General features: G+C 40.9%; 3 protein-coding genes across 3 annotated transcripts in view; 2 read left to right on the forward strand and 1 right to left on the reverse strand.

Moving 5' to 3' along the window:
- The window catches only part of kcnc4 (potassium voltage-gated channel, Shaw-related subfamily, member 4), a 17496-nt gene extending 17061 nt beyond the window's left edge, over nt 1-435 (forward strand). The window contains exon 4 of the mRNA XM_083894549.1: nt 245-435. Within this exon, the coding sequence (XP_083750675.1) occupies nt 245-312 (68 nt within the window). The 3' untranslated portion in view covers nt 313-435. The remainder of the gene's footprint in view (nt 1-244) is intronic.
- Nucleotides 436-19196: 18761 nt separating this feature from the next.
- On the reverse strand, nt 19197-30401 carry slc6a17 (solute carrier family 6 member 17; the record flags this gene model as incomplete). The annotated part of the gene is made up of 11 exons (XM_083895317.1): nt 19197-19559; nt 20082-20244; nt 20368-20527; nt 20631-20823; nt 21729-21921; nt 22046-22287; nt 23180-23290; nt 23888-24069; nt 25383-25509; nt 26950-27107; nt 30101-30401. 11 exons carry the CDS (start codon nt 30399-30401, stop codon nt 19197-19199), a joined length of 2193 nt encoding a protein of 730 aa, XP_083751443.1.
- Nucleotides 30402-53504: 23103 nt separating this feature from the next.
- alx3 (ALX homeobox 3) lies at nt 53505-60279 on the forward strand (the record flags this gene model as incomplete). Its single annotated transcript, XM_083894642.1, is given in 7 exon segments — nt 53505-53582; nt 53584-53634; nt 53636-53653; nt 55322-55637; nt 59186-59463; nt 59606-59731; nt 59920-60279. Coding segments are annotated over 7 exon segments (1227 nt in total).
- Between the last annotated feature and the right edge of the window lie 669 nt (nt 60280-60948).

A 60948-nucleotide genomic window follows, 5' to 3' on the forward strand; every position in this document is an offset into this window, starting at 1 on the left:
ATAGGGGAATGCTGTGACTCACATGGCGCCGGTCAAATTGAAAATCTCACAAGAGTTTGCTTTCCCTTTATTATATACGGTCTACAACCAGGAGTAAACCTGGCTAGATTTCAAGTACGGATTAATTATAAAAAAATCTTATTTAACTGCAGCACTTGTGTCTGATTCATAGCTTTTGTGCAGCAGAGATGTTTCTTTTTAGTGACTGTTTCATTGCATTGCCGTCCTTTGTCTTTGCTCACAGACAGCTGTAATGACATCCTGGCTGCCACTGGAAACTACACTCAGCCCGAGGTCACCACGCTGACCTGATGGCGACAGAACGTCTGTCGTCTTCCAGCTTCACCTCTGGCCCCTGCTTTCTTTTCCACCCTGAATGAACTGAAGGAACAGACTCTTTTTAATTCAGGAACGAGCCACACATCCAGCAACCCTGCGGTGGAAAATCAGCTGCAGAGCAGAATCACCATGAATACACTCATTTTACAGTTTTAGAGCATTCTGCATGAACTGCATGTTCTAATATTGTTAAATGCGCTGTACCTGATCAGTTAGGAGTCACCGGTTGTCTTAAAGGCCCTGAAAGTGCGTATGCTTCTGTTCGTTTCTTTTAATAATTAGTGAGGTGAAGTCGTTTCACATGAGGGATTCTGTTTTGATCTCTTCTCACAGGTATGAAGGGAAAGTGTGATTTCCATCCACCAGACAGGGTTTATTCTGACACCTACAGCACGGATTACACTCTTTGGCTTTTGGGTTTTAAACTCTTAGCGAGGTAGTTTTCAAACTTCACCATATTAAGTTATGGATGTTTGATGGAATAGAGGAATTCTACAGCTTTGACCTTTCATGCTTGTAGTAAATATGTACAGAAACAGTGAGCTCTTTGTTTGGACCCAGAAAACGTCATTTGGACCAATGTCTTGTATCCATGAATGTTGCTAACTGTCCTGTAAGAACACCCAAACACTTGTGAATAAGACTTTGTACAGTTCAACTGTTACTGTGAACTAGGCTTAGATGAACACTTGAAATCATTGTCAGATCCTCGTCCACCGAACATACCCAGAGAGTTCCTCGTCGAATATCCGGTCTCTGCCTTCTGTCGTGCCACTGCCTTTTAACACTGACCACAGGAACAACAGTCACAGTGTGATATGAATGCTGCTCATTCATATTTGTAAATCCTCGTGCAAAAAACAAGAATTCAACAAAAGGAGAAATAGAAATCAGCAGTGGATCAGTATTACATTAGCTGTACGCAGTTGACTCATCGTTGCCAGTCGAGTCAGAACCTTCATAAAAAATCTCGTGTCATCCGGCACCATTGTTAGTAAGAACACATGCGCGGCAATGCCATCAGTTCCATTTGTGCCTCATGTTGAGAAACGTGTGCAGTAACTTAGTTAGGTTTGGTCCTTATCACGTGGTTTGTGTCTCATTTGTAGAAAAACCCGTTGTTTCATGTTTCCATGGAGAGAGAGAGAGGGAGAGAGAGGGAAGGGAAGGGAACGTTCTTTCTTTCACTTATGACTTAAATTATGTTCCTTGTGGTCTTACCATGGTGGCCTTATGTTTAATGAACAAAGGGAAACTTCATTTCATCTGCATTAGAAACTCTGTTTCTACGATGACCCAGAGGTCTGTAATTATGTATAAGCACAGTTTTTGCATATGTAGCACAGTAAAATATTATGGATCATTCCTGATGCTCTTTTTTCCCCCCTCTTGTCTGTGTGACGTGTATACACCATGGAAAAGCTGAACATTTATGAAAGATTATTATTTTGATAATTCACTTATACATATATATATATATATATATATATATAGCCTCATTTCTTATTTTAACTGTTGTATAATGTACTGGAAGGTGATGGAGAAGCATAGAGAACGCTTGTTCCATATCTCTACAATATGGATTGTTTAGGTGACGTGTGTGTGTGTGTGAGTGTGTGAGAGAGAGAGAGTGTGTAGACGTGTTTCTATGCAGAAATACAAATAAAATCAATTTACCCCCTTGTGTTGAAGATAAAATCTTTCGGTGTTCATTTTCATTCACAGCTTTCACAGCGGACGCTCCTTCTTTTTTTTACCATTAACTGCACAGCATGCGACTGTTGCACTGTCTGTCTGTCTGCCTGTCTGTCTGTGGTGGTGACACAGGTGTCATCTGGCCCGATCCTGTCTGCTTTAAATGGTGTAATGTCACAGTCACAGGGCTCAGCTGTGCCTCTTGCTCTCCTGTGCCTCTGTGATTATGTAGTGAAGGTGTAGATGGCACACAGAACACATCTCCATGGAGATCCGGGATGACAGGCAACACTATCTATTGCTCGGCTGCTTCCATCTCCCCCCCCCTTCCGCCGTCTTTCACACTCAAAAAAATACCACTCTGTATCATGATCTCTCTCTCTCTATCACACACACGCAGATAATTTATGAGGAGCATTTTGATATTAGGGTTGCACTGTGGCAAAAGTCTTAACTAGAAGAGCTGAATTTACACGTGCTGTCATACATGTCATATAGGATCTGCCATGTTTTTCTAGTTTTGAAGACCTTTAAATGTACAGTTTTCCCTCACACACATTCACGCACACACACACACACACACCTTTCCTAACTTACCTCCTGATGTATCATGTCTCACAGACACGTTCTGAAATATTCAGAATTTTCCATTACCCAGAATAGAAATTAATTTCAGGGCGAATACATTAATAACTTCTTCTTTTTCTTTTTTTTTTTATCATGTCAAAAAGTAAACTTTAAACTAAGGTTTAGTCTCGTGTGTCCCTCCCTAGCTTACTCTGTTCACTCTTAAATACATTGAGTGAATTAGATTTTGTACTTTGATGGATTTACGTTGACTCAATGCAGTGTCATTCCTGAAAACAAGTGGTGATTTAAGAGCATTTGAAGTATTCAACTTCTATATTTTGGTAACTAAAGACATTATCCCCGTAATCCCAAAGGGAAACAGTTCTCTTCAAACTCTGAATTGGTTGAATGCCATATTTTTTGATGACTCCTCTAACGTAGGCAGCTATCACGTTAGCAGCTGATAGTTTTTCACACCTGAATTACTCCATTACCATCCTCCGAGGGAGCCTGGAGAAATAATGATTGACAGATTTGCGTGGTTGTGATTCATCGTGAGATGAAGCAAGATGAGCTCGAGCAAGGCAAGAGTCAGAAATGGAAGTTGAGAGAGAGAATCTGTCAGGGTTTGTCCTGTCATCCATGATTACGCCTTTTCATTGTTTCCCTCTTTCCTTCTTTTCATTCCCCCCCCCCCCCTCTTCTGTTAAAGGTTGTCATGACAATATTGAAACACAGTTACCATGGAGAGAGGCTGAGCCCCAGCGATGTCAACCCTTCCATTCATTTGTGCGACACCGTGGAATGAGGTCATTTCTGAGGAATTGGTTTAAGTTTAGGGTTAGTAATTGGTTATGGTTTAGGCTTTGTTTAGGCCGTCTAAATGAATGGACACCATTTGCAATGCTTTGACAGGATAATTGTGCAAATATCTGTGCATACTTGTATTCATTACCTTTTAAGAACCTCTACTGTCATCAACACTGACCTCGTGTGACCTCGTCAGGACCAGTGGAGACCAAAACCTGGTCCTAATTGAGGCAAACCACTCATTTATGATGAACTAGCTATGTTCAGGGTTAAGATTTGAATTGTGCACATTAATAAACATTACTTTAACTGTACCAGAATTAGACAATAGGCTATTTTTCATCTGTAGTCATCCCACAATCAGAATTAAAAGGAAAAGAAATCACACTCATTTGAAATATTTAACTTACATATTAAAGAACACAGTAAAAGACAATCAATAAAAGGCACGCAGGTAAAAATAGCAACAGGTCAGTGGGGCAGCAGGAAGAGACGAGCACGGATAAAACTGCTGAATTTTTTAGTGCTGACAGACGATTACTAATGAAACCGTTGCTTTAAATGAGCTTAAAATGAGCTTTAAATGAATGAGCTGTATGTGCCCAGTTCTCTAATATTAGCAGGGATGGAATTCCACTGAAGTGCGGCTACAAAGGAGAATGACTGAAAGCACTCTTTTCTGAGAGGAACAATACAACCTCCTCTGGATGCACCTCTAGTGACCAGTGACCAGTTCTAACACTGACAAATTCTCTGAGCAGCGGGGAAGACAAGTCATTCAACATTTCAGCAAAGACACTGATGGTTTGTGTCAGTAGGTTTATATGAGAAGAGAAAAACATAGAAAACATGCTTCTGTTGACATGTATTCACCAATACATTGAAAACTGGAAGTGTCCAATTTGACCCAGTCACAGACTTTTTACGTTTAAATCAATCAGGACTCTGAGGTGATGAACATTCTGTAATCTCTCCCCTGATCAATTTTCAGTCCACAGCTATTAGTCTGTGCTGTAAACAGTTGTAAACAGCTCTGTTTGAACCATGCAGTCACATAAACTTTCTGTTACCACAGTGTCACCTGCTTACATTTTGATCCTGGTGTCAGGGAAAACAAACAGAAGACAGTTGATATACACAGTATGTAAATAGCAATGGACCCTGGATGGTTCCTTGTGGAACACCAGTGATTGATTACACAAGTAAGACTGGATCCATTTAAGTGCATCGGAAGAGATTTTAAAGATGGAATTTTCACGCTTAACAGTGTCAAATGCCTTCTTGGGGTTTGTGTGAGACATTAACTGGTTACAGTTAAGGTTAGGGAGAGGGTTTTGTTTAGCTCGTCCAAATGAACAGACGTCAATACAGTGTCTTGAAATCTGGATTTAACTGCGTGAAGTTAAGCTGCAAAAGTTGCACATTGACCAGACTCAGCAGCACCAGAATCCTTAGCCATCTGCATTGACAGATTTAAGTCCAGTGCCAACAACCTCTTTAGAGACTGAGAGGAAACAGAACCATCATGTGGTTGCTGTGCAGATAAATAGATTTCTTGTTGTTGGACTCAGCTCAAGACTAATTATTAGGGAGATTGATTCTCACATTTAGTCACACGTCGAGCATACAGTGTAGGTGTCACAGTAGGTGACTGTGATTAAACGACAGAAACAGTAAAGTGAAACCTCAAGCCCAGATTTAGCTTGTCACTCACTTCAAAATGTCTATGTGTTTTTTTTTTTTTTTTTAAATGGTAGCACTGTTTTTAGCTTTTCTTTCCAGGATCCTCATCCTCAGTCATCCATGTAATATGATGATTAGAGACATGCTTGGGCTTATTAATCCTAAAAGGACTTTAATGGACTGAAATCAACTGGTGTTTGCTTTAAATCAAAATGCTACAAACAACTTCACATTTCAATATCTCAGACGTTACGAGTAAAACATATGAATCTTCTTCTTATGTCATATATGTGGAGCAACTGTTTTTATTTTTCATTCAGCTTCTTGTTTTGCTCGCATAATCGCACATAGTAAATACTGGGATTGTTCAAGAATTCATTATTTGTTTTTAAATGACAACATTTCATCAGTCACTCACTCTTTACTGTTAGAAATAACTTTCTTCTGATCACCATAGTCACCTTCATGATGATGTGTATCATGATGAACAAAAACAATCATAAGCAAAAGAAAAAGAACCCGTTACTTGCCTTTTTTTTTTTTTTAAATTGATAGGAAATGATCTTGTGTTGCAATCTATTATTTTGTTGATCCATTCATCAACCTTGACCTCCTCCCTCCTACTGTGAGTAGAGGGCTTTGTCGATGTAATTGTTGTTCCCTGAACATCTGCTGTAAAGACTGATGCAATATCACACAAGTGCTGGATGTCACCTGACGACAACATGTAACAGCGGGTCTTCGTTTGCAATCTGAACTCCCTCCCACCAGACATCTGCAACCTCCACGCTCTTTCCACTATCTTACTCCATCTGTTCAAACTCACACTTTCACTTTGATTTGATTTATCCATCCATCTGTTTCAAACCCCACTGTATATTATGACTCTTTTGCATTATTAACTTGTTTTTATTCATGTATTGTACTGTTCTACTTTGGTTTTTCCTAAATCGCTGCCTGCAAGGTGACGTCCTTATTATCAGCCTCATTAGCATGTCGTCACAGCACAGAATATTAGTGTTCTTGTCAGCCGCTCACAAACATGTCTGCCTGAGTGCTTTGTGATCATCACTTGAAATAACAAGCGAGGATCAATCCAGCTCTGTGAGCAGGGATGTAGATGTAATGATCTCTGAAGAGCACGGGGAATATTTCTCAGTCATCTGTCCTAAAGGGACTTCCCCCTGGCACAGAAGCATTACATGTTCAGCAGAGGACCAGTCTCCTGTGGGCCACTAATGGACACTGCTCCCTGTTCTATACCCCTGTGTGTGTGTGTGTGTGTGTGTGTGTGTGTGTGTGTGTGTGTGTGTGTGTGTGTGTGTGTGTGTGTGTGTGTGTGTGTGTGTGTGTGTGTGTGTGTATGTGTGTGTGTGTGTATGTGTGTGAGAGAGCACAATAGAAAGTGCAAAACAATATATGATATTTTTCTCTCTACTTCTCCATACATTACATGAGACTTCCAAGATTATCAGCAATATGAATGTGAATAGAAAAAAACATTCAGGAAGTAAGTTGCATTTTATTTGATTTTTGTCGTGGGTTATGCTCCCTCTTGTCTCTTGTCTTCCTCCCACAGTCCAAAAACATTCAATATGGCGATTAGGTAAATTCGTCACTCGAAATTTAATAGGTGTGAGAGTGAGAGTGGGTGGTTGTTGTTTGGTGTGATCCCGCCTATCGCTCTATGTCAACTGAGATTGGCACAGTTCCCCCCCCCGTGACCTTCATGTGGAGGATCTATTTTCAGACCACAACTATTAGTCTTTGTTGTAAACAGCTCTGTTTGAACCATGCAGTCACATAAACTTACTGTTACCACAGTGTCATCTGCTTACATTTTGATCCTAGTGTCAGGGAAAACAAACAGAAGACAGTTGATATACACAGTATGTAAATAGCAATGGACCCTGGATGGTTCCTTGTGGAACACCAGTGATTGATTACACAAGTAAGACTGGATCCATTTAAGTGCATCGGAAGAGATTTTAAAGGTGGAATTCCACAGTTAACAGTGTCAAATGCCTTCTTGGGGTTTGTTTGAGAGAGCACAATAGAAAGTGCAATCCCGTCTATCGCTCTATGTCAACTGAGATTGGCAGATTGAGACTCTGGAGACCCTATCAATTGGCAAAGTGTGAAGAAAGATGACTCACTCATGTTTTTGTGGTCCTCCTCAGTCTAGGTACAGGAGATAAAACACACGATGTTGACTTCTGTGCTCCTGATGGGTCATCACAAGATGCTAAATTCCTGGAATTGTTGTCTCGCAGAGCTCCGCTTTGTCCGTAAAACACGCAAGAATGCTGGTGAGCGCAACGGTAACCGAAAACTGGAAGTCCCCAAAGTCCACTAAAAGTTCTATTCTGGGCTCCACAGTGCAGGTAAGAGTTCTTCACAAACTTCCAGCCTCAGAGGATTTATCTGTCCAGTAGATTACATATGACTGCAATGTGCCTGCTAGAGTCTGCAAATGATCACTCTTCCAAATGCTAACGGCTGTTAGCTCCTAGTAGCCTCTATGGCTGATGTAATTTTCTGTCCCTTAAGTTTATTTTTTATTTTTTTATTTTTTTAAAGCGATGCTGCTAAACAGAGCGTTCTGAACAGGGCTGTTTTGGCAGGGTGACTGAACTGCTGTGGTGCTTCATCCTTATGGTATTTTGACCAATGATGTCACAGACATGTTCAATAGGACACCAGGGAACTAGTTTCACTTGGAGAAATATGATATAATATGGGACCTTTAACACTGAAATAGTGTGTACTGATGATGTTTTATGTTGACTGTGATCCAACCAGAAGGACAAGCACACTCATAACTCAAGGACAAACTCACAGCCCACTGAAGAAGAGAGAGTATATCACACAATGTGAAAAGTTAGTTCATGATTTAATGAGTCTCTTTTGTTTGTGCCGGTTGTGAATAATTGTTGTTTTCTGTTTCCATCGCTTGTCCAGGAGACTCAGATGTGTGTCCACATTAATGAGGACACACAACAATGACTGGAGATGCTGATGCCGTGAGCCATGTATAGAAAGACCAGGCTGCAGGGACGTTTGATTTGAAACTCATTTGGCCTCGACTGGGGGAAGACAATGCGTGAGACTGCTGTGTCTGGACGTGTGATGAGAGATGTAGTCGTGGAACATGAGTCTGCTGACTGATGAAACACACCATGGGAAAAATAACATCTATCAAAATTACAGATAAAGGTAAGTGTGCAGAGCAAAGTTACAGCTAATGACCCATGACACACAGTCTAAATACAGAGGTGCACAGGCCCATGAAGTCAGAGGCATCAAAACTCGTTAGATCATTTGTTAAAAATGAAATAGGTGGACATTATAGGACATTAATTAGGAAGATGTTATTATAATAAGAATATCACTTAAGTCTGAAAGTTGAGCTGAAACTCAGTTCACCAAATTGACAACAAAACGTTAAAGAAACATGAGTTTAAAACGGTATCTCTTGCCATTTAGCTCCATTAACGTTACCATTTTAATTAACATTTTCTGCTCTAATCAATCAATAATCATGTACATGTTGTTAAATCTAATCTGTTTTTACCATTACTGTATATTTTTTTGATAGAACAGTGTTATAAAATAACAATTAACACAACTAAAAACATCTAAAAAAAACCTTAACCCTTTAATCCTTTAACACCTAAGCTGCAAATTGTCTGTCTGGACTTTTTTGTACATATTTTAATCATAAAAAAGCCAGAATAACGTTCAATATCTGGCAGTTATTTACAATTTACTGCATGTTAAAATAGTGTATTAACAATTTAAAATGAAGAAAAACAAAAATGCACTTTAAATAATTTAACTGGGAGAAAAACACTGTAGTTGTTCATGAACTCCAGATTTTGCATGTTAAAATTTTGACTAGTATAACACATCATTAAAATAACATTTGTATGAGTCTTTCCCCCCAAAAAAGAAAAGGAAACGACTGTATGTACAGTCATTTTTTCCACTCTTTCCTCTCCGGCTTCCTGCAACTGCATGAGTGAAGTTACCATAATAACCAAACTTTTCCGATAGCACAAACATCGTGTAATTACGGTAATGCAAAGTGCGCTTGCACCAAAATGGCACCTGTTATACGCTTGATGTTAAAGGGTTAAAAAAAAACTACAACCACATGTGCTCAACCTCTCAACTTTCCTGATGGCCCAATGTTTTTAGTTTCCTGCTCTGTAAGATGATGTAAGATATCTCAATAATCAACCTTCACCAAGTGACCTTGCTGATCGTGGATTTGTGCCAACTGGTGAAATAACAAAAAAAATCTGCTTTTCTCAGAAGTCAGCTCTACATACCCGAGAGCTTCCACATGTACTGAACAATTTGTTTTTCCAAGAAAACGTTTTCCCAAACGTCTTTTGAAAACAACAACACTGTTCATAAAACTGACAAGTAACCAAGTGATTGTCTCTGGGTGACATGTGAAACTTTTGTTTGAATGTGGAGTCAGCAGCGTGAAAGCTTGTGGGCCCTTTAAAATGAGTGTTGGCTTGACAGGCTCTTTACAACCATTTAGTAAATTCATGTTATTGCATGGGGATGAGATTCTTTCCCTCAAATGGGAGGGGATGACTTATATAAGAGCTCGGCCATTATGTCTAAAGACAGGCGGGAAATAACAGCCATTAGTATGTGCATTTGCCTCTTTATCGTGCCCTCTCTCAAGTCTCTGAAATACTGGGTCCATTTAGATATGTTTACATGCAGTCACTTCCTGACACTTTGAAAGGAAAAAAAAGAAAATGGATGATAGAAGTGAACAATAGGAGCTCATGAATATTTACTGCTCCGATACGGCGTCTCTCAAACACACCCGTCCTCTTAGACTTTAAAAGCCTCTGTTAAACTGTACCGTCTCTTTACAGTAACACTATCAATGTCAAACTTCTGATCTTACAGTATATCATTACTTATGCAAACTGACCTTGTTTTTTTTGTTTTTTTCTTTCATCCTCCTGAAATCAATGATGAGTTAGAGAACAAGCGGACGTTTTTCAAAGAGGTGGTCTAATCAGTGCCCACTCGTCTTCAGCTGTCATTACTGACAGCGTGTTTCAGAGCTGCACTCCTGCAGATTGGTTGAATGGGTGCAATCATCCCTTCTGACCGGGCCGGCGCACACTAAATGGCTCCTGCATTAATGATGAGGTATCCCCATGGTAGGTGGGGAATCATTAAGGCGCCAGTGTTGTTCATCGAGGGATTGTTGATCTACCTACAGCTCCTCACTGCACAATGCAAAATGTTGCTTAATATTTGATAATGCTTTCGGTTTCCAAATCGCAGCCATGTCGAGTAAACCTGCTTTTGTTATTGTGTTACTTATTTTACTTAAAACTGGCCTTGAGAAGTTTCCAGAGGAGATGTTTTGCAGTGTAAAAAAAAAAAAAAGATATAGAGTCTTGATTTGACAAAACAACAAACAAGATTCCACTCACCAATAAAACATGACTGACCTTCTGTAGTTCATTTGAAGGTTCACTTCCTCAGCAGCAGATTTCACTCAGGCCCTGTAAATCTCATACCTTCACTTTACACTGACCCTCTTCACATGTGGCATTAAAAACCAGCACTAAAACCAGTGCAAATGCACCCACAATGCACCAAGGATGCTTTTCACACAGACCACAGTCAGAGGTGGGAAGGGCCTCACATACCCATCATCTTTTAGCATGGTGAACGTCCACCGTGGTGTCTGGACCACAATGAAGAACTGTCCACTCAGCTCATCCTCAAAATACAGCCACATATTCAAATCCTTTTATTGTCTCTTTAAAAATGATAATAATTAAAAGTAGACTGGAAAATAGTCAGTATACATTAAGCAGTTGTCGTCTTGATGACCACTCAAAGCTGCTTTACGCTACACTTCTGTTTATGCTTTATTAATCACACACCTTTCATACTCATACAGCCAGCAGGAGCAACTTAGGGTTGAGTGTCTTGCCCATGGACACATCGGCATGTAGACCCCAGGCAGTGCTTCACCAGTCCTGGTCCTCGAGAACCCCCTGTCCTGCATGTTTTAGTTGTTTCTCTGCAAATGCCTGACAACAAACCACTCATTTGAATCAGGTGTGTAGGAGCATCTAAGACACGCAGGATAGGGGTCGCCAAAGATTGGAAAGACAACACCCTCTACTACTGATGTACTGCCACCCAGGTTTGGGCTGCTGATCTGCCCAATGTTTGCTGAGATTTGGTTCCAGATCCACTCATGATCATCAAATCATTTTGTTGGCATGGAAAGAAACTCACACAGCTTGAATTTCTGTCTTAGTTGAAAAATACACCATCTGCATCCAGTTGATGCGGCTTGGAAACATCCTCACCTGAGGTGAGCCAAGAGGGGGGTGATCAAACCCACATTTGTGCTCAAGTCAAGCTCTTACAGCTTCAAAGTCATTTGTGAAGAGAAATATACACGTTTGTTGAATTTACACTAAAAGTGTTTGTACAATGGAAATCTGAAAAGCAAAAATAAACACACACACACACACACACGTTTGTGATGATGCGACATCATCTCCGTGTAATAGTCACACTCCCTCTGTTATTTCTTCAAAGACGGTGATTTCCCATCCTTCATTCACACTGTGATGCCAGGTGAGAGCAAAAGCCGCTGTGAGGCAGTGTCACCAGACAAATTTAGTGCAGAAACCATAGCAACCAATGAGGATCTCTGTCGGCGCGGCGATCAATGCAACAAATCAGCCTCGACTATCTTAAGACACAAAAGCCAAATAACCACACAGCAACCCCCCCCCACACACACCCATCACAATAATCCTCCAGGTCTAATGATCATCTGCCACAGAAATAAATATACAAATCTCATTTTTATTCAGCTTCAAGCGTTTTACTGCCACAAACGTGATCTCCTTTTTTTAATGAAATGAGATCAATATCATACTCAAGTTTCTGCTTTTTTTTAGTGAACCCCCTTTCCCCAATTAGTTTGTTACAAGATTGCAAACTGTTGTTTTTTTTCCACTACTGAAGGATCATGTGATTTCTGCTCCACCATAAAAAAGGAGATAATTGCTGCAGCCCATGTTCCTGCATGTTCCTCGGCTCTTGTGAGATCGATGATTTGCTTGATCGTCATAACCTTCTAACCGTATTCTCTAAACTGTTTCCCCCCCTCAGCCGTATTTCTAATTACATTTAAGAAAAACAAATCTTCAGTGATAAATTTGGACGTTACTCAGAATGATCTCATGACTTCCTGCTTCCCTTCACTCTGCATCATGTAATTGACCTCTTTGGCTCCAGCAGCGAATCCTCTTTCCCAATTCTGTTCCACATTAATGAGGAGTGCAAATCAAATCTGTTTACAAGTTTGGTTGGGGATATGAAAAATAATCTGATTGTAATATATATGTAAGACCATCTTTGGCTGCAAAAGGGAAGCAGCTGCAAATGAGAAATCCAGAAATGTGAGTTCAACCTGCCCGGGAGAACAATTCATTCATGTGGTTTTTCCTCCTTCAAAATGTTCATCATAAATCCAATTGGAGAGCAATCACAGGCTTAAAATAGAATCTCTCTAGATATAGACATTTCCAGATATAGATGTAGATATTTGCAAATGTTTGCTTGTACCAACATCACAGCTGTAGCTACTGTGTGTGTATGTGTATGTGTACAGTTATATGAGATAAGAGTAAGCCTGTTGATACACTAATGGCGGCACAGATCGACTGTAAAAAATGAAAAGCACAAAAAAGAGCCAGTGAAGAGTTTCAGAAGTGATTTGCACTGCACAAAGAACCTGCTCATTCAGCAGTTTGATGGGATAAATGCTTATTGCCCCTGTTCCTGTACCTGTGCTGCTGCTGCATACACACGAATGCTCCCTGTTTTCAGATGGAGGATGCGGTGTACATACTTCATGAAGACCAAACAGAGGCAGCGGAAGTTATGCACTACAACTTTAAAGTTGTATTTGTGTAGTATTTATGGGTTTATATTACCCAAAATCCACTTTTTTATACATATTATGTGGGTTAGGCTGTATAATATTTTTTGTTTCATTTTCGTAGTGTTTCAAAAAGTCTTGTAAAATAACATGGTAGCGGGCCGCGGTTGCATAGCCACTATTAGCAGCGAGACGCCATGTTTCTACCGGAGCCTGTAAGGACAAACGCGAGAGAACAAATCAAGCGTCGCTTTACTTGTAGCGGAAGTCCCGCCTCCACTCTCTCCGATTCGTCTGCGGACACCATAGCGCTCAGGGAAGGGAGGGGGTGAGCAGAGGAGCAGTTCTTTGTTGTAAATTTCAGCCTCTCCTCTAGATGTCACTACTAAACTACGTACTTCACCTTTAAAGCAAGGAAACAGGGCATTGCATTGCAAATTTTTGCAAAGCGTGAACATTTCCATCACATTCACGTTGACCCCTTCAGTGACAATACTGTACTAAACTGAACATTATTCGCAGCGAGACAAGCAGGTCAAAAAGAAATGAGCGGTCATGGCTGTCGGGTCAGTCCTCTGAAGAGAACAGGCTTCACACAGGACTATCTGGCCTCTGCAGCGGCTGAAAGAGCCATGTGAGCGTATGACTGATAGTTATCCACACACACAATCTCCACCTGTCGGGTAAATGCAGCTCCAAGTGTGAAAAATGTCCCTTTCCTGGATCAGGAGGCTGGGCAGTGGGAAAATGGGAAAGTGCTGTTTTTAGATGATCATCTGTAAAGGACGCTGCAGGTGGGATTCCCATAAACACAAACGCACCAAGTCACCACAGTCTCTTTGTATCTATGTGCGACACAATGTGTTTACAGGATACTGAATAGTTAGACGTAGTTCACAGTGCACAGCTGATTCAAGGAAGGAACTGTGACGCAACGTGGAAGACAAATAGCTCGATATTCACGCACGCAAAGCTAACAGCAGCATCATCAGTTCCTGTTTTATGAGAACTTTAAGTGCATGCGGTCCAATTAAAGCAACATTACTTTGTAGACTCCAATATGGCCCGTGGGAGTGAAACATCATTTTATTAAATCCAGCACTCAGCAGAACTGACTGGAATACTCATATCCACCATGTCTCGAGCTGGAGTACACGAAAAAACACCAGATGCCGTGCGTTCGCAAATGGATTCAAGAATCTTTTCACACCATCGTGACCACTGATGTTCTACCATGATATCAAACTGTTCCATCTGGCGTCACTTATATAAAATATGCTGTATGGAGTCAGCAGACCTCACAGCTCTGTACATGCTGCAGTTCAGCTTACAGCACTTTGATTAACCTACACTCACCCTCTTCAACTGCAGATGGTGAAAACCACTGTGGGCGATACCAGAAAGAACTGCTGTATCCATTTGTGACCAAGTGTCACATGAGCACAGCTAAGCAATTTAGACAAAGCTGGTGGTGGAGGAGGGTTTTTTATTTTATTTATTTTATTAGAAAACACATGGGTAAGGAAGCCCGGAGAGTTAAATGACAACAGAGCATTAACAATTAATAATAATAAAACAAATTTTGAACACTTGATAACATTTTAAGATTTAAGAGTTATTGTCTTAGTCTGACTTAAATCGGACTAGTCTTAGTCGGACTAATGTGTTTAAGTGACATTAAGAAAACGGAGTTATTGTCTTTGACTAAAATCGGACTAGTCTTAGTCGAATTAATGTGTTTACGTGACATTAAGAAAACCGAGTTATTGTCTTGGTCTGACTAAAATCGGATTCGTCTTAGTCGGACTAATGTGTTTACATGACAACAAGTAAACCAATTTATTGTCTCAGTCTGACTAAAATTGGACTAGTCTTAGTTGAACTAATGTGTTTAGTGACATTAAGAAAACCGTGTTATTGTCTTTGACTAAAATCAGACTAGTCTTAGTCGAATTAATGTGTTTACGTGACATTAAGAAAACCGAGTTATTGTCGTAGTCTGACTAAAATTGGATTAGTGTTATTCTGAATAATGTGTTTACCTGACATTAAGAAAACCACTCATCCCCCCAGAATAAACGACACACAAACAATTTTTCTGTTTCATAAAAGTGGTTTATTTTAATTTCCTGTTTGCTTCACCCGTCATGTTTGTACAGTTCTTCACTCTCTTCAACCAAAAAAATAAAGATTTCTGTTGCGCTGTTATCGCAAAAAAAACACGTCTTCTTCTTGATTGTGTTGCCAGATTTGTGCTGGAAATCACCGCATTTCCAGTGAGGAACACAGAGAAGAGACTGCTCACATTAGAGGTCGCTGTTCACTGCACCGACATGGTCTTAGCTACTAGATTAGATCAGCAGCACACAACACTGACAGAGGAGGAAAAACACACACATTTAAACATCAAAAACCTACAAACACTTTAAAACACACACACACACACATACAAATACGCACGCACACACTCGTCCATTTTTATTGAGAACAATCACGCACCAACACCACAAACCAACAGACACTAAAACAACATTACCTACAGTACAAAAATCAAAAATATCTCCAAATATACAAGTATTATTTACAGCTCAAGTTTACATCCTGTTACTCTTACTATAGATACTCAGTGAATGTACATCAATATGTACAGAGTAAATACACCGTCTTAAATACTATAAATATAACTATGGTTTTGGTCACATAAAGACTATTTTGCACAGTTAAATAAATACACTATTACTTTTACGTTTGTTGAGAAAATCTCAGTCATTTACAGAAACTCTGGGTGAGCTTTAGAGTTTTGCTCTGTGGAATCTAACGCGACACAGCTGACACAAGACAGAAAGACCCTGGAGTTGGAGTCCTTGATTTCAATAGTAACATGGAAATATCATAATAACCACAATAACCTGTTGAGTTTAATAGTGCATGAAAGATGATGATTTCATATACGGGATATAAATTGTCCTGAAAGCTATACCGTTTCCGAAGAAAAATGTAACTGGTGCCGTGATTGCGCTTCTCTTAATGTGTGAGATCCTGTGTTTAACTGTGCATCATGGAAGTGCTTAATGTCTGGAGAGAATTCACTTCTACTGCGTCGACATGAAACTCCCTTGTGCTCATTTTCCTGTGCTTCCTTATAATTGTGCCATTTCTGCAGAGGTGAGCGCCCTCATCTGAGGTTAATGCACCACTGGTATCACTCGCAAAATGAAATATCATCACAGAAGACTGTATGTCTGTAATATGTAAAACTTTGTCTTTTTCTCCTCTTTGTCTTTCACAGGTGAAGACATTTACTGTGTCTCTGTGCCTGAGCATCTGAGCAGCAAATCCATGAAAAACAGGGAGGAAATAGATGATGCATCCTGAAGAGTCCATTGGGGATTCTATCTTTAAACGACTGTGAGTGTGAGTCCATGTCATAACGTATTCTCACCTGAAACCTGAGCATGTCTGAGGCAACATGAACACCTGTTACACTTCACAGACACGGGTCATCACTCATGTTCTGATAACTAAAGATTCCATTACATCATTTTTTGATTTTTGTAGTGTTTTGTGAATTTATACATTTTGTATTTGAGTTATAGTTTCTGTGTTTTTTTTCCCCCTCTTGTAATGTTTGTATTTACATTTGTTTTGCATTGTCTTTTACTATTTATAGGTTTTATTCTGTAAGTCTATAAGTGGTTCCTACTTTACACACGTGTTCTATTTTAATTTATTTTATTTATCCATGTGCAAGTCAACCAGGGACAGTGCAAATCAGTGGCATGGAAGCATCAATTTTGACATGATGGAAGCCAGATTATATCCTCTTTTCGCACCAGACAAGGTGACATGTAACAGTAAAAATAAGAGGTATAAGATAATAAAATGAATAGTGGCTGAATTCCCTTTAGCTCATCAGTTTCGGGACTCTTGCACTACAGTGAGCAAGTATATAATATAATATTATCATTAAAACATGTGCTTTTTAGAAAGTATGCCTGTTGGACTGCTAATGTCTTCACATTAGAAAGTATTTTTATACACACAGTACACAGTGTGTACTGTATATGTGCATAAATATTGCTCATCATTTCTGTCAAAGCATTCTTGTGATTAATGTTTCAACTCTACACAGCTTTTTGTCAAACTTAATGTGCTTATAACAATCAACCCCAGGGTCTTTATCTACTTAAAGTGCTCAAGTGAACGGGACGAGACGCTTTTTCTGAACTAAACACATAAACCAAGATAAAGAAAAGCATATAACGCAAAAACCGACGACAGAGATGCTGTTCAGGCACCAAAACAATGGGAGTGAGCTTCACACTACATCTGTTCAGTCTCGAGTATTGTCTCAGGGAGGGGCCACAAGCGTGTGTGTGTGTCATTGGCTCCCCCTGCTGGCCAGCAGAGACAAAATGAATTTATATCATGTTACATTTCCACATTTTACCCTTAAACACCTAGTCATACAATATCACACGTTAAAAAATAAAGAGGATTTAGTTCTCAGAAATAGAAGAAATGATGTCTAGAGTGGACACAATATCAGGGAATGTAAAACAATTAAACATAGACTTCAACCTCTCTGGGATGAGGGACGATTATTAACCCACAGCGTGGCAGTAAAATACTTATACACTGTAACGTAAGAGACTGGTCGTGGTCACACGTCGACACTAAAATGTTAAATCTCTCTCTCTCTCTCTGTATTTCAGGACAAACAGCTGTGCAGGTGGTGCAGACAAAGCAAGGTGGTCTCTTCTCTTTCTCCACCACATCAGAAGAGGACCTGTATCTATGGTGCCGTTGCCACGGCATCCCCTGGGTAACACAGCTCTATTTTTAAACAGGCCGGGTCACGGGGAGCTCTCGTTCAGAGGTGGATGACAACACACGAATGCGCGTACGCTTGTACATGCACCGTCTGTCTGTCTGTCTGTCTGTCTGTCTGTATGCAAAGACACAGCTCGACATTATTAGACCGATTCCTTTCTCTGCCTGCCTCGCTAACACGGAGGAGAACGAGCATGAAGCAGCCAGTCTGCTTATCTCTACTAAGGCAGTGATTAAAAATAGAATCGCTTAATTAAAAGAACTGATTAAAATGAATAGGTTTTGTCTATGCCAGCTGGGACTGGACCGGCACAGAGACGATGTGTGCTGATACCAACACTACAGAGAAGATTGTTTGAAGGAGGGGAAAAAAAAAAAAAAAAAAAAAAAGGTGTTAAGGCTCAGAGATGCTCTAACGACGACGGGTGTCTGTGCTTCAGTGTTCAAGAAAATTTCAAAATGATACACTACTGTGGTGTATATAAATGATTTACGGTGACATTCCAGACTACTGCACAACACATAATGTATAGTATTCTACATTAGAGGGGGAAGTGTGGATAGAAGGAGAACCACAGCTTTATTAAGACTCTTCTCGGACTAGTTATTATTGCTGATGCATGATAGGCACAATCAACGTGAAGATATAACGTGATATAACTACCAGAATCACTAATTACACACTGCGACGGATGTATTTGTAATAGTTTTTGTCATATACTGTATAGATGAGAAATGGCTTCGTACAGTGGACAAGATGGATGTCTCCTTCCATCCTGTCCCCACAAAAAAACCTCTACAAGTGAACCAGAGAAGAATGATAATCACCCAGAGCAAGGAACATTCCTTTTGTCTCAGAAATGACCTTCTCCAAACAGTCAACACACCAGATTACAGCTCATGTTGGTGTTGCACACACCTTAACCTCAGCCAGAGCTTATTACAAAACAAAGCCTGTATCTAAGCACACACCGGTCATTTATAAGCTCAAACCCCCCCCTCTGCCCCTCTCTCTGCCACTGGAATACCTTGACAGATGAAAAAGCTTATAAGACCTAATGGGACTCACATTCCCATGATCCCTTCATCTCAGCCGGAGTGATGGGCTATTAGCAGCATGGATCCTACGATGGGGTCAAACCATAGACAGGGAGCGATGAGGCAGAGAAGGGGGCAGAGATTTGGCTGTGGGGTTAAGATGTGATGAACACTGCAACAACTGGCAGTGAATCTGTTCCTCCCTTTCTTCCTCTCTAGCTCTAGATCTCTGGGTTTAATGGACGGAATGAACTGCGAGGCCAGTGAATCATAGCTCGGATTCGGGAGAGCCGATGTTCTGGTAACCCGTCTTGGTGCTGGTGCCGTAGTTGGTGTTGGTCATCTCCTGAGTGCCACCAGGGCCCAGGTAGGCACGGTGGGCAGGCATTGGCGAGGGCGTCTCGCTGGGGTTCTTGTTGAGGATGAAGCGCTGCTCATCCTGCTCCTCCAGGTTGGAGATGTCCTTCATCATGCCTTTACGGTAAGAGACAGACAGCTTGTTGGAGCCGTCTGAGATCAGGTTGAAGTGGCGAACGATGAAGACAAGGGGTAAAGGCAGCAAGGCCACAGTGATGAGGGTGTAGGCCAGGGCTAAAGCCCAGGGAGGGTAATTGTGGAAATGCTCTGAGCCCTAGTAAGATACAGAGGATAGAGAAAAAGACACAGAGGGATTAAAAATGTAGAAAGAAATGGAAAAAGAGGCACAGATTGTGATTTCACTTCGGCAAGCACTGGCATGGTCGGGCTCTAGTTCCGTTCAGAAACTTGGTGCTCTCTGCAAAATCAGCTCGCATTCAAACCAGTTCAGTGGAACCATTGTGTGGAAGCATTTAGCTTCAGGAAGCTTTCCTTCTGTTAATTCAGGTAATGAAACACAAAAATGGGACCAAACCTGTAGTCTCTTCCAGAGATCGCTGTATTTTCATTGGTATATTGTCGTACCTTCTTCCTCTTGTCTACAGCTTACATTGACAAACCCACTAATAACATAATGGTTCATATGAAACAAGTATTTTTTTCAATTTCCTTCGATTTACCTATTTATTTTCTGTGTAAATGTGCTAGCTGGTTTAAAATTTGGGTGTGAGAACTGGAACCGTGCCAGAGCATTGTCATTGTGAAAGCATTAAAAGTGAGGAGGAACCGCACTGACCTCGGCCTCCACCCATGCGTTGTATCCTGCAGGACTGATCACCATTTCGAGGATAGTGGCGGCAATGAGCACCACCAAGACAGCTGGAGAAACGTACCGCCACATGTAGTAATAAAAAGAGTATGGCCTGAATCCAAGCATGTCTTCCAAGTCCTGCATGAACCTGTGAAGACATGGAATGTATACAATTTTTACACAGAAACCCAAATACCACTGTGAAACACAAAGTTTCTATGACAGATATTAAATCATGGGGCACTTCTGTCGAGAAATCAGTTTGTCCTACCTCTTAGTGCCGTAGATCCAGGCTACAGAGATGTTCTCCAGGATCACCACCATTATGAGAGGCAAACCAGCAGAATAGTCATCAAACATGGTGACAAAGTAATTCCCTGACCGCTGGACAAACAGCAGACCCATCAGGAAGGCTATGACACAGCAGAACACTGGAGGAGAGAAGAAGAAGAAGAAGAAACAATCAGAGTCAGAGGTGTTTAAGTTTTATCAAGTCAACTCATTTTGATTCGAGGAACCAGAATCGAGACTCACCACACAGGATCTCCTTGCGGATCTTGAAAGTATCCAGTATGGGTGTAGTGATGCCGGTCATGGTTCCAATCATGCTTCCCAGCCCCAAGTTAATTAGCATGAAGAAGAACATGACGGACCAGAAGGGACTGGCAGGGAAATGTGTCATGGCCTCAGTGAAAGCAATGAATGCAAGACCAGTTCCCTGAACAGCCTGGGACACGGAGAGAAGATGATAAAGAGGTTTTACAGTGGTGAACTGTGCTTAGACATGTCAAAAAGAAAAGTATCTTTGACTCCCTTTTTCATTTTTCCATTAGATCAGACACAAAATCCTCAAAAATACGAATAGAACAGTCCAATTGATCTTTACCATGTTTCTGTGCACTACAACTAAAACGAATCATTATAAACTGGACCGACAGATAAATGAAGCCTCGTGTTAGTTCATGCAGGACACTCGTCGTACGGCCCAGCTGTAATCAGACGACAGCCAGCTGACCACAATCCATTAGTCACGCTACAATCATAGCCACTCTCTCAACAAGGCAGTCCATTTAAATAACACTCAGTTTCTTGCTACACCAATGCTGCCACCGCCCCATCCTCCACCTTTCTAGCTCAGAGTACTTCGAATGTTATGTATAAGTAAAAGTAATTAACTAGTAATTAGTTTATATGATGAAAATATCACAAGGCAAAAACGTAGGGTGCATGAAGTAAAATGGATGTCAGCTGCATGGTAATTAAATAAAAATGGAGCCTTCCCGGAAGCAATAGGCAACACGCTGTTAAACACGGTTAAACATATTTTCAAAGGTCAACACAAATTAAAGTTTGATTACATTTCCATATTGAGAAAAACAACACAATATCCACCTCTTGATTGCATGTTTTCACGTTCATGTTCATTCACCTGTGACTGACTGCGTGTGTGGAGATAGGCGTCCTGACCTTTGTGGAAAATACTGGCCTGGTGGTTCTTTACCTCCAACTTATCTGTCATTTATCTTATAATATGACGGCATCTTTAAAAAAAAAAAAAAAAAAAAAAAAAAAGAAACACTATTTCTCTACATCTCCACCGTTATTCCTAAATATGCTGTCTTTCCTGCTGACCTTGTTGAGTTCGTCCTCCAGCAGACAGGCGTCCAGGCCCAGCTGTCCAAAGCTGTCCTCCTTCACTGTCTTAATGACGCCGTACATCTCTTCGTAGTCCTGGGCAGAGAGATGGGAGAAGTTGATGTGAGGAGGGATGAGCTCTTTGCTCAGCACACCAGTGTTTACGTAGCCCAGGATCTTCTCTGCGTTCCTGCACATGGAGAGTTAGAGGTGTGGAGAAGATGGACGTGTTAGTGAGCCGGGGGGGGGGGGAGATTATCAGAGGAAAAACGAGTGCCAAAAATTAAGACGGGGACGGTCGGAAAAATACTCACTCTACAACACACTTCTCATTCATCAGATTCGCCTTGAAGCCGAGAACAGCAAACACCACTAAAGTGGCCAGGATGGAGGTAATGAAGTTGATGACGGAGACCAGTATTGCATCGAAATGGCAGTTGTTGTCTCGCTTGTTGTAGCTGGAGAAGGCGATGACGCCTCCAAAGCCCAGGCCGAGGGCAAAGAAGACCTGTGTCGCTGCTTCTCTCCACACCTGCGGCTCCAACATCTTCTCCAGCTGAAGACGAGAGAGAGCGACATACACTTTTGCTATCATCTTAAAATCCCTCTCAGGTAGATTTATTTTAGTATTTCATAAACGTTTTAAATCTGCTTCCTCAAACACTTGACTTATGGTATTGAATATAAGAAGATCATTTTCACCTATTCATTCATGATTTAATTAAGTAAAACGAAACCTAAGGGACAGCCACAGAGGCTTCTGGGAGCTAACAGCAGTTAGCATTTGGAAAAGTGATTATTTGCAGGCTCTAGCAGGCACATTGCAGTCATGTATAACATGTATCCACTGGACAGATAAATCCTCTGAGGCTTGAAGTTTGTGTAGAACTCTGTGCTGCACTGTGGCGCCAAGAATAGAACTTTTCGTGGACCTCGCCAGCACTCTCGCATGTTTTACGGACAAAGGATTAAAATGATTAAAAAGTTGATTTTGCATACTATGGGACCTTTAGAACAACTTAAAAGCTTAATGGGAAAAATAATATTCAGAAAAAGTAAAACTCCTACAGCTAATACTTATAATACTGCAACTCTTAATTAATCCATGTTGCATGACCACAGCAGCTCATAAAGCCACTGCACAGTGATTCACATGTGCAATCATACACACTCACCACTAGAGGGGGTATCTAACCAACACTTGACATAATCTGGACGTGCCATTTTCTTTGAATGAATCTGAGCGGCCTTGGTGGTCAAGAGGCGGAGGCCGAAACACATTTCCATAGATGACCAAGTTACATGATTTGAAAAGCGTGATCAGCACTGATACAACAGCAGAGCTGAGACTACTATTTCCCCACACGCCATTACATTCCCTGCTGCAGTAAACCTCTTATGGAGTCGCTTTGTGCTTTGAGTATGAATCACATGTCGCGTGATCTCACCTTTGGGGTGAACATGTGAGCTATGCCGTCCACCGCTCCCTTCAGAAGCAAACCTCGCACCAGGAAACAGAAGAGCACCACATACGGGAAAAGAGAGCTGAAGTACATCACCTGACAGAGAGGGAGAGACCAAGTCAAATACATCAAACACACACACACACACACACACACACACACACACACACAACACACACACACGGCATAAATCCCGAAACTGTTCTGTGTTTGCCGGGCACTAAATCTGTGAAATCTCTCTTTGACACAAAAACCCCTCTTCCAGGATTATGAGCATCCATTGAACCATAAAATACATCTAAAAATGTAGGTTTTTTTGCTAAATTTGCTCTCTGTTTATCTATTATATAAACTATAATCACAATCATAATATATATCCATCTTCTACTGCTTTATCCTCTACATAATGGTCGTAATCTCTCTCTATATAATCTATAAACCATGGGCTGGATGTTAAAATGCAATATACTACTCATCCTCTACCAGCATTTGCTCCATTATTAATGCTGGATGTCTCTTTATTTCACACCATGGATAAGAGAAGAAAAAATAATCACCAGAGTACCAGTGATAAGCTCTACTTTTATTGATAAGAGAAATAATGCAGCTAATGATGCATCACTGATTTTAAATCTGTTATAAATATTTTGTGAATCTCTACAGTCCTGCTGTGCAGTCATGGACACCCCATACCTTCCCAGAGGACTGGATGCCCTTGATGGCAGCCAGGCAGACCATGATCCAAGCCACCAGCAGGCACAGGGTCATCTTCCAGTTCAGGCCACCGGAGTCGTCAATTGTGCTGGTGATGTTGAGAGCCTGGCGGTACCAGAAATAAGTGGTGGCTGAGCTTTTCTCACACTCTGGCTCCACAACTACAACAACAGCAAAAGAAGAAAGATGGGGGAGACTGCATGAGGTGTGCATAACAGAATATAAATCTACATCACACAGGATCTGTAAAATGTTGTACAAGTAATTCTCTAATTATCTCTTTAAGTATATAGTGAAATCCTATTGGACACTCCACAGCGTCACTGCATTCATAATCATAAGCAGAGTCGCTCCCTGCCCTTGAATGCTCTTCACTACGTCAGAGTCTGTGTGTCTTTTCACCACAGGCTGCCATCCGTTGCACTGGGTCGTACCATTTGACCGGGCGGGACACTTTTTCAGATTGAAATTGCAATTTTAAAACAATGCAATTAGCATTGAAGATTAGATTGCCATATGCTCTCTGCTTAAAAAAAAGAATGTGATACACACATCACCCTTTCACCCCAACCGGTCAAAGAAGATGGCCGGACAACTTTGAGTCCACTGGTTGCTCATTAATAAAATGTAATTGAATGTTGGGAACAATTAATATGTTTACATGCTCAACCTTGCATTAGAATATAAAGTGATTCAAAATACAGTGTGTAGACTTCAGGGGGGAGATCCATCAACTCTATTCTCAGCTAGTGTTAGTTTGTTTACCTCAATTGCACTTCCTGCCGTCTTCCTCAGAAGTGTCACATTCAGAGTTAAAACACCGGAGGTCACAGCAACATGACATCACGTGACGGAAACTGAAGCTGTCGAGGTAAACACACTTACACTGGACGAGAAAAGAATGTAGTTGTGTCTGTTTTTATTACTTCCTCTTCCGTGGATTCAGTTGGTTGCAATAATCAACTGCACCCCTAGATGCCACTAAATCCTACACACTGGTCCTTTAATGTTCTGACGGCGCTGTGTGATGCGCCGTTATATTTGGAGTATATTAAATAAATATTGAGCTGCAGCTGACTTATAATTATATACACAGTATGTATCGCAAATCATAATCACCTAATACCTGTCGCAGAACCATGATTAGATGATTCTACCCGATGGGTTTCACCATCTATGGAGACAGCAAAACCACTTCTCTATTACTCGGCAGCACCGCCCCCTGTAGGCGGCACAGCCACAAGCTGCTTCAATGCAACGACACGTCCTGTAGCTATCGTCACCGGCCTGCTCTGTGTGTCTGCATCCACTGAGATACTTAGCTGGACACAGAATTGTCTCTGCAGGACTCTGCAGTCTTCATTTCCTTTTTCCTGTAATCAGTGTCGGGGCTTTTGCAAAGATGACATTTGTATCTGCACTGGTTCATCTCTACCTGTTGTGTTGTGCATTTTTTTTTTTTTTTGTGACTCACTGGCTTGGGTTCCATTAATCCTGATGGGGCATTCAGCCCAAGGCAGTGGATACTGGAAAGACTTGAGGAAATAGAAGATGCTCCAGCCAATAATCACATTGTAATAAAGGCCCACGAAACCGCAAACCTGAAGGGACGTGAGAGAAAAGCATCAGCCAGTGTCACTCCTGAAAACAGTTGCACAAATACACATGGAAAAGGGAACGGCACACACAGTTTGTCGCGGTGAGTTAAGAGCAATAGGCGCTTGCGTACACAGCTTAAAACCAGAAAGAGCATGAATTATTGAGCCGTTTGCTCTCAGCGGCCAAGGCTGAGGGTTCTCTCTGAGAAGGTATTTATTTATAGCCGCTGAATCTCACTCTGTCAAATCCGAGCTGCCGCACGGCTCACTGCCCTAGGCCAACCGTGTCCCTGCCCTGTTTAACACTTGATTGATGAACATCGACTGTTTTAGGCTCATAATGCAGACGAGATAGAGACACGATGAGTCTCTACTGCTGCTGACGATGGGGACAGATTATTATGGCAATGACGCTGTAAGAGGAGGAGGGAAGAAGGTGAGACGACTGACAGATGACTCACCTGACCAAGTAGAGATGACGCAAAACAACTCAAGAAGTAATCAGATAAAGAATGACAAGACAAACTGGCAGAAACTGAAAGGTGAGCGGAGGATAAATAGTGAGGGGAGAAATTGAAGGTGAAACTAATGGGGGGAGGAGCATGAAATTAAGGTGGTGGGAAAACACAGGAAGTTAAATAATCTGAAATAAGAGCGTGTTAGTTAACGGGAAGATCATCCAGAAGACTGAGCTCTGAGGCTGCGTAATAGTTTGTCTCTGCACATAAAACATGCAGCAATGAGCCAATATGTGAAAGTGAGAGAAATGACTATCATATAATATATTATATTCCAACAAATGTCCTGTATCATTGAGCCATTGGTCCTAAGAACACACAGCATTTCTTGTAGTGATTACTGTGTGAAATTGTATGAAGAGATCATAAATTGTCGATCTCTTGTCTTATATATTAATGAATATGAAATGAATGTTCGTGAACCTGTTGGAGAAAGAAATACTTTGTATCTTCAGTTGACAATTTCAGTGTTAAACTGTAAAGTGTAAAAAGGTATCAGATGTTTTTTTCCACTAATGTTAGTAAGGTATGTTATAGTATAGGTTTATTCCTTGTCATATAAACAGACAGCTGACAATAACAAGGTTGTCCTTTGTCAATTGCCAGTTTCTTTTTGTCATTTCATCGTGATCAGAAAATGAAGAATTACACACATGATGAAAGAAGCTACAACCATTTTCATCACCACAGATTAAACCTTCTGTGGTTTTACCGTTAGATAATTCAATGGCAGATTTTAAATGTGTGCTTAAGTGTGACAATATGGCTATAAACATTATCTTTATTATGACTTGTACATTAATAAATGTTTTTTAAACAGCTATTGCACAATGGCCACATGGAACAGACATTTAACTTTTCAACTTATGGTCTTTACATCACTTCCAGTGACTGACGTGGCTCATGAATTCACATTGGCACTCACCATCAGACTGGAAACTCCAATGCCTCCCAGCTGTGGGTAGACGTAGTTCCACACCCCGATGCTGCCACGTCTGATCCTCTGACCCACGGCCAGCTCCAGGAAGAACAGGGGGATGCCAATGAGCAGGAGGAGAATAAAATATGGCACCAAGTATGCACCTGAGACAGAGGATGGTCAGAGAGAAGGATTACTGCACGGTAATGTATGGTATTTTGTTCATTTTAGTGTCTTTGTAAACCATGTACAGTGAAGGACAAAGTCTGGTATAGTAGTAGAGGGGGTGTTATTCAATTTAATCTCTTACATGTTCTATTTTGAGGTCTCCCCCTTTCATCTTTCTCCACCACTCAAATTTCACAGTTTCTGCCCCTTAATCTTCCTATTTTTTTGTCTTTCATAATCTCAGCTTTGCTCATCTTTAATTTCCATTCACCATTTCCTCAGATAGGCCTGTCTAGAGGACAGAGGGGACAATAGAGAGAGAGAGAGAGAGGGACTCTGTTCAGTCCCGCTTACGTCAAGACACAGAGGGACACCATGGTTACCAAACCATCCAAAGTCAGAGAGAATGGGCTCGCACTGACGGACAGCTGGTTTGAGCAGCCGGCTTCTAGACTCAAACCAAATGACTGTGATGTATGATCAAAAATGCTGATAATGCTCTGAGTGGCTCTTCGAGCGAGCAGCAGACAAAGGAAACAAAGAACACAGGGTTTTGTTTTGCTTTCGTATTATTATCTGGACTGTTAGTGTATAGTGCCTACTTTTACAGATCTTTGATGTTCATTCTGAGCAAAAAACAGAGGGAACCAAATGTGAGTCGGGAACCATTGTGGTAACTGTTCACTGTATTGTTTTTAACTTCGAATATTGATCATCAGCCAGGTGGATGGTATTTATATGAGTTACCACACCAAAGTGTTTACAAGTTGATTCATTACTCTGTGTATTAATACATTTAATATCAGTGGGAAATCTAAGAGTGTTTCTAAATCAGGACCACACTTTAAATCCGCCATATGTAAGAATGTGGCCAAAAACGGTTACTGCACTCAAATTCAAAATACCGAGGTCTTTTAGGCTTTGTTTTCTCCGCTATTGTAGCTCAGACATAACTGGCAAATCGTGGTTAGCTGGGACTCTACTGACTGCAATGATTGGTAGATGGCGGTAGGTGGCGCCACATGCCAAAACATGATTTCAAAACATAAACATGATTTACAGTCTGCAAAATATTTTTTTTAATGCTAATATTTTGTCTGTACTGTTGTTGTTGGTGAGTTCAGTTTGTTATATGAACATTATTCCTGAGTCTCTGTGACATATTAGGAGGATTTTAAGGCCAGTTGCTTTAGATTTATTACATAATGCACCTTTAACTATGTCAAACATTTCACATCACTTAAGTGCAAATTTCAAGTAATTTATTTTTTACTGTTAGCTCTTGAGCAAAGCCACCTATCACTGAATGTGTCATTGTATCCTTGAAAAACGGGCTCATTTTAAGACACCAATCAGATTTGAGCCCTATATTAATATATGATAATATAATCCTGATCAAATCAAAGTGTCTTCAGTTTCAATCAACTTTGTTTGACAAATATTAGACACTTTGGGCCGGATTTACTTAAGCTTTGCGCGTGCATAAACGCGTGCAAACTGGATTGCACACGCAAATTTGCATTGATGCTGATCTACTAACAGGGCGCAACGAGGATTGCGTCTCTCAGACGGGCAAAACAGCACTAGCAATCCATTTAGCGGTCTTGCCTTAATGAATATACAATGTTGGGCGTTTACACATAATTTAGCGCTCTCTATTTGGGATCTTAGTAAATCAGGCCCTTTGTGTTGCTCTGTTCAACTCAAGATCAGATACGATGTAAATGTAGTAAGAAATATAACTAGAACAGAAACAGAACCTAAACCTAATTAGATTAAAATATTCATTGTAATATACAACAACAACATAGAGATATGGATTTATCCTAAAGAATACATCGACAATTTGTCCTCGTTAATTGGACAAGCCCAGGCAAGACAATGCAGTACAATCAGTGAGTCAGCAGGACACACACACACACACACACACACACCCCTACACACACACACACACACACACACACACACACACACACACACACACACACACACACTCTCCGATTAAAATGTGCAAATACACGCGCATTCAGCTTTGTTTCCTTGCATTTCAATCATAGCTTCTTCTTCACATAAGTTCCTCCTACACGAGGTCAAACCAACAATACTGAAAGCCCAGAAAATCACTGTTTACTCTTCTACGTCCTACATTATTTTTTTTTAGTCACCACCGATTCATCTCATCCTAGTACGTGTAGATCATAATAGCAGACCGACAAGGCTGAGAAATCTGCAAGAAACAAACAAGCAATGATTAAATTGGAGGATCCCTCATTATAGTAGAAACCTCACGTTATTCTTATCTTTTAGCTGCCGATGGCACAATCCATTAAGGAGAGTTGAAGACACTGGCCCTCTGATTTGTGTCATTGGTTGGCAAGACGAGACACCATTTATCAAAGAGATGAACTAACACAAAGGAGATGTTCGCAAGATATAATGCACAATATGGGCTTATAGCCACTATATTGTGATATTGGGAAATCATAGCTGCCAAAATCCACAAAATCCACCAAGAGATTAAAGATGAAACCAATATTTACACCTGATCTGAACAAACATACAAACAAAAACACTGTGGATTATTTCTCTACACTTACTCCTCTCACCTTCTAAAAAAAGGAGATGTAAATAGATAGTGAAATATGAGCTGTGGAAGTCATCAGTTTGTCCTGAAGTGAAACATTCATGATGTGATATACTATACTGGCAGGACTGACTGTTCATGTTGTCTCCAGACAAAACAGTGCCAACTAATTCAATAAATAACTGCTGATCTTGTTAAATTATTTATTAGCAATGTGATGCAAATTGAACTTTTATGAGCTAACACGTTACATTTCATGCGAATCATCAAGAGACCACAGAGTATTCTCAATCGAATCACATCTATGTAAGTGATTGCCAGGCACTAACACCTCACAAGTGTTAGTGTGCGATTCAGACCGAAAACAACTGTTAAACTGCAGCAAACAAACATCCATTCACCTACCTCCACCGTTCTTCTGGCACAGGTAGGGGAACCTCCAGACGTTACCCAGGCCCACTGAGAAGCCCACCTGTGCCAGGATGTACTCCAGCTTGTTGTTCCAGGCCGGTCGACCGTCCTCGGCGTCCGGGTCTGGAGAGGGCAGCAGTGCCTTTACTGGAGCGGTGGAGCCAGGACTCAGGCCCATGCTCATCTGACTGCTCTTATAGTCCATTGGGTGCTCGAGGGACAGCAGGTCAGCCACAGACTCAGTGACAGGCTCATTGCTGTGCTCCCGCTGGGTCACCTTGGTGTTCTTTGGCATGGCAGCAACACAGGCGCTCCTTCAGAGGGATGAGCGTGGTGAATTAGAGCAGAGAGTGGGATGTGTGCTTATTTCTTAAATCTGTGAAGAGAAATTGATGGAGACAGAAAGGAAATCGAGTTGTTTAACCTCAGGTAATAGTTAATCATCATTTCTGTTAAAAAATATCAACACTTAAAAAAGTTAAAACTTTAAACAAGCCACTCAAACAGGCAACTGACTGTAAAGGCTTAGTTCAAGGTCCATTTTTAGGGGGAGGTCAAAATGGAAGCTGTAGTGTGGTGAATTTGCATGTGAGATTCGGCTAAAAGAGGAACGACACTTTCCTCCACTGTGTGTTTGGCTATGCTGCGCTGCTGGTGCAGGGTGATGACGCAAACACTCAGCACAGGCATATTAGCAAACACTGCATGGATTCTGATCAGATCCGTCCACCGCCCAATGTTCCATAGCCATCTCAGACCACAGTGACGTGTAGTGACTTAAAGTGACTCTTGTTTGAAAATTGGAATTGAAGATGAAATTTGCTGTCAGTGTTGTCAGTGATTAATGAGAAAATAGTCAAATCAACAGAAAATAATTTCAGTACTTACAGCCCCTAAAAGTGTCATAAGAAAAGAGTCAGACTTGTCCTCAGTGAATCAGTTTTCATTCCAAATAATGGCCACTGCTCTTTCTGTTTGCTTGTTACATAGAGAATTTGCAAAGGAAGAAAAGCTGTGGCACATTAGAGCCCTCAGTGAGGTATTTCAGTAATCCACTTCATTATGGTGAATGAGACTCACAGAGAACTGAATTACATTCCTTTTTTTACAGCAGAACCCATTATACTAAAGTTGAGTCATGTGCACAGCGTAAACAGCAGTGAGCAGCAGCCTCCAGTGGAAAGCAGTGCAATAAAAACAAAAGCCTCTGAGCAAACTTTTCATCAGCTATTAGTGTCTGTATTTAGCTGATGAAAGCTTCCAGTGTTTTCCTACAGAGAATGTGGGGAATTTTCTGACGTGAGTTAACTGAACACCTGCTTGATGCAAATATCCACTAATGATCCTACATGTTTGTGTCCTCCTCAGTGGAAGCTGGATCACAGTGACTGCAGGAAAAATGTTCATTAAGCTTGGATCTCCTACTAGATTTTACAAACAGCACTAGAGCTGCAGCTAACGATTATTTTCGTAATCGATTAATCTGTCTATCATTTTCTCGATAAATTTATTAATCGATTGGTCCATAAAATGTCAGAAAATGTAAAAAAAACGTTGATCAGTGTTTGTCAGAACTGGAAATTGAATGTCTTGTTTTGTCCACAAACCAACATGATTCAGTTTTAATGATTTCTTTGTTATATGGAGCAAAGAAACCAGAAAATATTAACTTTTAAGAAGCTAAAACAATCAGAAATCTTGTTTTAATAATGGAAAAAGCTACAAGCTGATTAATCGATTATCAAAATAGTTGAGGATTCATTTAGTATTCGATCAATAATCGATTAATCGATTTATTTTTTCAGCACTAAACAGCACCCAGATCCTGATCCACTTCACGTTATGATCATCATAAAACAGGCACAAACACACTGTATTGCTTTCATTGTCAGTCTCACAATGGCTGTTTGATGATGCTAGCGAAGGCACACTTTTGCTAACCTTTTTACTATAAAAATGCTGTAAAAAAAACCTGGCTCTTTTTAATGGAAATGTTGCAGCTGCAAGCACAAAACACTGAAACTGACGAGACGCTTGACTGGTGTTGAAGACGCAGCTGTGGCCTCGATCTTACAGACGCTGGCAGGAAGGCTTCGTCCACATCCAAGGCAGAAGTGATGTTGGTGAGTAAGGCACATAATCAACTGCTGCTCCATCCACCCATCCATTGTCTACTGCTTTATCCTTTATGATGATCGCATGGAGGTGCTGTGCCAATCTCAGCTGACATAGGGCATAGACCATATATTAAAAAAGATCCTCCTGAAGCAACTCCACTGGAAGATTGAAGTCAGTTTGAATGGAAAATGAGCCTCTTCCCTCTTCATTCATAACACAAGTAACATTTTCCTGAAGAGTTAATCACTTGCTCGTCTTCTTCAATAGCACATGATGTCAATTTTTTGAATTTGTTTCCCTTTCAGAGGAAAATAGCGTGACTGAGAGCTGGATAACGATTGGTTGCAGGCAACTTCTGTGAATTTCTGGTAGCGAAACGTCAACAACATTGCGGAAGTCATTATTTGTGAATCACAAGGCTTCTAAACGGGAGTTCAGATTCCTGTGTGTGACTGGTTGCACTTGTGCTGCTCACATGCTCCTCGTACGACAGTGTGACTGTCGTACGATGGGTTAAAGGCGAAAAAACATGTTCGAATAAGATAGTATTGAACTGTTTGAACTGATATTAAACACTGTGAGGTCGTTTAAATGATGTGGACAACCGCGAAAAGTGCTTTAGGAGCAGAAAACGACTGAAACTGGACTTACTGTATCTCTAATCTGATAACAGATGCAGCCAGACGAAACTGAAACAGCTTTTGTTCACCGTTGCTTCTCAAGTACAGCTAGTTGCCAGTCGGCTGGAAAAAGCCAACCTAGAGGTCACACCAGCAGCACGCACATCACATTCCTGAACAGTGGCAATGAGCGCCTGTAGTCACGACACACGACAGCAGCTCTCAGGGTGCAACATCAACACATATCCCAGGGCAGTAGTGACAGCAGCTTACACAACTTCACAATACTGAGTCATTGTTGAACGCTCTGAATCAGGTGTGGGGCGACGATTGCGTATGTTTGCAAACAAAAAATGGTCGAGTCGATGACTTTTGTGGATTTTCTGCAGCGTAGAGCAGTCGCTCTGCAAGAATGTTCTCACACTACATGTTTGCCCTATTTAAAAATGAAATGAAATGTAGCTATAGTTAGCAACAAACTGCCCCGCTCCCTCCAACGTTAATCTCCTCTCTGGCTTTTTAATCATGAGCAGTGAGGCTTTTGGGTGTTGATGCAGACAAACATGAACGACTTACATGGTTTCACAGTATGCGCTGGCACAGATGGCACAATAGACACACACAGAGAGAGAGATGGACTTCACATTCAGTGCAAGACACAGTTACAGATCATGACTGAGTAATCATCAGGCTCCATCGGAGGGGAAACCATTGCACATGTGGTTTTCTTTTCCATGACGTTGAAGATAATTAGAGGCCGGAAATTAGAAGTGTTGAGCGACACGTTCATGAAAAGGTGATACGTGACAAGATGAGAGTTCGCTTAAAAGAAGGAGCGGTGACAGATGTCTGTGACAAGCGTGCTCCTGGAGCTATATATTCCTAAATACATGGTGGTGATTATATGCCCACACAGATTTTCTCTCTCTGCTACAAAGATATGCTCCACTTTTATCTCGCCTGGTTGCTAAGCAATGGCTCTTCCTGCAAAATTGAAACCCCATCCCTGCAGCATCATGGTCGCCTATCTCTCCTCTGCTCCATCTTAAATGGACAGGCATGAGATTCCTGAAGGACAAGTGCAAATACACTGAAGCCTCTGTGTTGACTCTTTCACTGTCTATCAGACATCCATCACTGTCAGGTTCCTCTGTAGCTTTTTGATTTAAACCTTATGCGTGTGTGCAATTGTGAAAGATAAGGTTTGGACAGAACTGTCCTCCCTCTCGCTGAGGTTTCAGCCTGAACACAACACTGACTGACATGCACAGGTACAAAAGGAGCACCTGCGTGGCCGTGATGATGAGGCGTCCTGCAGACACGCTACACACAGGCCCACGCACCATAGTCTTCGGGACTGTGTGGTGGTGTTATAACCTCTGAAGCCTTGTCAAGGTCACATGAATCACCTGATTTAAAAAAACAAAAACAAAGCCGGGATGCTCGCATCTCCAAGACGCATCAGCATGTGATCAGCCGCGCGGAGAAAATGTCACGTTGCTGGTCAATTTGGAAACTCGCCGCGCGCCATCGCCGTCCAACTCGGATGATTAATGGGCGACGATCATAGCGAACACTGCTGCGACGAAATCAAGCACCGTTCGTCAGGTGATGAGGTGAGCGCTGACGCCCGTCTCTGTCAAGTGATTCCGTTTTTTTCAAGAGAGGCCAATCCTCAACATTTCAAAACTATTAAATCGCAAATAAATACGCATGCATTAAACCCGAGATGTGGCGGCGATGGTTATAAGAGTGCCATCCTTACCTTGTGCTGTATGCAGGACGGATCGTGACGTCCTCGGCGTGTGAATCCAAAAGAGAGTGAGCGGTTTATTCAGTATCTTCATTCATGCGCTGACTCCGTGTGCAACATATCTGCGCGCAAAGAGATGCGAAATCACGGAGCCTGAACAGTCACACGGGGCTCGTGGTGCGTAAAGTGTGACGCAGGAGCACAACGCAGACTGCCACTATAACAACATTAACCTGTGCAGGTTTTAAAGGCGTTTGCTGCCCTTCACAGTTTTATCGACGCTCTGCTCTGCTCTGATGAAGACCCCGCTCGTTACCTCACGTTGCCACGTGGTTGCGGTTGTGTTGTGGGATAAATGGAAGAAAAAAAAACCACACACACACACACAACTATGTGGCAAGTCACGACCAAGTCTGACGCAGGTTTGACTCAGCCGCTCGCGCGCGCGCGCACGTCAAGCAGCTGGTCCAGAAGAAGAACATCTGCAGTGTTCCCAAAATCTGATGATGATACAGGAATCACACACTGATGACTTTCACTGTCATCACAGACGTGACGTGATGGAAGAGCTGCGTTTGGTGTCCAGATTAGTGAACATCCCTGATGCAGCCCGGAAATACAATAACAACAACAACAATTTATGATATCAATCTTGACACAATAATTGACATATCATAACACACACACTTGACTACAACAGGTGTGTGTGTGTGTGTGGAAATTGCTCCTATTGGAAGTTTCTCTGGTGAAGATAATTTGTGGCACAGTCATTTTTCTCTCTGACACCAGCAATTTATTCTGCCCTTGACTCAGTGAGTGTGACACTGCTCTCACACTTCATATTTGCTCCTGCCTGCAGAGACGTGATCTTCATTTTTTTTTACTGTTACTAAATCTGGCTCCAGAAATATGAGAATATTCTTCAAACAGTTGATTAAACTTAGGAGTAGATATGTATACATGTGGCTGAATTACAGTTTGCTTAGGGCAGCCTAAAAGATAATATTGCAGATTCTGCACACAGCAAACAAAGGTCCCACTATCATGCATCGATCATGATCCAGACAACTTAGATGTCCTGGAGTTGATCCTGTGGAACACAATGGGGGGTGAGAAGCATTTAGAAGTGTTTTACAGAGCAGCTCATTAGCATCATCCTCTCTCTGTCACCACAACAAGCTTAGAGATGGGAAAATGAGGCTGTAGAAGAAGGTGTGAGTCAAACAAAGACACGATACAGAGATGTGTACAGATCTGCTGGAGTCACAGGATGCTACTCCACTGATAAACACAGTGAAGATGTTTGTGTGATTGTTTCCACTCACTCCTGTTCCTCCTGTATGCCATGTTTCACTTTTAGGATCAGTAATGCAATGAAATCAACAGCGACTGTGTGTGTCGTAGCCCTGCAGTAACCACAGACACGTCTCTGCTCCAATCGCAAGACACCTCCTGAAACACACCCCCTTCTCTCCCACACACGCACAAGTATAACAGGCTACTGCATCAACTGACAACAACATGTATGCGCACCATGTTCCCCGTCTCCTTCAATTCACTCATGTGACTCACTTTCCAAGGGGCTGACTGCTGGGATCAGTTGCCATGGCAACCACACATCATATGACGGTTGCTCATGCTTCTGTCTTTTTCTCCCATACCTATGGTATTCTGCAGTACGACTGTGAGTGAGCTGCTGAAGTATAGTTCAACATCCCCCTGCCTTTCAAGAGAACACTTATGGCAGTGCTGGTGTTTCATCCTGTCGTCTATAGTTTTTCCCAACTTTCAGTGATGCAAAAGGAGCAGTCTTGTGTCTGCTGTCATGGTCAGATTTATGCTGCAGTGTTAACTCATCTTAATGCTTCATCAATAACCACAGGTCATTATTCTGCAGAGTTACACTGAGGCAGGTGAGGTGGATGAAAAAAAAACAAAAAAAACATTACATAGTTGATTCATGACACTACACAATACATTTGACTTATAATGCAACAGCAACACAGCTCTCCATCATTACCACTCTGACCTTAACAGTCTTGACCTTGAGCCGCCGGGTGATTTTATCTTTGTTCCTCACACGCGGCACAGAAGGCTGTTGAGGGAGAAACTGCATTAAGGCCCTTAAATACAGCCTTAATATTTCACATGTAGTTTATATTAGATTATGTATTAGACCGCAGAATGGAGGGTAATGGGCCATTAGACTGAGCTATAATTGACTGAGCTTTTTAAGACTTACAGTAGGTCTGGATGTGGATGACTGAGGACCTGGTGCACAGAGAGGACAGATGACATAGGCAATAATCCAAAAGCACACTATCAAATATTGGTTTTTTTTTTACCCTGATTGTTGCTTTTGTGAATGGAGGAAATGTTTAAACTCTCATCATAACCATCAGTGGAGCACCAGGCCTTAAGTCAAATCTCAGGAGAGGCAGGTTGCCAAGGTCCCGTGTTAAACATGCTGACGACAACAGGCAGCCACAATCAGACCCACGTCTCGGGGGGTGTTTCTGTACAAGTGAGCCATACGGACACAGATGATTCCACTTCCCCTCTCCACTCACACCCCCCCCGTAACTGCAATACATGGTGCATTCCCAACTTCGTCAGTGTACTGACACCTTGCCTACTCTCCACAGGGAGTGAGAGTGCACGCTTGGTAAATAGATGGACAAATGAGGGGAGAGGATTATTTCAGCCAGTCCCATGACTGACTGCCTGCTGCTTCTCTGTCCATGGATAAGAACAAAAAAAAGAGAGTGGAATACAGGGCAACTGTAACCATGCAGATTTAGGCATGACACCATTGACCAAAAGCCCTATCTGTCTTCTTTACTGTGATAATGCTGATGAAACAACACATTTGTAAAAATGAGTAAACATTAGTGCTCATTTATCAGGTGTTTGCTTTCTGCAGACCTCCAGGAGAGAATGCTCATTTGTTATTCCTCCCTTGCCCTTTACCCATTCCTTTTAATCACCCGCCCCTGCTGTTAAAGTGACAATAGGCTCATTAGCTCTCTGGTAATGATTCAAGACTAATCTCGAGATAAAGGAACCTACACAAAAAGTCATGACTGCTAAAGGACAAACAGGAGTATTGAAACATGGGATGGATGTGCAGTGCTGAAATCAATAGCAGAAATTTGGCACTGAGACTAAACATTTAATTTGTCAGGTGATGCGTGATGGGAGTGATGGTTCGACACGAGAGAACGTTCTGAGGATGTCAGAGTTTGGAGAGTTGGTTCATTTATGGGCTGTTGACAAATGAGTCGGTCTCTGGGGGTGAAAGGGTGAATTTATGAATGAGGGTTTTATAATCTCAGACAGGAGACTGTTCACAGACCCCACAAAAATAGAAGCACAATGAAATCCTGCAACCAGTTTCAGCTGGAAACACATCTATCATGTCAACAGGATTATCTTTGTAGGACATGTGGTGCGGTGTATTGTGCGGCATGTGTGTGTGTGTGTGTGTGTGTGGTCACATTTTGTTGTAAAAGGCAGAAACACATTTTTATGTTAATTTCTTAGGAGTAAAATCAACGGATTGTGAAATGAAACAAATGTTAAGAATCCAACCACCAGATTCTGGTAATTGGCAGAGAAGCACAACAAGATGTAAAGGTCAAAGTATTAGGTAGAGCTATAATTGTGTTAAAGTCGTCCCTGTAGATAGTGGGGATATAAGGTGGACGCTGGTTTTTTACTTCTCCTGCCTCCTTGTATGCAGCACCAGATGGCTGCTCAGCACCCTGCTGTCTGAGGCCGTACAGTAAGAGAAATAAGCAAACACTTCCACGTCATGCATGATATAAATGAAGTGGGTCTTGTTGTTGCTATAAATAGGTTTGGGACATTTTCTGTTCCGGAAACAATGAAATATGAGTGTTTATGATTTCTGCATTGCATGAACTTAATATTATGTAACCACTTGTGGTTATTATTATGATCCTTAATTAAGACCGCAGTGAATATACTGTATCCAGAGGACGGTTTTTAAGCAGCTTAACCCCACAGACCCAGTCAGTGGACTGTGAAAAGTCCACGTCAGAGCGACGCACTCTTCCTTCTCACAGTGAGTAATCTGCAGTGGCTGTTGCCAGGAGTCTGCACCGTTCTTTTTTATGTCACAGCATAAAAGACCGTGAACAAAATATTTGCTCCCTGGCCGACATCACTAACACTGTCAGCTGCACTCTTGTCAAAACCCTGGGTTGTGGGTATATATATATATATGAGTGTAGAAAGTTGATTGTTACTTTGCAAGGCTCTATTGGCCAAAACACCCTGTGTTCCCACCTCTTTATCTCTTGGTTAACCACCATCAACCACAGCAGATGCCGAAGTGCAGTAAAGAACAGAAGACGTCATGAGATGTGCATGTGTTCTGTTTCTCTATAATCCACGTTGCTCTTGAAGAAGTTTCACTTCACGGTGTGTATAAATAATAATCCCACATTTGCTTCCCTCCTGCTGACACCACAGTATTTATTTAAACATAAAACTAACACAACATGCCATGTGTTTATGATGGATCTGTCCTGGGATCACATTATTTCACAGAGCTCTGAGGCCGACATGAAAGCACAGGCAGCGAGACTTATTTATTCATGGATGAACATCTAATGGACTTGTGCGCTTTAAAGGCCACTACTGCTCACAGACAGACCACAGCCTGACTCGTGGTTTACAAAACAAAAGGAAAAGCCAGGCAGTTAAATTATGCACAAATGTTTTTCCCTTTTTTTAAATCCAGCATTTTGTAATACAATGACAACAATATATTGTCGTTAAGTGAACATTAAACCTTCAAGACTTCACAGATGTTTGCTTGTAAATGACAAACATATATATTTTTGTTCTTTTAACTTTTTTTATTTATTTTTTTTAAATAAATAGTGTGATATTTACAGAAGTCCACAAATCCCATATGAAGCTGATTGAGGTAGTTGCTAAGAAACATCATCAGATCTGTGATTAATATGTAATTGTAAAGTTAACTTGTGATTTCCTGAGGATCGACTGTGATATTATTGCACCCTCTGCTGGTTAGAGTTGTGGCATCACTATATATATAAAAGTGTGTGCCTGTTGTGTGAAATGAGAAAAGGCAAAGTGGTCAGAGAAAAAACTGAAAACAATGCTACTATGTGTATACAATTTATGACATTTCTTCACTTAAAGTGGTTTGTTCAGCCTGTCCTACAGGATCAGCCAATGGTAAAGATCGACTGGCTGTTTTTCCACGGTTTGCAGAATTAGTGTCATGTCTCACAACAAGTAGCGTGATAATCCTCCCTCCTCCCTCTATCTCCTTCCCGTCTGTCGACGTAGGCTGCTGAGACCTCTGCTGGGGAGGGAGGGCTTTCAGTGCCATCTGGGCTGCAGCAGGGAGTGGCAACCGAGACACCAACATGTACAGAGCAACAAGAGCTGCTTGTGCTGCAGCGACGAAAGCTAACAACCGCAGAGAACAGAGAGAGGACAGGAACATTGACCCAAGATGGCATGTATGAATGTCTGTAGTGGGTCATTCCAGGATTGCACTGTTGGTTGGTTATGAACCTTTTTCAGCACACATAACTCTGTGTTTAACGCAAAGTGAGAGGCATAAAAACTAAGTGGTTAAATAAAAGCAGGTGGTCAGAAAAACTAAAACTAAATGTCAGTAATAAAAAAAAAAGGGTTTTCATCAAGGATAAGAGCAATAGTGCTAATTCTGAGGCGAGTCAGTTAAACAGATAGATTCATGAAACTTTATGGATTCCTTTATGCACTCTCCCTTAAGACTTGAGATTAAAAACTAGCGTTTTTCTCTTCTTTAATAGAATGTAATCACTATGAATCTAACGACAGGATGACAGCAGCAACTACTGTACAAACATGACCATGCATGCATGCACATAACAACACAAACACATAGAATACACCAATATAAAAGTGGTTTGGTTCAGTGAATGTCAGCCTCATATTCAGCCTGTTCCTCTCACCATGTTCACGCTCATGTCTTCATCGGTAACAACAAGGCCAGCAGTAACTGTCACTGTGATAGATTCTGTGCTTGTTCAGACGCCCTCATGCACAGTCTGGCCGGCTGCAGCAGCTCAAGTCTGTAAAACCTGGAGACAAATGACCTCATCTTTGCCATCGCTCTCTCAATTAAATGTCTTGTTTTCTTCACACCCTGTTTCATTATCGATCTGAAAGAAAAGGGCGAAAAGAGCTTGATGTTTCTTTCATAGCGTTAAAATAATAGTGTCCCTTTGTGTATCTGTGTGTGGCTAAAAGTACAGAGGAGTACGAGTAATAAGAGAAAATTGCCCTTGTATTTCAACAGAACATTTCGCAAGATGCTGTTTTGACGGGACAGATCAAATGATTAAGCCAGAGTGTCATTCTCGCTGTAAAGTTGCCTTAGTTTGGGGTCAGCAGCATGCTGCCCGAGTTAAAATCAGCCACAGCAGCCATGAAAGCTGGCAACAGCCTGCCATTAAAACCATAAACAACAGAGTAAAGGGTGCAATGACCTGGTCATAAAATCTGGTCTAGTCTTGGGGTTTGATGTACAGTTCTGGGCTCTATAAAAAACTGCCTTTGCTCTGAGCGCCACGGCCATTAGTGGGAATGCTTATCGCCATATATTTTAACCTGTAGCCGCCCACTGAAGTTTCAGGTAATAGCAACTCCAAGGTCTCCCTCCTGACAGTAGGGAAAACAAATGATTATTATAAGAGGGTAAAAGTAATTGACCATAATTCACGAGGCCCACAAAAAGAGTCTGAGCATAATCAAAGCTGGTCTCCATATATCGAAGGTGCCTGTTTGACAGACCATTCATCTGGCTGCAACTTGTTAAATTCCTCGCTCTTGATATATATGTGCTAACTTTAAAAAGAACTGAAAGAAGCTGCTTGATTTTTTGATGTCACAGTATCTACAGGTATGTAGGTTCAGAATCTCAGCTTCATGACCATGGTGCTAGATATTTACAGAACACATGCAAGTCTGGAGGAAGTCAAAGTGGCAACACTGTGACAGATAAAGTCAGAGTAGTGTAAGTGTTACACAATGAAATAAGGATGTTTAAAAGTGTTTTTACCATGTTATCAAACTGAAGTTTAAGCTGTAAGAAAGCATCATATTTACCCCCCCCCCCAAAAAAAAAATCACGTGTCGAGAGTCATATCAGTTTAGTGTGTTTAGTGCCAGAACTTGACCCTTGACCCTAAAAAAACAACAACAACAACAACAACTGATGTATTCACTGCCCATACATAAAAAAAAACAGTAGATAGAGGATATTAATGAATAACTCTGTGAGGTGATGTAGCCATCCATCACCACTAGATGGTATCAGTAATGTTACAGTACCTCACATCAAAGACAAGTAGCTGGCTGAAAGCTTTAAAGTCACCAACATTAAAATGTCACTCTGTTGTTGTTCACTCACAGAAGAAACACCCTGCACAACATGCCAACATAATGAAGTGCACGTGTCCGCTCCCTGTCAAGCTCACTGTGAATCAGCGTTATCGCAGCACTGAACTCCAACACTTGCTTCTGGCTTTTCTGCGTGAAAATAATGTCACGACTTTTTTTGCACAAAAACCTTGGTGAAAGTCTTAAGAGAACCAAAATGAATAGCAACACTTCGTCAAAACACGCGGACACACACAGACTTCAATGGGATGTCTGCCGTCCTCTCTATGGTCTCTTTTCTCGGGGGCCAAAGGTAAAGCTTTGACCTGGTGAGGCCAACATGCCCCTGTTAATAAAACAATAAACAGCAGTCTTCTCTCAATAACCCCCCACACAGCGCCCTCACCAGCACAACTGACTTTCTGCATAATCATCACTTTATTCTCGTAAAAAATACAACTGGCACACAGTCTCGCATGCATCACTTTGTTTTTGCATATGCATTAAGAGTCACAATCAAACTGTACATTGAGTGCTGTTTACACAAGGGCTAAAAGGGGGGGGGGGGTTTATTAATACTCTATTTACTCTTTGCCCACCATATGTGAGGTTCCTGAGTGTTTGAAATCTAAGATGAGTCACCGAGGGGGGGCCGTGTGGCTCCCAGGATACCTAATACGCTGCGTGCTCCAGGGCCGGTGAGAAGAAAAGGAGCACAATTGGATTAGATACCAAAACAGGGTCAGTGTTTGTTTTAATCAGTTTGGTGACACAGGGAGCACAGAGTAAAGAGAACCTGGAGAGAGAGAAAACGAGTGGAAGAGGAAGAGAGAGTGAGAGCGAGGAGACAGATAGTGAAAGGGGGGGGGGGGGGGACAGAGAGGGCAGTCGGGGTGATTGGTCCCCAGGCTGTGGCTGGATAATGGAGACTGGAGGGGCCAGAGGGGAAGCTGTCTGGGGGGTGGCTGGCCTTTTGAGGGTTCACTGTCAGGTCTGTAAACCAAGGGGACAGTGGTCATTTCCACTGCCTCAGCCTCTCTGTGGACTTCTCTCAGCTTTGACTCATATATAATGTGGTCACTGGTTTGCTCTCCACACCAACACCAACAAATCGTCAGACACAGAGCACGTCGCGGGAAATTAGCGTCCATGAAATTGAGGATTTATCTGCTGATGATGATGATTCAGATCAACGACAACTGTGGCTCTGCTGGTTTTGGGCTTGGCAGTGATTTAAGTAAAGTTGTTGCAAAAACATTTGAAATTCGAGGCCTCGCAGTGTCAGCTGTCGAGTCTTCATCCAGGCTGATCTGATTACCGAACGTTTTTCTAATCTCAGGCACACTGAATAAGAAGTTTATAAAGTGAGAGTGCTGTAGCTGGAGCTCATGATTGTGAGTGATGGTGCACAATAACAGCCAGAGAAGGATCGGGGTTTCTTTTTCCATCTATGCTGTTGTAAACTCACTACCCCCAACGCCAAGTCAGTGAATTGTGGCTTGCAGCTGACTCTACTCTCGATGGCAGGGCTTGAAATCCTTACTGGGACACACCATTGAATTTCAGATGTCAAATATGATTTTCCTACGCCCCAGGACAATTCAGTCTGTTTTGAAGGGAACACGTAGCATTGTTTCTCACGGACAAAAAGAGCAGTATTCCATCATCTGTGATCTCACAGCTCAGCTCCCTAAAGAAAGAACAGGAAGAGACGCAAAGTTCGGCGGATTCTTGGTTGAAAAGGTGTATTTTCTGGAACATAAAAGACCTTGGAGTCATTCCTCAATTTATGATCAGTGGAGTAGCTCCAGAGTGTAGTTCTAAGTGGTATTACCATTTAATGTCTTAGCTGTCTGACCGGGCAAGTTTATTGGTTACTAAGTTCCAAAATATGCAGCCATGGCATATACTGTAAATACATAAAGTTGTGCTGTTACCCCACCAAAAAGTAAGAAAATAAAGTATTTTTTTAAAAATCAGTATCATGCAAATTTGCACAAAATGTGTTGCAGTCAAGTTTGCATTTTAAGAATCAGTAGAGCAACGTCTGCATATCCATCAGTCATCATATCCATGCTGTTTGGAAACGATATCCCCTTGTCGGAAGTGCAAATCCAGCTGCCGCGAAGTGGCTATAAATTAGATTTTCTGAAACTTGGTGCAGGCGTCTCCAGTGTGTCGTTTACTGGAGCACTCAAGCCTTAGCCCCACCTACTACAGCTTTCATTATCCTTACCCTGAAATCCCCTCAAAGTTTTCTGATCGATTGTCACACACCCTCACTTTACCATGTGCGTCAGCTCTTTTGTCTGCTGCAGTGCTGCCTCGTTTCTTGTTAAGAAAACCATGTTTTTAACGTGAACCTGACACTCCAGCAGCACGGTTATCTATTTGAAAAAAAAAAGCAGAGACGTGCAAAACAATACAGTACCACAGGTTAGAGTGACGGGCCTGGTGAAAGCTTTTCTAAAATCGTCGAGAAATCTACTGAGTACGTTCAGATTTTTGCAGCTGCTTTCTATTCCTCAATGTGCAGTGTAATTCCAAACAGTTTATTTTCTATCCAGCCACTTCAGCCCCCAAGGTCATTTACTTTTTCTCTTTCTAAACAGGCAAAATTCTCACATGTCCTTCCTAGGTGGAAATCCACTCTAGTCTAATTCGCTAAGCTGGTCTGTTCTCCCCCAGCAGAGCTGCAACACTCACATTTTAAGATGTGTCAAAGTCACAGACCTCATCTCTGCACCGAGATCTCCTGATAACTCAATAACAGGGTCAGTTTTAGCGACGTGAAGACTTTTCCTCAGATGATTGCTGTGCACATATGGTGATGGGGAAAAAAAAGATACTCCCCATGACTTTTACTATGGAGTTTGGAGAAATCGAACAGTAAAGCTAACGTTTGCTTTTTTTTTATATGCATGCATGTACATGTCTGTGCCACATGTGCTGCTGCATTGTGCACAATAATAGTAAAAAAAAAAAAAAACACAATGAAAATGGAGGATGAGTAAGAGAGGAGAAGAAAACACTACCCACCATGGATTGAGTTGAACTGTGGGTGCAGAGGGTGTTACAGCCAGTGTCTGGGTGGCTGTTTGGGGGGTCATGCTCTGTGCCCAGGCCCTCAGGGCACCAGTAGCAGGATGGGCCAAAGCATCCGCTGGGAGGATGACCTTAGCTTTCCCTGTGGAGCTTGGCTTGTACAGCTGTATCTGATTGGACAGGAACAAAGGGCTGCACTTCACCAGGGGGGTTTGGCATTCGGCACATCTTCTCTGAAGAATCATTATTTTCATCCGCACATTCATGATAATCTGTGTTTTTGCATTCTGAGAATGACATCAAACATCTTTAAAGCAAAACGGGTTTATAAGCCAAAAACTTAAAAAAAAGTCATTTCTATTTTAGACTTATATTTGAGTAGGCTTGTATTGTAAGGTTAATCTATCTATCTATCTATCTATCTATCTATCTATCTATCTATCTATCTATCTATCTATCTATCTATCTATCTATCTATCTATCTATCTATCTATCTATCTATCTATCTATCTATCTATCTATCTATCTATCTATCTATCTATCTATCTATCTATCTATCTATCTATCTGTAAAGAGACTATATGAGATGCCACACAACAGTCCCTAATGTGCACACTAATTCAAAACAGCCACAAATCCTTCAGACACCATGCATTGATAGCAAATGATAAGTATGAGAACATTGATTTGATTACACTTCTAAACTTAGCTGAACTTGCAAAAATTATAATTTTTTTTTTTTTTTACAAGTTTGTTCTACAGAAGAAAAAGAAGAAAAGGAAGAAAAACATGCCATTTCTGGCCCTTTCTTGTGTTTTATCCAGAATATAGAGATGTCTGAGAAAGCTGATGGAGACAAACCTCCTGTGCGTCAGGAGTTTTTTTCATTTGATGCGCAGGAGAAAGAGGCAGCGCTGCCAAAGCCGCGGGTCCTGGAAAAGGATCACAGACCTGAGTGAGTCTGTTTGTCTGCGTTTGTCTGTGGCAGTGCCAGGGATCATATACTGCCTGTCAGTTGTCACACACACACACACACACACACACACACACACACACACACACACACACACACACACACACACACACACACACACACACACACACACACACACACACACACACACACACACACACACACACACACACACGGACTGCGACCTAAATATATGACAACTGACAATTATGTGCAGAAAAGAGCTGCGTTTTCCGCGAGGATTGCTTTGATTTTAAACAACGGGGTTTCTCTTCATGTTATATATTCGCATGCTGTGATTGTGCAACGAACATGTGTTTATTCTCCATCTTACCGTCATTTGAGAAAACCAGAGCTTTAAGTTTTTGTAACAAAATAATGATGTTTTTTTTCGTTTAAGTTTGTAATTATATATAATGTCCTGATTATACGCTGAAAAAACTATCATCACTTTGACCGAAATCGATTTGCCAGTAATACAGTTATTTCACTTTATTGCAGGAAAATCATACTTCGTGAAACCGGATAAATAATTAAACGTTGCTGTTAATTGCAATCTGTAAAAACCCTTTTAATTTAATTAAAATAAACACGTTTTCCAAGTGTCCAGAGACAGTGGCTTTTTTCCGCATATTACTGTAATGCAAAACTAACCATAGACTCTATAAATATATAGCTACATACAATTAAAATAAATATTAAATATTTTTAATTCTGATTTTATTCGTAAAAATATAAACTTGTCATTACTAAGTCACAAACTAACAGGTTTGGTTTGAGTTTTACGCGCAGGATAAATATCTGCGGATATCTCAGCTTCGTTTCAGTACAAATTCTTTTTTTCATTCTCAGTTCAGCTTAAAGGCCTATTTTCCTCAAACTTCGGGTTTTACAGTAAAAAAAACAACAACTGTAAAACCAAAAATTATTTCTATAAATGCAAACGCGTAAAAAATAAATATATAAATTATTAATTGTACAATAGGTTGTCCAAAATGACTGCAATGTGTCTTTATGCTACAATTTGCTATAGGTTTTTGTTTTTATTTTGACTACATTAATATTCCAATGGCCCAGGTGTCACTGTCCATTATTTTTCACTGCCATCTCGATCATGGACACACATGGTTTCATATGCGTCTTATGAACACTTTACATCCACTCACCGGGACTCCTGCGCTGTGACTCAAAGTCCAAAGATCTTCAGTCCGGGCAAAAAAACTCAAAAAACTCAAATGCATAAGACGATGGGATCTCAGAGATCATTTAACATTTGACTCATTCAATTAGAAAATGTAATAATATCCTGTAATGACCGACCACAGCCACCTCACATCGACAACCCTCTGCACGTGTCCTTCCACCTTAAAGGAAATTGTCTTTATTGACCATTGCTAATTTAATGTTACTTTATTTAACCGGCACCAGAAAAAAAGGAATAATTTGACATGTATGTAAAGCAGAGTGTGACACTGACATGGCTCTAAATCACTGACATGGCTCTAAATCTGAGCAATAAATATACATTTTGGAGCTACACTGAGCTGACAGTTCACAAATTGCCAAAGTTGATAATTCGTTTTTTGTTCCATTACGCATGCGTCAAGGCACAGCGACTCCTCGTGCACTTTAAAACACATTCGCAATTATTCGCGTCTTAGCTCTGGCGTGTGCCCGACGCATTGAGGCCTATACAGCAGATGGTTTCTGAGGTGAGTGTGTACTGTCCTTCATTATAGGATCCATGTCAGAGCCATTTATCACGACAGACATCGCATTTATAATCCTCTTACACCAGTGGCGCGCAGACATTTCATAAAGCAGGGGCTTAAGTGGAAAAAAGGCACCCTCTAATAGTTATTCAGTACATAAATTAATAAGAATAATGATGATTGAAATAATAATAAAATACATATACTACTTATCATCGTGCAGATGTTTAACGGACTGATATTCTCAACACGCTTTAACAAAATTACTTTGATTGCATAGGAGTGATATCAAATAAAATAAAAAAATAAAATATAAATAAATACATATTTTTGGTCAGAGGATGGCAGGTGTTTGAAGTGGATCGACTGCACTGTCGTAGCATCCCCACCATGTATGCTCTTACATATACATTTGCCTTTGGTGTAAAACTTCAAATTGAAAAAAAGCAACAAAAAAAAGATTCAAATAGTTTTAATTCTTCACCGAAATACTGTAGGTTTTCTGTTGTGTGTGTGTGAGTGAGAGAGTGTGTGATATTGTACCACTTTCTGATGAGGTAAAAGGTCTTTAAGGCGTAAAGTGTGCAAACTGATTGTTTGCTAATGCTTTTATATAAATTGCAATTCATTAAAGTAATATCTTGAATGCCTGGGTTGTGAGTTTGTAGAAAATCTGCTCTTATAAACACGAGGAATGAACTGCTGTCGTGCTCCTCGGTTTACAAATGAAGTTTGAAACTGTTATGAATGTTTCTAAGGAAATAATTAAAGTTTTTTTGTTTGTTCTTTTTAGTTTAAAACCGGCAGCAAAAGTAAGTTAAGCACACAAATATTTATACAATCCTTATACAGTAATGCAGGGTTTATGATAATCGAGCAAATCTGATAGCTGTTAGTAATCTGTTAAGAAACAGAACCATGTGCGCTGGCTTTTTCTCCGAGGTGGAAGTTTCCCTTCTGAATTAATTAGATAAAAAGAAAAAGGTTTGAGTTCAAGGAGAATTTACTCCAAACTTCGCAAATCAAATGTTGTTCTTATTAAAGGCTTATAATCAACCTACAAAGGATTAGTAAATGATTTCGGTTATTAGTTTGTAATTGAGCCATTAATCACAGCATATAAACGGTGCCTCATCAGGACGCGGTGCCTGTTCTTCTGTCTTAGATTTGAACAATGTGCTCCTGCCTCCCAAGATCCAAAACTGCAATAAGAGAACATGCAACATGGGTTTGTGGCAGTGAATCTTTTATATCACGGACATGACCATGAAGACAGGAACTATTTCCAAATTTTGATGAAGAAAAGATGCAGGTCTTGTCACTGTTGGTTTGTCTACACTGTCAAACATGGCCGTCTTTTGGTTTGAAGTTCACTGGGGGGTTAATTGAGTAGTTCAATATGTCACGATCCTACCAGCAGTGAGAATATTAGAAAAAGCTTTTCAATGATCTCGCAGGGCTGTGTGATGGAGAAAAAAAAAACATACAATCCAATTTTAACCAAAACAATACCACCAAACATTTCTTTGTTGTCCGTGTAAGTCTTTGTCCCTTTGTTTCTGACAGATATATACGCGGCTCATCCTTGTGTGCGTCGTGGATGTGGACTTGCCTCGGACGCTCTCTGGGCTCCAGTGAGCTCCACAATGCCTCATATGAGGTCAGACAGAGGACAACAACACCACTTCCCACTTCCCTTCCAAACCTCAACCCCCTTTCGCTGCAGACGACCAGCTCTCGCGTCCCACAATGCACCGCTCCAGCCGCGCGACCTCGAGGGTCAGCGGCTGCCAATCATGTCCTCAGCTGGCCGTGCAGCTTCTGGACACAGACTGGAGGATGTGAGGGAGGCCTCTGACAGGAACCCCTGGCTCTGCATATGGGATCATCGCTGTGCATTCATGGTGGATAATTGAATTAGCCATCCTTCTCCTATTCTAATGCAAACCTCAGGTTGAATCACTTCCCTGTACGTGAGAGGAAAGACCTCAGGCGGTGATCGTCAGACAAAAGCAGCCAGCTTGTTTGAGGCACAGAGTTTTGCTTCATGTGAGTCGGCTGTGATCTGTGTTGGTGTTCATCTGGCAGATCGATCTTAATAACGTCTTTATATTCATGCTGTTGGAATGGGTCAGATCTTTGTTTACTCGCCACTGAGGCTGTTTGTCGGCAAGAACCTCACGATCCCAACTGTGCTTCTATGAGCGAGGTGATCTAGTGCAATGTGATATGCATAGAAAATCAGAGGTGGAAAGAGTACTGAAATACTCGACTCGAAGTAAAAGTACCACTATTTTGATACAATTTGACTTAAGTACAAGTAACAGTACCGATCTAAAGAAGTAGCTTGTTTAAAAATGTACTCTTTGTTACTTTGCTACTTATTTTTTGTCCCCTTGTCCTTTTTGAAGGACAACATCTCACATTACTTGTTTTTAATTACAAATTAAAGTGCTGACAATATAAAATATGTAAACACATTATGTATCAGTCAAAATGGGTCAACGTTCACAAATGCTTTAACTTTCTCACTCACTCAGGGACTTTAAGTAACGCCATTTCACCTGTCACCATCGTTCACCTGTCAAATATTTTATATATTCAAAACCATAGTAAAAGTAATATCACACATGTTATACTTTAAAAATTAATACTACGCAAAAAACCTATTACAGCAACGCGGGTAAATGTACTTCGTTACTTTCCACCTTTGTAGAAAATACACAATGTTCAATATACTTTTGCCTCATGAGAGCGGTGGATGAGTGGCAACCGCTCATAATGTCGCTCACAAGAACCTGAACCACCCCTTTCTGAAAGCCTTGAGATTGACGATTTGTCCGTTGCCATGTTGAAGCAACCTGAAACCTGCTACATATTGGATATATGTGGAGCATAATTTATGAAATTGGCATCATGTGCTATTGAAGAGGACCTGAAACTAGTGAATAAGAGGAAGTAACTCCTCAGGAAAATGTTGACTGATGTTATCAATCTTGTGAGAAGTAGACTCATTTTCCCATAGACTTTCCATTCAAGCATCAGAGTCGCCCCCTGATGGCTGTTCAGTATATTCTTACTTACTTACTTACCGCCATGAGCAAACTGGAAGACTATATGTCCACTTTTTTTATTATATTTGGTCTATCGGAGCAGAAGAACAGGGAGAGTCAAATGGTCCAAAAATTTGGTGCCAAGTACAATATACAAATTAAACTACTGTTGGGGAATTTTTTTTATTTTAAGTGCTTCAAAAAATATCTTGTACAAAAAAGTACATAAAAGGAATACTTGAGTAAAAGTATCTGACTAGACTAGAAGTGACTAGAAGTTGAAGTCACTTTTTATAATATTACTTAAGTAAAAGTCTTAAAGTATATGACATTTACTATCAAAAGTAATTGGTAAGTAGAGTGGTACCCTTTCCTTAACCCAGTGTTGAAGTGTGTGAATGGGTGTACGGCAAAACTGTAGACTAGAAAAGCTCTCCGTAAATACAGACCATAATACCAAGTCTTCTTCTTCCTCTGATTTTATCTGGTAGTAACGAATAACAAAGACAGTTATAGGAAATGTATTGAGTAAAAGAAAAAGTTGCTAGAAATATAAACAACAAAGTAAAATACGTATATGTGAATTTTGTACTGAAGTACAGCAATGAAGTATTTGTACTTTGTTATATTACAACACTGGAACGGATACAGTATGTAATGTATTTAGCATCACTAAATATCATATAAACTGTTGAAGTAAAGTACATAATGCAGCTGGGCCTGCTTGCACACATACACATGTGACGCTAATTTGTGTCTGTGCGTGTGTGTGTGTGTGTGTGTGTGAGAGGGAGAGAGAGAGAGGATGTAAGGTGTAACATGGTGTGACAAAGCTCTACAGACTGACAGCCAGGCAGAGAGGATGTAGAGGAGGCAGGGGTGGAAGTGGCTCTTAAAGCCCCAGGGCCGCAGGGTGCACGGTGAGAGTGCAGGGTCACCTTTATCCACGCTGTCTGTACCCAGAGCTGGGAGGTGGTGGTGGTGGTGTGTGGTGGTGTGTGGTGGGGGGAGACCTGGGACTCCCAACAGGCTGAACTGATTTCCTGTGCAGGGTCATGCCCAGGACAGACTGAGAGGACAAGGGTCTAGGACCGCAGGGAGCAGAAAAAGTGGAGCTGGTCATGGTATGGACATTGAGACGATGCTGTTTTCACATCATGTGCTTATTCTATAAAGGACAAACGCTTTGTTTTTCTTGATGTGGCAAATACTTAAATTTGTGTTTTATCCCGAGAGTTTAGACCAGGGGTCTGCAACCTGCGGCTCTAGAGCCACATGTGGCTCTTCAGCCACTCTGCAGTGGCTCCTTGTAGCTTTAGAGATCGAGGCGACAAATAAAAGTGTTTTAATACCGTTCTCTTGAGCATGAACAACATACAAATCCAAATATTTGCTTCATTTATTTCAAAGTGGGCTCATTTTAATTTCTTTAATTTGCCACAAACAATGAAACAATGGAAGAACCAGGTCTACGGGGTCTAGAGGTTGGGTATAAAGTGAACATGTTGTAGTTCTTAAATGTCATAAACGATATAGACTATTACTATTGTATATAGTTTGTCTGTATAAAAACCTTTATACGTGTTATTATCTTCATCTAGTGTGTTTTTTTGCGGCTCCAAATGAATTTTATTTTGGCGGAGAGACGACAAAAATGGCTCTTTTCATCCTAAAGGTTGCAGACCCCTGGTTTAGACCATGAACAAATGCCCCCCCCACACTCACCTCCCCACCTCCCTCCAAAGATAATTAAGCAAGCAACAGCAGACAGCTGTCAAGTAGGAGACACTGGTTCATCAATACCCCGCATCTTATGCTCTCTTGATGCAATATTCATACAAACACTCTTACCTGCGGCAGCTCCGAGATCATAGCACAGGCGCTCTTCCTCCTGCCCACATTTCTGGAATGCATTTACTCAGCTGAGTTTGTGAATTCAAGAGTTGCCTCGCTTGCCTCAGGCTACAGTGGACATGCTTGACACAAGATTTGAGGGACGTATCCGCATCCCCCCCCCCGCCTCCTCACCCTCACCCCCAGCTCCCCTCTGTGTACATTTTAAAACATACCCTCCTCTAACAGAATTATGAGGTTTTTAATGGTGGTCAGCCAGACATTTTTGATAAATGCTGGCAAGAACAGCTATAAGCTGACATTTATGGGGATGAATACACACAGTTAGAGTGTGGGAAGGTAAAAAGGTGGCACTGTGGTTGTGATGAACATGACAGCAGCCGCTGTAGCCGAGCTTTACCGACGCAGACATGTTAATCTAAGTCATGCTGCACATAAATGCCATTAGGCCTTATATCTGAGGTCACTAATCACTTTAAAACTAAAGGGGCTCTTCCTCTGCACAGAAGCAGCCATGACTTTATAATCGGTGTCCAGATGAACGGTAGTATTTTGTCTGTGTTCGTGTCTTTATGTTTTTATGAGGCTCAGAATGTAGTTTGAGAATATTATGTGCATATTCCCATATAAAGGGGGACAATGAAATGTTTAGTTTATTGACTTCAACGACTAATACATTTAATATAAAAACAACAATTCAGGAAAGCCTTTGAGCTTGTATACCCGGAGCCATCATTGAAATGTTACCTCTGTATTTCTTGCAGCACAGCCTTTTCCCTCCCTGCACTTGGATCTGTAACATAGTGTAGACTCTTGACTTTGATATTTCAGAGCTCAGCATGGAGTCAAATGAGGCTTATGAGGCCTCTCAGCCCAAATGGACCTTGTGTTTACAGACGTGTCCATCAGCTGAGCAGCAGTGTGGCCTCAGGTATCCACAGAGATGCTGAGATGTCCCCCAAACCAGTGGGCCCCGTGTCTGAACCTGGTAAGTGCACTGTGTTTAGATGAAGTTTGTCTATAGATTAGAGATAAAATGTCACTATCAAAAGCCTTTTTTAAAATTCTCTAAACTCTGGTAAAAACACATATTGTGCCACAGATAAAACATTATATTTCTACCTTTATATATTTTTTATATTCAGATCAAAACAAATGTGGCTTTAAGGTTTTTCTTTGTTTGTTTGTTTGTTTCTTAATCTGGCAATAAGATCAAAAATATTTAAAGTTGTATTTTATCACGTTAAACACGGTTCTCCTCTCCATACTTTCTTTCCAAAGACATTCACTTTTATTTCGTTTAACCGCAGGAAATCACAGCGAGAGCTGAGAAAGACGCGGCGAAGTGAAGTGAAGCTGCTCTAACAATCGACCAAACGCACAGTAACAACCGGCGATTAACCTCATCCACAGATTACCATAATAATATTATGTAGGCCTACATTTTTAAGTATGTCTAGCACTTGTCTAATAGTTATTTATGTAAACTAATAACATTTTAAAATTAATATGTCTTTAAATAAGTGAAATCACAACTCTAGATTTTTTAATAAATGTATATATATATATATATATATATAAATATATATATATATATATATATATATATATATATATATATATATATATATATATATATATATATATATGTGTGTGTATGTGTAAAAAAAACTCTAGCGGATGTTTTTAACAAAGTGCCGTCGCATTTTGATTTAAAAATAATTTAGTTTATGAGCTGTATTTAATCTGTTAAAATAATAATAATAATAAAGAATCGAAAAATCTATTAGATAAAGTGAGGATCTTTATAAAATCACACTTTGATTTTTTATTATTAGCATATTTAATTGCGTTGTTTTGCGTTTGAATTCGTGTCATTTATAACACAGTTGTTCTCTGACCTCCGCGGCCTTCAACTGAGTCCCACCCGCTTTGTAAAAATGACTTTCTCTTTCAGAATAATGCCAACTTCATCACGACATTCGAACACGTGTCTAATAAACCGAAATGACCATAAATATATTTATATACCGACGAAAAATAATAATCGGTGGTCGATCCAAAGCTTTGGTGCACGTGCAAAAAAAAAACAAATAGAGAGACTATACAGAAGTGTTTTTACAGAAAACACCAAAGTATTCTCAGGTGGAATAAAGTCAAAATTAAACGAAACTAAAAATAAAGCGCTTTAATTTGGTCATTTTCCGTGTGTGTGTATGTGCCTGCGCGCGCGCGCGCGCTTCTCCTGTCCTGCTTGATTTGCTGATTAGGTCCATAACAATATATGAAATAGGAATTAAATGGTTAATTGGAGGAACAGAAACCACACGTGATTGAATTTTTGGCGGATTATATCAGACTGCCGGACACACACACACACACACACACACACACACACACACACACACACACACACACACACACACACACACACACACACACACACACACACACACCAAGCCCGCTTTCACGGGTCTTTGTTTCTGATCTGTTAAATCCCACCCACTTGACATGAACACAGGAGAAGAAGAAGAAGGGGGAAAAAAACTCTCACTCTCTCACCCTGCACTCTATCAGCGCCCAGTCGTCTGTTGTCTGTCCTGCCTGCTGGAGCAGGAAGATGGAGACGGAGAGTTGTTTGCCTTTCTCTTCGCAGAACAGCAGGAGGACGCCAGAAAACTCCCCGGGTCTGGAGCACGGCGGCTCCGGCTCCTTTCTCCCGTGCGATGAGCTGCAGAAACCCTCTCACCTTCCTCCTCCACCGCCTCCTCCTCTCCCTCACCGCCTCAGCCTGCGCGGGGATCTGTACGGCGCCGGCATGGGCAGGTTTGGCGATGGCGCGGCGGACTTTACGCACGGCGGCGCCGCCGCGGGGAACGCGCCCGCCTCGCCGTCGAAACACAGCAAGTTCTTGGACAGTTTAAACCACGATCAGAAGGGCAAGTCCACGTTCTACGAAAACAACTCAGAAGGTAAGTTTGAGGTCACTTTTCTTTCTATAATGTTGAAAAGAATCGTCTTATAAGAAAAGAAAAGTTGGAGCAAACACAAGTGGTTGGTTTGATTGTATTGTTTGTATGAATACACATTTATATTGATAAGAAAATATTGTAATTCATTCTAATTGTAGTATCATAACATTTAACATTTTAGTTGAACTAGAATTCCCTGTGTTGACGACAGTTTTTGCAGCTACTTCAATTTTACTACCTTAAAAAATAAAAGTATACTTACATAATTGGCTGAACTCACGAATAAAATTCAGGAATACAACTGATTTTGTCTTTTCATATTTTTGCTTGGTTTAATTTACATTAAAAAAAAAAAATCCGCTTTATCATATTTCAAATCTTTACATTAATGATATGTCAATTCATAATCACACAGTGGTGATATTTACTAAATGCACAGGAAAGCCTGGTTGTGCTAAAAAAAAAAAAAGGTCAAGTTTTCTATCACTTGACAGTCTTGACATAAAGTAAGCGAGGTTAAAGGTCAGACTGGCAGCAAGTTGGGTGTGTCATTAGGCCTCGAGTCAGCTGTCAACCTTTTTTAGGCCAAATTTCAGTTGAGTATTTATGTGTATTGCAGACATTTTTACCCTCTCAGTTGCTTTTTGTTCAGCTTATATAAGCAAGAGTGTGTGATGTAGGCTGAAACAACAAGAGTTGGGGTTGGGTTTTAATTTGAGAGAGAGCAGGCGTGTGCTCAGAGGCTGTCAGCACACAAATACACAACTACACATACAGCTGTGTATGTGTTGAACTGAGGATTGTGCAAAGAAACAGAGCACACGAGTATATGCTGATAAGGTCTCTTTAATATCTGTGTCCAGAATAATATACGACTGTTACTGCCAAAGTCAACTCCTTTCACTATTAGTTCTGATAACAATATCAACTTTTCGGGTGGATTTTTTTTTTAGTGGATTTGTATTACTCTTAATAAGAGGGGTTTCTCTCCTTTCCTCTCTTGACACAGATCAGACTTACAACGGCTTAATCACTGACAACTGTTAGATATCATTTCATTTGTTTTCATTAGGTCGCTGCATATTGTTCAAGATGGACACAGTGTGTGTGTGTGTGTGTGTTCGGGCTTGTTGACCTTCAAAAGCAAAGGCGTCTTCCTGTTTTGTCTATGCCGTGGAAGGAAAGTTCATCGGTGCAGACAAACACGTGAAAAAAAAAAAACATTCGACTCATTTCCCACGTTGAAGATTTTAAAATCGATCCGCAGAGTTGATTTTCTCAATTCAAATGTTACAATTATACAAAATGACACATTTTAAAGTGATTGAGGCAATCCCTTAAAATAAGATTCAGAAAAATCACTTCACTATTATGATGCCAAATTCAAATATTTTTTTCTCACTTTTTTTTTTGACAAATAAAAGTGAGGCACCTTATTTGTGCTTTTTCACACTGAGGCTTTAAAAATGAATGCCTTTCAATTCTTCACATTTTGTTTTATAATACATTATATTATAGATTGTAATATTATTCTAAGTGAAAATAATTCATTGTAATATTACTAGTTTATATGATGTTGTCTCTAATTGTGCAACATTGCTACAGCGATAGATGACGGACACAAATCTATTCACAGGTACAATCTATCTTTTTCTTTTCTTTACTTTGCTCCTATTTGTCGTGTATAAAAATGCACCTTGTTAATCCATTAAATTTAAATGTCTATCACTAAAGTCAGTTTGTGCAGCAGCACAAAGGAATCTGTCCCTGTAAGACATTGAGATAGTTTTATTTTTTAAATTATCTGCACATTATTCATATGTTCTAACATTATGAATCAGTGACTTTACCACAGTTTTGATGACACAAGCTTAAACATGTTTGAAAGACTGCAGCAGAGTTTTTGCACAAACTAAAAAGGCACAAATGCACAAAGGAAGAGGCCTGGAATAGAAACAGCTTAAATTTCTGCCATGACGAGGGCAAGCAGAGCAGATGTGGGTGCTTGATAGAGTAAAAGCTGCACTGTGTCCTGCGGCTTCGGTTTTTGCAATTTTGATGAATATATCCAGCATGAACTGCGGTGTGAGGTTGGATCTAATGGACGTGAGGAAATTAATGTTGCAATGAAAAGTGCTCTCTGCTGGGCTCCATATTGAATAAGGAGCATAGCAGAGTAGTGTCTCAGCGGTGCACGGCGGTGAGTGAGTGCCTGCAGAAAGATGGAGAGTGATTTTGTTTTGGAGCTCAGGGTTAAACTTAATGAACATGGACAATAACTTCCAAACACTGCAGGAGGGAGCAGCTCTTTCCGTGCAACAGGAAGAAACATTTCAGACTCTCAGATTTTTCCTCAACCGAACGTTAACACTGAGAATATACTTGATTCATTCAAACAATGACTGGCTTTGTCATTTACATACGTGTCATTTATATTATGGGCTGCTGCGTCCTCGCTGTTTTTATTCTTAATGAGAAAGTTGTGACATGATTATTGCAAGTTTTCCCAATAATGAGTGTACACTGATGTGGGTTTGGAATGTGGCCGTAAACGTCTTGTCTCTGTATTTCCAAATGAAATCAAATCCTGTTTTTTTTTTTTTTTTTTTTTGCTCTTTGCCTAGTGGTGAGTTTAATTCAAGCCAACTCTGTGAGAGGTCACTGCCTAAATATGGTTTGTCTGGGCTAATCCAATTAAAACACTGCTTGACTGAATTAGTGTTTTGTGTGTGCTGTTTGATGTTTGTTGATTTTCTCAGGAGTCTCACAGCTCAGCCTTTTTTTTTTTTTTTTTTTTTTCTATTTGCAGTTTTTGTTAGGGATTTAAAAACCATCCGCATAAAAAAAACAAGCATGAGATAAATGTTTTTTTTATTTATTTTTTTGATACCTCATAAACATTGAATGTGATATTTAATTTGATTTGGTCATAATATGTAAAGAAATACAATTTAATGGTCGTGACCACTGCATGCCAGAACCATATCTTTGTGAAAGTCTTCTGTTTTAAGAGTGGAGTTTAAATTATTTTTCTGGCAGGTCTGGGAGCTGCTTGACATGCAATGTTTGATTCCAAACACTGGCTTATTCTGTACAGATGTATGTTTCTCATCCTCGTGTTCGTGGGGGGATCCTCTCGATGCTGTGATTTGAGTTTCAAAACACATTCAAGTTGGCTTTAGGTATGAATGTTATCAGTGTTACTTTGTGAAGGGGATGAACAATTGGGTGTTTTCAAAGGTCCAACTCGGTCTCTCAGATCCTTCAAAAGACATGTATTATTTTATTTCGTCACTGCTTCTGTGGGAGCAAACTTCTTGTATGAATAAAATCAGATGACAGTGATGTAAGTTTAAATCAGAAGATGATTAATGCAACATTTAAAAATACACAGAGGCAGCACTTTCATTACAAACAGTAGTCTAAAACTACAAAACTGTGACGTGTAACAATGAATTCACACAAAAAAAATGCATTTATATGAATTTATATTTATGTTGAAATAGATATATAACCGTCAACCTTTCTGTGTGCTCTGTGTGCCTCAGTCAGAGAGAAAGGAGGTCCAAAATCCATGGGCTATCCTGGGATCATCAGCACGGACTGTTGTGGCAAACTGAAAGAGCCAGTCGTTGGTTTGCAGGGCGACTCCATCGCTGACTCCATCGACTTGTCGGGCAAGAACAAGAAGCGACGCAATCGCACCACTTTCAGCACGTTTCAGCTGGAGGAGCTGGAGAAAGTTTTCCAGAAGACACACTACCCCGATGTGTATGCCCGAGAACAGCTGGCCTTGAGGACCGAGCTCACAGAGGCTCGGGTTCAGGTGTGTGTTTAGGCAACTACTTCATATTTTACACTTACTCTGGTAAGTGTAAAATATGAAATATTAAACTAGCAGAGTTTGTGGTCTAAACAAGCATTGAACATTTCCTGTTACTATATACTATATCTTTTTGTTTTTGAAGGTTTGGTTCCAGAATCGTCGGGCCAAGTGGAGGAAACGGGAGCGTTATGGGAAAATTCAGGAGGTCCGCAACCATTTTGCTGCAACGTATGATATCTCTCTTCTGCCTCGCCATGATACATACCAGGTAGCCCACTGCTTATCTCACATTACATGCAGGTTGAAGTGAGAGTACATTACATTACTGATCCTGCTGCGATACTATGTATAGCACAAAACGGTACGAGTTCAGTGTGACCTTTGCCGATCGTGTATTTTGTTCGATGCTCACTGCAATATATAAATCATTTTTCACGTTAATGTATTCTCGTCCAGATGCAGGGAAATCTGTGGCCAGGGCCGACCTCAGGAGGAGGTGGTGGTTCAGGTGCTGGTTGTGTCCTAGGAGCCGATTCCATCCCCTCGTCCTGCATGAGTCCATATTCTCATCCCCACAGCAACCTGCAGGGCTTCATGGGTATGCCCGCATCACCGAGCCACCCACACCACCACCACCACCACCATCACCCATCTCACCATCCTGGCATCAATGGCCTCTACTCACTCCACAGCTTCCCTGGAGGCCTGGGGTCCCCTTCCATCGAGGGGCCCGAGGCCGAATACAAACCAACGGGCCTTGTGGCATTGCGGATGAAAGCCAAAGAGCCAGGTAGCATCCTCTCCTGGCCGACATGACCACAACAGTGCCAGCCCCCCGATTATGCACTGACTGAGCCAAAGCATATTACATTTCTGACCCATGAGCACTCCCAGATGTACACACTCTCTTCAGCATATGACTAAAATATTTGGATTTTCTTGATTCAGACGTTCCTGAAAGAGGAATTTCTTTAAGGCATCTTGAACTTTATGCATGAAACCCAACATATTAAAGGGAACATTCTTGTTTCCAGTTTTAGTTAGATATCGCAATGCAGAGACCAAAGATGAAAAGTTATTTAAGCATATAAAAAAAATGTAATTATCATATTAATCTTTGTTATGTGTCTGTTGTGCTTTATAGTGTGACCTGCAATAAAGTCATCCATCAAAATCATCTGTTTTATTCAGTAGGAAAGTCATTTTAGGGAAAAAGAGGTTAGAAGAAGGGAACAAAAACAATCCTGGTCTGAATCATTGTAGCAAGGACATGACTCCTTCAGAAAACGATAACCAAGAGAACTAACCAAAGTCTGGATCACAACTGGGAATGTGGTTCATGATGCAAGAATGCTTCGCGGGCTGTGGTTGTCACAAACACAGCGTTTTCTGCAGTGTGGTGAGCTTCTTTGTATCCAGGATGTCCACAGAGGGGCCATACATGTGCAGCCATACTTGGCTTCACTTCAAGAGTAATTCAGGTTG

Source organism: Microchirus variegatus, assembly GCF_963457635.1.
Source record: "Microchirus variegatus genome assembly, chromosome: 9".
Taxonomy (NCBI): Eukaryota; Metazoa; Chordata; class Actinopteri; order Pleuronectiformes; family Soleidae; genus Microchirus; species Microchirus variegatus.